The 59,453-nt window shown below is 44.4% G+C and overlaps 1 protein-coding gene, 1 non-coding gene and 1 pseudogene across 7 annotated transcripts; 1 reads left to right on the forward strand and 2 right to left on the reverse strand.

Moving 5' to 3' along the window:
• Nucleotides 1-2,805: 2,805 nt before the first annotated feature.
• SMS (spermine synthase) lies at nucleotides 2,806-57,846 on the forward strand. Of its 6 annotated transcripts, none has more exons than XM_038587064.1 (11): nucleotides 2,806-2,914; nucleotides 28,066-28,186; nucleotides 31,781-31,871; nucleotides 32,400-32,464; nucleotides 36,673-36,848; nucleotides 37,849-38,003; nucleotides 39,366-39,455; nucleotides 48,233-48,347; nucleotides 49,169-49,248; nucleotides 55,448-55,563; nucleotides 57,322-57,846. In XM_038587064.1, the coding sequence occupies exons 2-11, from the start codon at nucleotides 28,119-28,121 to the stop codon at nucleotides 57,359-57,361; spliced, it is 996 nt and encodes a 331-aa protein (XP_038442992.1). In that variant the 5' UTR covers nucleotides 2,806-2,914; nucleotides 28,066-28,118; the 3' UTR covers nucleotides 57,362-57,846. The 6 variants fall into 6 exon arrangements, with proteins under 6 accessions (XP_038442992.1, XP_038442986.1, XP_038442990.1 ...); XM_038587058.1 differs by lacking the exon at nucleotides 2,806-2,914 and adding an exon at nucleotides 3,277-3,397; XM_038587062.1 differs by lacking the exon at nucleotides 2,806-2,914 and adding an exon at nucleotides 3,605-3,689.
• LOC119868595 lies at nucleotides 47,662-47,763 on the reverse strand. The gene has a single exon (XR_005386587.1). It is a non-coding gene; the product is annotated as a U6 spliceosomal RNA (small nuclear RNA).
• Nucleotides 53,253-53,686, reverse strand: LOC119868398 (annotated as a pseudogene).
• Nucleotides 57,847-59,453: the final 1,607 nt, after the last annotated feature.

The following is a 59,453-nucleotide window of genomic DNA, read 5'->3' on the forward strand; positions in this document are numbered from 1 at the left end:
ACTTACTGGGCTAGGCCCACATTTATCTGAAAACCGGCGGGGGAGTGATAACAGATTTCTGTCAGCCATTCCAAACCTAATAGCTAAGGCCAGGTTTTTGTTTTTGTTTTGTTTTGTTTAAAAGAAAGGAAGTGATTTCACCACAGCTGCACACAGGGGGCAGGGAGGCAGGGTATCTCCAAGGGTCCCAAGTGAACTGCTGAAAACAGAAAAAACGAAACGGTAAAACAAAAGGCTCCTGGCTTCGGTGGCAGGTGCAGCTGCTGAGGGCTGCTGGTCCCCACTCTGCCCCCCACCTCCGTTCACAAGGAAAGAATGGAAAAGCAGCACAGGTGGTGGCCACTGGGTTCTTACACCCGGGAGAGGTTTCCAGTTAGCACCCTGCTTCTCTGCCACCACCTTCCCCTCTCTAACAGACAGCCTTTCACCACTTTCTTTTCTTTTTTTTTTTTTCCTTTTACCATTTTCAACTTCCTTCTTCCCACTAGGTAGTTACTTTTGCTAACTGAGCTGGACAAACTGTGTAGCTATACCTCTGAGTTTATAAAGATTTTATTAAAAAAAAGATTTTATTTATTTGAGAGAGAGAGAGAGAGAGAGAGAGAGAGAGAGCAGGGGGAGGAACAGAGGGAGAGGAACAAGCAGACTCCGAGCTGAGCACAGAGCCCAACGTGGGGCTCCATCTAACGCCCCTGAGATCACAACCTGAGCCAAAATTGAGTCAGCTGCTCAATCGATTGAGCCACATAGGCGCCCCTATTCCTCTGAGTTTACAAAAACTCTGTTGCAGACGTTCAAGTTGGCCTGACCGTGAAGAAGCAGGTGGGCCCATGTGAAGGTGAGCCTTGGATAAGAGTAATACCTGACACAAGTAGCATTTTGCTATAGAGGATCACCTCTGGTTCTTCACTCTAAGCACTGACTTCATGTTATTGTCACAATTGTTACCGCCTTCCAGCCACCCTCCCACCCCCCGGAGCACACTTGGTGTGGAACTCGGACCGCGGGGAGCCGTGTGGGCCTGTCACACGAGGACTGGGCCTGTGGCAGGGGCTTTAGGGGAGCTTTTAAGGAGGCCAGCTGTTCTCTGGACTGGAGGTAATTCCATGATTGGGGCCCTTGGTAGGTCTTATCATTGGGCAGCAGGGAGGACGAAGACAGGACAAAGGCTGTGAATGGTAAAGAAGCAGCAGTCACTCATATGAGCCAGGATCGGGGGATGTGTGGGGACTTCTGTGGTTTGGACAAGGTTCGCTTGTTCTCCGTGTTCAGACGGGATTACAGAGTGGTCTTGTTTTGGTCTTGTCCCATCCCGGTCACAGAGTGGCCTTGTCTGATGTTGGTGTTCTGGGTAATTATTTATGTTCAACGGAAGACTGTCTGGCCAGTTCCCAGATGGCAGGGGCTGCTTTTCTGTCTCAGGCCTCACTTTCGGCCAAGAGCAGACAAGGTCAGGCCAGAGGATATGAATCCATGAATATCCACATTTTCACCTTTGCCAAGATTCTGTTGATTAAGAGGTTGTTTCAAGAGTGCAGGCTGTGGTTTGGTAAATTTCTCTTGCTTTTCTGTTGTAGGATAGGTTGCTGAATTGGCTGGTGTGACAAAAGCTGCTCAGGATATACCGGTCAACTGTACCACAAGCAATTCCCACAAACAAAATGATTATTCATCCTGTAACACGCCTTGAAGCCAGGGACCTAGATTATAAAACCAAGACAATGAGAACACATTCTAGCATCCCAATAGGTACTCACAGCACAGCTGGAAGTGTTTATATTTTAAAAGATTTTATGTATTTATTCATGAGAGACACAGGGAGAGAGAGAGGCAGAGACACAGGCCGAGGGAGAAGCTGGCTCCCTGCAGGGAGCCCGAGGTGGGACTCGATCCTGGGTCCCCAGGATCACACCCAGGATCACACACCAGGAAGGTGGCGTTAAACCGCTGAGCCACAGCGGTTGAGCTCTGCCTTTGTCTCAGGACCTGATCCTGGAGTCCCAAGAATCGAGTCCCACGTCGGGCTCCCTGCATGGAGCCTGCTTCTCCCTCTGCCTGTGTCTCTGCCTCTCTCTCTCTCTCTCATGAATAAATACATAAAATCTTAAAAAACAAAACAAAACAAAACTGCTGAGCCACCCGGGCTGCCCTGGAGGTGTTTAAAGAGGCCCTCTGTCTCTCATGAATAAATACATAAAATCTTAAAAAAAACCAAAAAACAAAACTGCTGAGCCACCCGGGCTGCCCTGGAGGTGTTTAAAGAGGCCTCAAGGCTTCAAGCCCATGACTTACCTTTAACCATCTTGCCAGGATTGTGTCATTAGTAGGTAATACGCTACATTGCAAACATCTTTACAACTCCTAAAATCACCTCAACAATGTGCGCTGCATTTCGGGGCCTATTTATCTCTGATATTGTGCTATGTCAGGAAGCGTTTTTGTTAAAGTCCACTTCTGTTACGGCTATCTGATTAGCTAATGGCAAAGCATCTCAAGGAATTCCATCTCTATTTTCCACCTTGCAGAAGCAAGGTGGGGGCACTTAGGCTGGCCACTGCTGGCTGCACGGCAGGCCCCATGCTGCTGAGCAGGACCGGCTACATCATTTGCAGGCTCAGTGCAAAATGAAAACACGGGGTCCCTTGTTCAAAACTGTGAAGAGTTTCAAGAAAGTGAGAGCAGAGAAACCAAGTATAGGGCCATTCTGGGTGCGAGGCTCTGTGCCAGTGCACGCGTCACCGGCTCTAGAGGCCCACCCTACTGCGGCATGACAAGAGGTACACCTGAGACCTCTGGAGTCCTACTGTCCATGCTGCCTGGCGAGGGACAACTGTGTCGCCCCGACCTGACTCCAGGGGAGGAGAAGCATTGGAGATTATTCCTGGACAAAAGCAGGAGCTGCATGCAGTCTAAGGTACAGAGGCTGAAAGGCTGAGATAACAGAAGAGCTCGGGGACTCGAGGATCTGGGAATCCCAGGAGAAAGGAAAACACTGAGGGCAACAAACAGGTGGCTGTGGGTAGGAAAAGATGAATGCAAGTCCTGAAAAGGAGATCCAGTTCTTAACGGGATGGTCTGTTAAGAGAACACTGGTGAAGACATTGCCCAGTTTTTGTGAGAGGGTGAAAGACTCAGGAAAACAGCCACTAGGGATTGCTCTTGGGAGAGGTGGGTTTCCTGCCGAGGTTCTTCATGCTTTTTTTTGGGGGGGGGGGGCACGGAAGTTCACTCCTTTGACCTCGGTCCAGCCATTCGGGCACTTCCCGGAGCTTGGGGAAGACTGATGGGATGATGGAAGCGTCTGGCTCGTGGCCCTGTCGGTGGAAGGGAGGGGGCTCATGCGCCCTCCTGTTCTGTCCTGTGCCACGTCGCGTTGCAGGCCAGCCGGACACCCAAGGTGAAAGGCAAGCCCACGGCGGGAAGGGCCAGCGCCTCGAACGGGGGCATCAGCCATGCCGGGGCCCTGGGGATGCCGCAGTTCCCCAAATCCACAGCAGCAGCCTTGCCTCCTCCCACTCGCTTCTCCACCCTTCCCGTTTCTCACGCAAACGTGGGTAACTGAACTACCCAAGGCGTTTTCGTCTGGTCCTGGAATGCGAGCGGACCGTCGCTGATAATCATGGCAACGATTCCAAAGGGCTTAAGTGGAGCGTTTGGAGAGTCAGGGGAAGGGCGGCAGCACTTTCCGAGTACGGGTGGATCGCGGCGTTAGACTTGGCCAGGAAAGAAGAGGGGCCTCGGCTGGGGGATGGTCTGGGGAAGTGCAGGGGGTGGGCCCCCCGGAAGTCGTGCTGCGCTGTTCAAACCTAAGGTGACCTAACGGATGGCGGGAGCGCCCGCCGATCCCGGGCGCGGGAGCGGCCATTGGTGACGCACGCCGGGGAGCTGGGCGCCCACGCCTCCAGCGCTGCCTGCCGAGGCCCCACAGCCTGCGCGCCGAGGTCGGGGCGGCGGGCGTCCTCGCTTCCTCCCTCCCGGAGGCGGGCCCGGCCCCGCCCCCGCGCCCCGGAGCGCTCCCGCGGCCCCTCCCACCTCCTCGCCCGGCCGCCCCGCGCCGCACTCCCCGCCGGCCGCAGCCCGACGCGCCGCGCGGCCCCCCGTCTCCCGCGGCCGCCTGCCCCAGGCATGGCCCAGGGCCTCGCCTCACTATGGCAGCAGCACGGCACAGCACGCTCGACTTCAAGCTCGGCGCAGAGGTGAGGGCGCGCGGCCGCCACCTGCCCGGCCGCCCCCGCCGCCCGCCGCCCGCCGGGCTGGGGCCAGCGGGGACCGGGCGGGGCGCGCGCCGCGGGCCGAACAATGCGGACGGCCCGCGCGGCCCCGGCGTCCCCTGCGGCCGCAGCGCCGAGCGCGCACCGGAGGCCGGCCGGAGGCCGCGCCCGGGCTCCCGCCGCAGCGCCGGGCCTGGAGGGGCCGCCGCAGCGCCGGGCCTGGAGGGGCCGCCGCCGCCCCGGCCCCCCGGCCCCCGCCCGCCGGCGGCGCCGCCCTTCGAGGCCCGGGTCGCCCACCCGCGCCCCGTGCGGGCGTGGGCGCCCCTGCCAGGGTCCCCTTGGCGCCGCGCGGCTCGGGAGGCCCCCCCCCCCCGCGTCGGCGGAGCCCCTTAGGGCGGCGGTGCCGGGGCGGGGGGCGTGCGCCGCGCGGGGCCGCCCGCGTGACCTTTTCCTGTTCGCGGAGGCGGGTAAATTCCCTCCAGCCCGGGCGGGGGCTCCCCTCGTGGGAGCGGGGCTGGGGCAGGACCGTGCGGCGCTGGCCGCATTCCTGGCCGGCTGCGTAGGAGACGGGTCCCGCCGAAGGGGACGGGAAAGGAAGCGGCGATGGGGGGGGGAGTGAAGTCTGGGCGCGGGAACTCCAGCTCCCCGACCCCAGGAGGCTCGGAACACAGGCGGCCACCCAGGGCGCTGGGAGGTGGGCCCCGAGCGGTAGCTACGAACGGGAAGGGCTTCTGCACGCTTTTCTCTGCGGGTTGCTGGTGGGGGGAGGGGAAGCACTGCCCCCCTGCTTTCTGGTGGCTCTGGAACCTTGAAGTGCTGCAGGCTGGGATCTGCGCTGCCCGTACCTCGCACTTGGGACGGCGCCTCTGATCTGGCCTTTTCACCGTTTTCCTCGAATGGAACGGATCAGCCTTTTCTGTTCCCACGTAAAACCTGCACTTTCTCACTTTCTCTTCGCCTTTTGTGAAATTCTGAAAACTCATTTTGCATTTTCGCCCCCAAGCTGTAAGGCCCTCCGAAGGCAAAGATTTAATAAAAACAAAACTTTGAGGATTCGAAGCAAGACCGGGGTTTTTGCATCTTGTCTTTCTCCATTGCCTCTGCATGGAACTTTGGCCTTCTGTCTCCACCTGAGTATTATCCTCCCGGTGGTTAAAAAAAAAAAAAAAAAAAAAAAGGGGGGGGGGGAGGACGGCACACACTTCATAAAGCTTAACCTTTATATATATATATATATATTTTTTTTTTTTTAAGATTTATGCATGAGATACAGGCAGAGGGAGAAGCAGGCTCCATGCGGGGAGCCCCATGTGGGATTCGTTTCCTAGACCTCGGGATCACGCCCTGAGCCAAAGGCAGATGCTCAACCGCTGAGCCACCCAGGCGCCACCCCCCCCGCGGCCTTTTTTTTTTTTAAGATTTTATTGGCTTAATGTTAATATTAAGGGACTTACCGTATAACACTACAATGTTCTTAAGTTATGTCAGTGTATTCGTGGTTGGGAAGGGACTTGGACAAAACAAAGCACTTTTGAGTTCCCATGTTTTTTAGTTGAGGCTAGAGACGAGATGACTGGGAGAGTCAGGAGATAAAATGGTGATTGGGGCGTGCAGATAGTGTTGGGTGTGAGGTGCCTAAGGTTTTGTTGAGGAATTACCCTGCCAATTTCAGGGATTAGTGGTTAGTGAAGGTTCTTGCATACTCAATTTAGAGGTGAGAAGGGTGCTGCTTGAGGAAGAATAGTGAGTCAGGGTCCCTCAGCTAGGAGGGGCATCTAGGAAGGGTCCCTGGTGGTAAGCAGGTGTGAACACTGACCTGTACTTATTGAACATGGGTTTTCTAGGCTCTACGGAGGGTGATTTCAGGATGAGGCTGGATGATTCTGGCACTTACTCAGCCTGTGTCAGTGCCTGAAGCCTTAAACAGCTTTCAGCTTAATACAGGTGTGGTATGTTCAAGTGATGGCTCACAACGGGCTTCTGTGTTCTCTTGGAAAAGACAGGGGAACCTTCACTTTATGGAGAAAAAGTGAGAGAGCTTTATTTCTTAACATGCTTTTTAAAAGATTTTTAAATTTATTTGATAGTGCACAAGCCTGGGGGTGGGGGAGCAGAGGGAGAGGGAGAAGCAGGAAGACCCACACGTGGTTCCATCCCGAGACCCTGAGATCATGATCTGAGCCAAAGGGGGACTCTTAACCGACTGAGCTACCCAGGTGCTCCTTCCTAATCTTTCTTTCTTTCTTTTTTTTTTTTTTCTTTTAATTAAGTAATCTCTTTGTCCAGCACAGGGCTTGAACTCAGGACCTGGAGATCAAGAGTCCCATGCTCTAGGGACTGAGAGAACTTTAACACTTGGGGCTGACCCTGGCTCGAGAGGGACAGAACCACAGACGCACAGTTTAGAAGGAAGCAGGAGAAGCTGGCAGGTTCTAAGCTGGCAAGGTGTGGAAGCGGCATCTAATTAATTTAGTTGTGCAAGGAGAAAATGAAATTAAAAAAATTTCCCAGCCAATTATCCTTCAGTCTCAGCCTGTTGATCTTAAAGATGAGAAAATTTTGATGGCGAGCTGAAGAACATTCTAGGAAGAAATAATAAGGAGGGGGATGTGTATATATTCATCTTTGTTAATTCTTAAGTCCCTACAAAAGTGTTTTGGGAGGAAGACCACTCTGATTCTTATTGTGTTTCCCCATCACTTAATTTGGGGGAGACCTGTCACCCTTGCCATCCATCAGTAGGTGTCTACACTTGGAAAACGAGAGGATCTGGCTAGATTGGGATCTTGTAAATTCTTTTAATTTTCAGTGAGGGGCACTTGGTGAGAAATCTATCACCTGTGTGTGAGGTCTCCAAAAACATTTATTTTAATTGATAATAATGAGTCAAAAGGCATTAGTCTTGGCATGGTGAGTCCTGGATGTGACTCAAGGGTGAGTCAAATGCCTGTGGAGCCTGGATTCATGTTCTTTTTCCCATTTGTCAGTAATCCTTCCTAATGCTCCAGTTCCATGATGTGATTTTAATGGAATTAAACTTGAACCACTTAGTTATTATGATGCGATTCCATGTAACTTAGTTAGCAGTGCAAGCCAGCTAGTACCCAGCAGCCACCGGGCCACTAAGGGCAATTATAGGTTGGGCCTGGTGGTGCCTGTTTCGTGTTGTGGCTGATGATGTAACTCAGGAAATTTTGATTTTTGCTAAAAAACAAAACCTCATCTCTGGACTGGTAGAGGACACATGATTTGTTCCTAGTCTGAGACTCTAGGCAGCAAGCGGGCTGCATACACAGACGTGAGTGGGGTACGCTTGGCCTCTGCCTGCCCTGTTAAAGTCTCAAGCCAGCCTTCAAAAGCTCTAGCAATTTTGCTCTCTCCATGTCTCATTTCTTCCCCTGGGCTGGGAGTATCCTCATAGGCAGACCTCCAGAGTCTGTATCCTGGACACAATTCTGGAACATCAGAGATGTTTGATAAGTGCTGGTTAAGATGGACCTGATGGATGTTATGGTCAAGATGGAAAGCTAGTTCAAATGCCCTGGGGAAAACAAGGCACACGTTTAGGAGTCCTGTGTGAGCAAACCTGCCTGATGCTGTTAGGTTCTTCGGGTTGTGGACCACTGATCTACAGTTTACATGGGGAAATGAAGTGACTTTCGTTAGTCCAATTCAGAAAGTTTTATAACAAAGATCTTGTTTAAAAAATAAAGAACAGGGTTGCCTGGGTGGCTCAGCGGTTGAGCGCCTGCCCTCCGCTCAGGGCGTGATCCCGGGGTCCTGGGATCGAGTCCCACGTCGGGCTCCCCGCATGGAGCCTGCTTCTCCCGCTTCCTGTGTCTTTGCCTCTCTGTGTGTGTGTCTCATGAATCAATAAAATCTTAAAAAAAAAATAACAGAAGGCTACTTGAGTAGGGCTTAGCCAGAAACGTTTAGGACAGGGGTTCTTATTTTGTACCTTTGACCTTCATCAAGGAAGACTGGAGCCCCTCTTAGAGTAATTTTACTTTTTTGGTGGGGGGAGGGGAAGAGGGAGAGAATTTTAAACAGGCTCCACACCCAGGGGCCGATCTCACAACCGTGAGATCCTGACCTGAGCCGAAATCAGACTTAACCGACTGAGCCCCCCCAGGCGCCTCTCAGTGTAAGAATTTTAAATGCATAAACTAACCACATTATTTTAAGATACAATTTCAGAATTAAAATCCAAAATAATGTAGCATAGTAGTAATATGTGCTTCTTCAGTAGCACATTTAATATGATACATTCTAGCATCAGGCCTAATTTCCATAATTTTGAAGCAGAGCTGAGAAAATCGTATTTCAGCTGTGATGTAAGAAAAAGCTGTGGTTTTATTGGTGACGATGGCCACCATCGTTGATGTGTGGTTTTACAAGCATAACTGAAGAAAATGCTAAGTTTTAATTAGTGAAAATAAGGATGTGTATTTTTTTTTTTCCATCGGAGTTCACAGACCCCTGGATTGTATCCACTGGCCCCTGGGGAGTCCATGGACCCCTGGTTCAGACCCCCTACAAACTGGAGAGGGAAAGGAGGGGGCCAGTTCTGTATATTGTTTCTTTCAGGCTGAGTAGGTTTCCACTCAAGCCCAGACTGTAAGCAAATGTCCCTGGTTCCTCTTCAAGACAGACATCTCTTTGAAAACATAAAAGCCGGTATTTATTAGTTGCCTCCTGGGCTAGGCATTGCCCTAAGCGCATTACACGTTATTTTACGTAATCCTCACAACAACCCTGTGGTAGGTCCTGTTATCCCCATTTTAAAGATGAATAAATAGGCCCATTGAAGCTTTTCACCTTATAAATGGGGTAGCTGGGATTCAAAGCTCTGTCTATTTGATTCCAAGGCCTTTGTTAATTCCACGACTGTGAAGCCTCTTAGTTTAAGGCAGTGATTCTCAAAGACCCTGTCTCCCTTCCTCCCCCTTCCTGGGGACATTTTATGGTTATTGCAAGTGGGGAGGCACTGCTAGTATTTTGTAGGTCAGGGGTGCTTGCTCAACATCCCCCGTGCACAGGACAGCCGCCCCCCCCCCCCCCCCCGCAGCGTTGACAGCCCCAGATGTCAACAGTGCTGGGGCAGAGAATCCCTGATGGAAGTTCTAGCTAGGCCGTTGCTATAATGCACATGACAGATCATCAGCAAAATTTCCACGGTTCTTTTAGGAAGTCTCCATTAGGCATAAATCAGTAGTTAGAGGGGGAGGGTGGGCTTTACCTTCCTCCAGGGTTTGTCCTGGGGTCGGTTAGGAGCAGAGGGCTCGGCCAGTACTTCCTGCTCTGCTGAGCCTGGGACTTCAGATGATTCTGATGACCCTCCCTCCCTCCCTGATTTCCCGAGCCTTCTGCCCGTCCTCAGAGCTTCCACTCTTTCCGTGTGTTTGTTGAGCGAGCTGCTTTCTGGTAGAAGCATATTGTCTTTGTGTGATTCATAGCTATAAGCACAAAACCTAAGAAATCCAGTTTTGATTGCATCTAGTGCTTTGGTTGTTCAAGAGGAGAAGCAGCTTTCCCCTTTGTCTCAGCATTAGCATCCCTTGTCCAAACACTTTATCCACTTTTGTGATAACAACACCCCTGCCCCCACACTCTCGCTTTAACAATGAAGCCTGAAGGGGGCTGATGACTGGGAAGGGGGAAATGCGTGCTTGGGTCCTTTTCTAGATTGACTGAAGTCTGGGCTGGGGGAGTTTCTGGAATTTGCATTTTTAACCGGCTTCCTCCCAGTAATTCTGATGCTAAGTGAATCCGAGAATCACTATAATAGGATCCTCACTAAAAACAAAAACCCCTTGTACTGGGAACCTGGGGCACCCCCTAACCCCAGGCACCAGTCAGCAGAGCATTAAGTCCTGTGGATTGGGCCTGCTATGCTCTCGGTTTCCTTGCTCACCTTTTTCCTGGCTACATTTCTTGGCCAGAGTCTCCCAGTCTGTCTCCATTTTGGGGAAGGGCTCGGATCACCACAAACTCAACGGATTCCTGTCCCTTTTCTCATTTAAAAAGCCCCCTGTGTGTCCTCATCACCATGTGGATAAAGTAGAAACTCCTCGTCAGCTCTTCCTGGGGCCATCTCAACCCAGCCATCCCTCCCCCAGCACACATTTTGAGTCTCACACTCCCTGTGCTTCCAAGTAGCTGGGAGGCACCCAGGCACAGAATTTAACAGCTCTGGGGAAGGCATTTTTCGTCCTTTAGGTATTCTCTCATACTTGAATACTGTTTGCAAATGTTTTATGGACTGCTTGGGGGAGGTCTCAATGGAATCTCCCTGCATTTGGCACACTCTTTTGCTTTGTTTTTTTTTTTTTTTTGACTCTCTTTCCCTTCAACTCTGCAAAAGATTCTTAATTGCACTAATCAAGCTCTATTTGACTCCAGGCTGAGTAATTGCACATTGCTGGGAATTAGTTTTGTGAGCTTGCCATTAAAAAATTGTATAAAGCATAATGAATCTTTTTAGAGTGTAGTTCCAAGGCTACACCCATTTCTTTAAACCTGTAGAGGTAGTGTGCGGTAAAATGAGCTTGTGCTTTATCTCAAGAAGCCTCATCTAGTTATTTGGTCATTCTCTGTCGTTACTTTAAGTGCTGTGCAAGGGATAACAGCTGTTGAAGAAATTGACTCCATCATCCAGGCATTAGGAACAGTCTCCACCCCAGCTAATGAGAGAGGTGCATTTTCAAGTCATCTGAAGCCCTGCACGTGACATTTCTTCAGGATAGCATTTTCCAATTTACTAATCAGCTTCTAGACCCTTTGCCGTGTGTGTTGAGGTGGGAAAGGTGCTTTTAGGGTGGTTAAAATTAAAGACGAGATAGAAAATGTATACATCGTGTGTGGCAAAAATTTAATATTTTTAACGAACAGCAAGCCAGAAGGTCTTATGAATAGATACTAGTATGCCATTAAAAACAAAGTCCTAAAAAAAAAGAAAACAAAAACAAAAAAACAAAGTCCTGTGATTAGGTAATGTAACAAAGAAAAAAAACATATAAGCTGCCTAGAAGTATAAAGGTGTCCCACGTAACAAGGAGAGAAGCAAATTGGAAACTGAGAAAGACTTAAGGTATCGATATTTAGAGCATGAGGAACTCGTCCACCCAAATGGAAGGTTTTGCAGTGGAGGAGTTACCGGTTTCGAGATCTTTGCATCTTCATTGTGTCATGAAATGGGCTGTATCTGAGTGGCCACTCAGGCCTTTGTTACCTCCTTGGGAGACACAATCTCAGAGTTAGGAAGTTAGAGCTGTGGGTGTCAGGCTTTGTACTCGGGTACAATTTGGAATGACAGGCTTTGTAATTTGACTTGAGACCCACAGGGTCATACTAATCCTTGGCAGGTAAGGATCAGTTAGAAAGTTACTGGGCTGTGGTTGGGCATCTGTTTTTGTTTTTTTTTTTTTTGTTTTTTTTTTTTTAAATGGGCAACGTTTTTCTTTTTTTTTTTTTTTTAATTTTTTTATTTATTTATGATAGTTACAGAAAGAGAGAGAGAGGCAGAGACACAGGCAGAGGGAGAAGCAGGCTCCATGCACCGGGAGCCCGATGTGGGATTCGATCCCGGGTCTCCAGGATCGCGCCCTGGGCCAAAGGCAGGCGCCAAACCGCTGCGCCACCCAGGGATCCCGGGCATCTGTTTTTGTATATGTGCTGCCGAAGCGAGCACTGGGCGTCTGTTTTTGCAACCAAGTACAGTAGAGCTGTTAGTGAGTTGAGTTTCTGGAGTCCAGCATCGGCCCGCACTTGTAACCCAGGCCTGCCCCTGTGTGCTGCCGCGCCAGCCACCATTTCATGGGAGTTTACTTCCAGGCTCAGTTCTTTTGAAGAGTCAGGAAACCTCCTCAATTGAATCTTGAAACCAAGTATGTAAACCATTGCACAAATGCTCTTTGAAACCCTTACAACTAGGCACTTATCCAGACCCCAGGAAAAACCACTCTGGGGCCCCATGTTGTGGTGGGCCTGGATCTCATTAAACTGATACTGTCATCTGTGTTCGGGAAGGAGCCACTGAGCTAGTGACCATGCTTGGGATCAGACGCGTGTTGGTGTTAAGCAGCAAACCCAAAAGGAGCTGCTAAGAACCGGTAGCATCTTCTAGATGACCCTCGGGTAGTTTCACATGCGCCTTAATTTCTCCCTCTGCGTAAAGGTGCTAATGATACCAAAATCCCACACACTGTGTTGTTGGGTGGGATGTCCAATAAAATGTTTGGAAGACTGTCAAATGATACATAAAACACTTAACACTAATTGCAATACTTAGGGCTGAGTACTTTGAGATTGTGCCAGTGGATAAAGATGCTCAGTTATAAAGAGGTGTGAATTTAACTGACTGAAAGATAAGGAAAGTTCTACTGGCAAAAGTAGAGGCAGAAAATAATGCTTTGGCATGTGATTTGAAGGTTGGTCTTTATTTAGAGGTGCTCTTTAAGTGAAAGCAGAATTTTTTTTAAGGTTTTATTTATTCTTGAGGGACACAGAGAAGCAGAGACATAGACAGAGGGAGAAGCAGGCTCCTCAGGGAGTGCGATGTGGGACTCGATCCCCAGATCAGGATCATGCCCTGAGCCAAAGGCAGACACCCAACCGCTGAGCCACCCAGGCGTCCCGAAAGCAGAATTTTTAGGGAGCACTTTGAGTTTTAAGATATGTGTTTGTGTTGCCTGACTCCACTTTCCCTAGAATAGAAATTTCTCCAGTGAAAGCCCTGAAAATGTATAGGATGCTGTTATATTTAAGACCAAGTCATCTCGGGCGCCTGAGCGGGCTCAGTCCGTTAAGTGTCTGCCTTTGATTCCGTCCGGTCATGATCCCAGGGTCTTGGGATCAAGCCCCGTGTTTGGGAGCCTGTTTCTCCTCCTCCCTGCCACTCTGGCTGCCCGTGCTGTCAGATAAGTAAATCAATGAATAAAATCTTAAAAAAAAAAAAAAGACCATGTCATCTGATCCAAAGGACTGCAGGTCAGAGTGGTTAAGCAAACTGATATGCTGGTGGACATTCTGAATTTCTAGAGGTGACTGTAAAATGAATATATCTTAAATTTGGTACAGCAGGGAATGCTTTTCTTTTTTTAATGGAAATGATGTATAATAGTTTCAGATATACAATGTAATGATTTTGTATTTGTTAAACACTGAAATGATCACCAACAGTAAGTCCAGGTAACATCTATTACCATGTAGTTACAAGGTTTTTTTTTTTTTTACAAGGCTTTTTTTTTATGAGAACTTCTTTTTTTAAAGATTTTAAAAAAAATTATTCATGAGAGAGACAGAGAGGCAGAGACACAGGCAGAGGGGGAAGCAGGCTCCATGCGGGGAGCCTGACATGGGACTCGATCCCAGGTCTCCAGGATCACGCCCTGGACTGAAGGTGGTGCTAAACCGCTGAGCCATCCGGGCTGCCCTTGATGAGAACTTTCAAGGTTTACTCTTAGCCACGTTCAAATACACAATAAAGAAGATGTGGTCTATGTATACAATGGAATATTCCTCAGCTATTAGAAATGACGAATACCCACCATTTGCTTCAACGTGGATGGAACTGGAGGGTATTATGCTGAGTGAAGTAAGTCAGTCGGAGAAGGACAAACATATGTTCTCATTCATGTGGGGAATATAAATAATAGTGAAAGGGAATATAAGGGAAGGGAGAAGAAATGTGTGGGAAATATCAGAAAGGGAGACAGAACGTAAAGACTGCTAACTCTGGGAAACGAACTAGGGGTGGTAGAAGGGGAGGAGGACGGGGGGGGGGGGGTGGGAGTGATTGGGTGACGGGCACTGGGGGTTATTCTGTATGTTGGTAAATTGAACACCAATAAAAAAAATAAATAAAAGACAGTCTTTTTAAAAAAAACAAAAACAAAAAACAAATACACAATACAGTATTAACTAGAGTCACCATGCTGTGCATTACATCTCCATGACTTATGCCACCTTTTTTTTCTTACAGAGTGTTTTTCAGGGCCAGTGCCATGGATCACGCTTTGGGAAACAGTAATGGTGTAGGTTTTATAAACGATCTAACACTGAATCTTTGAACTGTGTATTGCTGCTGCAGAGTGGCCTGGCTGGTTCTAGAGTTCAGAGGAGGAAGAGGGTCCTGGGCCTAAGTGTTTGATGTTCCTAAGTGGGGTTTGTCTAGGTTGGAGAGGAAAGGGCTTAATATTAATTTACACCCCTTGGTATGAGATGCAAGAATTTATAGGACTATTTTTTTAAGGACTTTGTGAATGTTATTTTTTTTAAGATTTTATTTATTTATTCATGAGAGACACAGCGGCGGACACAAAGGCAGAGTGAGAAAGCAGGCTCCCAGTGGGGAGCCCCATGAGAACCTATCCCAGGACCTATCCCAGGGTCATGACCTGAGCCAAAGGCAGACACTTAAAGGCTGAGCCACCCAGGTGCCCTAGCTGTAGGTTTTTTATGCTCCTTACCAAGTTGTGGAAGTTCCCCTCTATTACTGGTTTTCTGTGTGTTTTTATTTTGAGTGGGTGTTGGATTTTGTCAAATACTTTTTCTGCATCAATTAATATGTAAGTTTTCTTTAATCTAAAAATATGATGGATTTTTCTTTTGTTTTAATATTGAACCAGTCTTGCAAATCTGGAATAAATCCCATTTGATCATAGTATGTAATTATTTTTGTTTATTGCTGAATTCTTATTTGGTAAGGATTTGCAAAGGATTTTCATGCTTCTATATTCATGAGGGATACTGGTCTGTACATTTCTCTGTGAATTGTCTCTGGTTTTGGTATTAGGATAATGGTTTCATAAAATGAATTAGGCATTCCTTTTTTGTTTTCTGCTAGAGATTTTGTATAGAATTGGTGTTATTCTTTAAATGTTTGATAGAACTCTCCAGTGAAACCCATCTGGCCCTCAAGATTGCTATTTTGGGAGTTTTTATTTTTTATTTTTAAATTTTTAAAATATTTTATTTATTCACTCATGAGAGACAGAGAGAGGCAGAGACACAGGCAGAGGGAGAAGCAGGCTCCATGCAGGGAGTGACTGGATCCCGGGACTCCAGGATCACGCCCTCTGCCGAAGGCGCCAAACCGCTGAGCCACCCAGGGATCCCTGTTTTGGGAATTTTTATCTTTTTTTTTTTTTTTAATTTTTATTTATTTCTGATAGTCACAGAGAGAGAGAGAGAGAGAGGCAGAGACATAGGCAGAGGGAGAAGCAGGCTCCATGCACCGGGAGCCTGACGTGGGATTCGATCCTGGGTCTCCAGGATCGCGCCCTGGGCTAAAGGCAGGCACCAAACCGCTGCGCCACCCAGGGATCCCTGTTTTGGGAATTTTTAAATTACAGATTCAATTTCTTTGATAGTTAAATAGGGCTATTCAGATTACTTCATTGGTGAGTTGCGGTAGTTTGTATTTTTTGAGGAATTGGCCCTTTTCCTTTTTAAGTTGCTAAATTTGTGTGTGTAGAGTTTGTAGGATTCCTTTATTATCCTTTTGGTGTCTATAGGTCTATAATGCTCTCTCGTTCTGTTCCTAGTCCTGGCAATCTGTGTCTTCTCTTTTTTTTTTCCCTTGTCAGTCTTGCCTAGAGATTGTCATTTTTATTTATCTTAACAAAGAAATAGCTTTTTGTTTAGTTGATTTCTTTTTTCTTCCTCTATGGTTTTTCTCTTTTTATAATTTCATTGATGTCTCCTATTAGCCTTATTCCTTTCCTTCTGCTTACTTTGGTTTTATTTTTCTCTTTGTCTAGGTTCTTGGAGTGGGAGCATAAATTAGCAATTTGTGACTTTAAAATGGTGACCGGTACAGCTTCTCCATCGTCTGCTAATGTTACTTCTATGTTTTCCTTAAAACGCAGGGGTCATAGTTATATAGGTTATTAGCTGTTATTCACAGTCCCCCCCCCACCCCCGCATTTAATAAGATTGCTAACTTGAATGAAGGAAGTATTCCTCAGATTATTCTAGTCTCAAATTCTAAGGCTGTCCCTTCTGGAAATTCAGGTTGTAGAATTCCAGCTGAGTGCCCCTGTGCCTATTGATTAGGAATTTAGAGCTGGAAGTGACCTTACAGAGGTCAAAAAACTTGGGCTGCTGGGCCATATTCTGTTCTTCTGGCCTCCTTTGTATGGCCCTGGTGACTGATAGAACCGTGATTTGGCCTGCAAATCTTGAAATCTTTACTGTGTGGCTCTTTATAGAACAAGTTTGTCCACTCATGCCTTCAATTTTTTTAAAAAGATTTTATTCATGAGAGACACAGAGGCAGAGACCTAGGCAGAGGGAGAAGCAGGCTCCCTGCAGGGAGCCTGGTGCAGGACTTGATCGCTGGACTCCAGGATCACACCCTGGGCCGAAGGCAGATGCTCAGCCGCTGAGCCACCCAGGCGTCCCTGTAGACTCATGCCTTCAGAACATCTAAGTCCAGTGGATTGCTTTAGAGCCATCTGGAAAAATATTCAAGTACAGATTCCCAGGCCCCCACATGGCCTTTTTCTCATCTGGAATCCATCATCGTACACACTCCTCCCTCTGAACAGGGAGTTTTGACTTATGTCCTTCGACTTTCATCTCTGTGGCACTTACTTTTCCAGCACTTTCCGGGTGGGAGGTTCATTTTGAAGGGCGCAGTTCTGAATGTTGACTTTGCTGAATCTGCCCTGGCCAAAGCTGGAGGAAGAGAACGTGCCGGGGAGTCATCTCAGGGACGACCCTGATAAAAATGTGATTTTTGACGACCCCAACTCCAAACTGATTTCTCTCTGGAAATATTATTTCATTGTTGATTTGCAGCCTGGCGTGGAGTCTTGAGCACAAACCCTAGAATTGTTTGTAGAGACACAAATGGTTAATAGATCTGACCCTGTAAGGTAGTCTGCCCACCTAAAGTTAGTGAGAAGAGTGCTGGACATTCATGATATTGGTTAAGTTCTCCTGAACAATGAAAGTGACAATCCCATACTTTGTACTTTGGGAGAAAAATCTGGTTTTCTTCTGGGTGGAGCTGAAGGAAACCATTGCCATCTGACCTTGGGCCAGCCCATAACCTGTTTTCATCCTGCTGCTTGTGAGATGAAGGGAGGTGGCTGTCGGCAGCTGGGACCCTTTGCACTCACAGTGGACTGTGGATGGCAGTCGCGAACTCAAGGGAACGGCTGGTTATTTTTCCTGGTCCAGGTGTCTTAAGTCTTCTCCTGGCCTCCAGCCTGACCCTACCAGTCCCCACCTTGCTTATCCCTTTTATGCTGCTGCTGGATCTGGTTTCACCGCATTTCTTGGACTACTTCTGTTGGGTTGAGTACAGTCCCAGAGAGGGGACCTGGTCTCTTCGTGTCCTCTGCCTTGGTGGTCTTCTGCTTTCTTCCACAGCTCTAGCCAGAGTTTACTGCTTCCTCTTCTGAAAACATGGACCTTGAACCGTGCCTTACGTTGCTCAAATGACGCTGGGCAGAGTTCAGGTGGCCAGATGCCTCTCATCTCATGGCCAAAATTGGCAATCTTCTCCCCAAGTGAAAGCCAGGCCTTTGCATTGTCTCCCCTCCCTGTGCCTTTCTTTATAACTCATGCTTAGCCTCCCACGTGGGCTTGGTCAGGATGTGAGGACTGGAGAGTTAGAGCTCTATGAGCACTCCAAGGGGGTGCCTCCCTCTCTGGGCTGACTGAGGCTTGTGGGTTGTGGCTGCTTTGAAGACTCTAGTCTTGTGGGGGAAACGAGTTTACCAGGAAGAAGAGGGTACAAGATTGCATTGCTGTTTGGGTTCCAGACTAAAGAGGGCTTAGGATTGTGTCTCATAAATTATATTTTTATGAACCCTTCTTCAGTGTTCTGAGGGGATTGGCTCATGGAGAGACCTAAGTGCTTAGATTCAAGTAGAAGGGGGCTCTGGCCACTTTCCAGTAGGTGTTAGGTGTTGGGGGTGATGGGAAATGCCTTTCTGACTGTGCTCTTGGAGTGGGGAAGGAAAGGCAGGGCAGTGAAATAATTAGCAACACATTTACAGAACGCCTAGTATACTGTAATGTGGGTTTTAAGAAATAGTCCCTGTGGCTGGTACTGTAAACAGTCCCATGTGGTTTTCCTTAATGCGCACTTGCATGAAAAGAGCTTGGGTGTTATTTCTGTGTTGTGTTGTATGGCTGTCAATCCAGCGTCAGTAGGTCTTTTTCTTTCTTTCTGTAGCTGATTTTTCCTGGTTTGGTTGTTCTTGTGTATGAACATCAGAAACTGCTCTGGGACGCCTGTGTGGCTCAGTTGGTTAAGCGTGTGACTCTTCATGCTTTCAGCTCAGGTCATGATCTCAGAGTCGTGAGATGTAGCACCACATCTGGCTCTGCGCAGGACATGGACTCTGCTTAGGATTCTCTCTTTCCCTCCCCCCTCCCCCTTCTCTTCACTCTCACACACTTGCTCTCTCGCTTTCTAGAAAGAAAAAAAAACTCTGTAAACAAGCCCTCCCAATTGTTCATTTGGCCCTTTCTGTGTTCTTTGGCGCCATGTCACTGCTATGATTTTTAAATTTATTTATTTATAAAGATTTTATTTATTCATGAGAGACACCGAGACAGAGGCAGAGACAGGAGAAGCAGGCTCCATGCAAGGAGCCTGATATGGGACTCGATCCCAGGACTCAGGGATCACGCCCTGAGGCAGACACTCAACCACTGAGCCACCCTGGCATCCCTGATTTTTAAATGTAAAAGAATTTTTTAAAATTGAGGTATAATGGACATAAACCATTGGGTTTAGGTGTACAACATGATTTGATATTTGTATGTCTTGTGAAACGATCACAGGAAGTCTAGTTAAGATCCGTCGCCACACATAGTTAAGCAATATTTTCCCTTGTGATGAGAACTTTTAAGAGCCACTCTCCCAGCAGCTTTCAAATACATGATACACAGCTATTAACTGTAGTGGCTGCTCTGTACATTGCCATTGTGATTGAACTGAGGCATTGAGACTGGCTGCAGATGTGCATTCGTGGCATGAAAGCCATGTTCAGTGCCAGGGACAGAGCCTGCACATAGCAGCTGCTCAAACACTTGTTAGTGGTTGACAGGTGGGGAGTGGGGATGGGTAGAAGAGAATGCCCATTGCAGCCCCTTTAACCTGGTGCCTGGGGCCTGGCTTATGGTTGGTTGAAGGGGAGCAACTGACTTCTGGAACTTTCTGTCCCTTTGATTACCTCATAGTAATTGAGAATCTAAAAGTTCAGTGTGTGTGTTGGGATTTTTGAAGACAGATTTATTGAGGTGACTCCTGTGCCACACCCTTCCCTCATTTAAGGTATCCAGTTCATACAGGTCAGTAATTTTCAGTACATTTGGAGTTGTGTGACTATCACCACAATTTATTTTTTTTTTTATTTATTTATTTATTTATTTATTTATTTATTTATTTATTTATTTATTTTTTAAAAGATTTTATTAAGTAATCAATTAATTAATTAATGAAAGACACACAGAGAGAGAGGCAGAGACACAGGCAGAGGGAGAGGGAGAAGCAGGCTCCATGCAGGGAGCCCGGTGTGGGACTGGATCCTGGGTCTCCAGGATCATGCCCTTGGCCGAAGGCGGGCGTTAAACCGCTGAGCCACCCAGGGATCTCCTATTTTTATTTTTTAAAGATTTAATTTATTTATTCATGAGATAGAGAGAGAGAGAGAGAGAGAGAGAGGCAGAGACAACAGGCAGAGGGAGAAGCAGGCTCCTTGCAGGGATCCCGACGCGGAACTCGTTTCCAGGATTCCAGGATCACACCCTGGGCTGAATGCAGGCGCCAAACCCCTGAGCCACCCAGGGATACCCATCACCACAATTTTAAAACATTTTCATCACTCCAGAAAGAAACCTGTACCCCTTAGCCATCGTTCCCATTCCTCCCAGCCTTTTGTTCCTCCAAGTCCCTGGTATTCAGTAATTTGCTTTTTATGTCTAGGGATTTGCCTTTTCTGGCTATGTCATATAAATGGAATTCTACAACATGTGGTCCTTTGTGACTGGTTTCTTTCACTTAGCATCATGCCATCCATGTTGTAGCAAGTATCAGTACTGCATTCCTTTTGTGGCTGAATAAATAGGTCATGGTATGGATAGACCACATTTTGCTTATCCATTTATAGCTTGATGGACAGTTTGAGTGTTTCCACTTTTCGATTATTGTGAAACCTGCTGCTCTGAACTTTGCTGTTGTCTTGGGTTTTGTGGGATTAATTGTCTTGCAGCTGTTGTAAAAAGAACTGGACGTGGGAAATTGAAGATGAAGCTGTCGGAGTAAGAGAGCCCGAGGAACCACCTGCTTGACCTTCACTTTACTCTCTGGGAATGTTAGGCTTCTGAATGTCTGAGAAGTCTCCCGATGCACAGACCTTTTGTTAAAATTTAAAGATGAAAAAAATTTAACAATTTTAAGTGTTAAGCTCCTTTTGCTTGTGAAATATGCTTTCTCTGTATATCACTTGATTGCAGTAATCTAGACTTGCTGCCTATCAACACTGATGTTTTTGATTACATCTAGCGTATTCCAAGTGAGTTCAAATGATGTTCTTACACCCTCAGGCACTTCTGAGCACCCATGCGGGTGAGAGGGAGCCCATAAGGAATGCTGTGCTATTTTGTTACTCTCAGAGCAGTTATGCCAGTGGTGGTGGTGGTAACTGGAACAGATTTTTTAATTTTTTAAATATTTATTTATTTATTCATGAGAGACACCGAGAAAGAGAGGCAGAGATCGAGGCAGAGGGAGAAGCAGGCTCCTTGCAAGGAGCCCAATGTGGAACTCAGTCCTAGACCCCGGGATCACGCCCTGAGCTGAAGGCAGCCGCTCAACCGCTGAGCCACCCAGGCGTCCCTGGAACAGATTTTTTATTTTTTTATTTTTTTTAATTTTCTTTTTTTTAAATTTTTATTTATTTATGATAGTCACAGAGAGAGAGAGAGGCAGAGACATAGGCAGAGGGAGAAGCAGGCTCCATGCACCGGGAGCCCGATGTGGGATTCGATCTTGGGTCTCCAAGATCCCGCCCTGGGCCAAAGGCAGGCGCCAAACCGCTGCGCCACCCAGGGATCCCTGGAACAGATTTTTTAAAACTTGATATAATTTACATCGAGGAAGTTTTGTGTACACTTCTGAGTTTCGACCAATGTATACAGTCCTGTGACCACCACCACTGTCAAGATTAGGACATCTGGGTGGTTCCTCAAGCAGATACTTGAATGGCTTCAAACTGTGTTGGAGTCCAGATGTCCCCTTGCTGTGAGCTGCTGGTGTATCTGTTGCCACTCTCCATCAGGGGAGCCCAGCTCTCAGGGAGGAGGGGGTGAGGGGGTGGTCCCTGACCTGGATATCAAGCGGAAGGAGGGGCAGGTGGGGGGTGTGAATCAGGGCACAATTGGACTTTGGGGGAGAGGGGCTCGGACTTTGGGGGAGAGGGGCTCGGGACTCAAAAGATACCAGGGTCTGTGGAGGAGGGGCGAGCTGGAAGGAGGCCAGCATTGGGCTTCACTCACCGCTTGGGCATGGTGCAGTGATAGGAATGATGGACCTCTTGGTGATGGAATAGCTTGGGCCATCGTGGGGAGAACTAGGAAGCAAGGTAACCGGCCAGGGGCTTGAAGGGGAGGTGTGGAATTTCCAGTCCTAGTTAAAGATATGCTTGGCAAGGATAGAAATTTGTCTTCTAATTTCATGACCCAGATGCTGCCAGAATGTGAGTGAATCGCACTTTCCTGCCCTCTGGGTGTGGGGAGGCCAGTGCAGCTCTGGCCCGGTGGCCCCCGTGGCGGGGCAGGCTGATGGTCCTGCACAAGGGGTGACTGCTGCACACTCTGTCCCAAGTTTCCTTTGCTCAAGTTTGTGAAGTTGGAAAGGAGTGAAATGTGCAAGTTGAGGTCCTCTGTTTTTTTCTGGATGTGGGAGAATTGCTTATTCCCTCAGGGCAGCCGCTACTGGAAATCACCATGTTAAGAAGGTTACTGCATTTTATCCACTACTTGAAATGGAAGAAAGAAGTGGGAATATGTATAACTGAAGCACATTGTGCCCCCCCCCCATTTTTAGATTTTTATCTATTCAAGAGAGACACAGAGAGGCAGAGACATAGGTAGAGGGAGAAGCAGGCTCCCTCCCTGTGGGGAGCCTGATGTGCGGGATGATCCAGAACCCTGGGATCACCCACCCAGGAGCCTGGGATCACGACCTGAGCCAAAGGCAGACGCTCAACCACTGAGCCACCCAGGAGCCCCTGTTCCCTCCCACCACCCCCCCCCCCCTTTTGCCCAGGTTGGGCTAGTAAGCCTGGGTGTGTGCAGCTACTCCATGGAGCTTAGGCACTCGGGGCTGCCTCCCTTTAAAGAGCACTGGTTATTATTTCTATTTTATTTGTATGTGTGTGAAGAGAGAGAAGAGAAGAGAGCATGAGCAAGGGCAGAGGGAGAGGGAGAAGCAGACGTCCCGCTGAGCTGAGCCTGATGTGGGAGTCCATCCCAGGGACCCCTAGGATCATGACCTGAGCCAAAGGCAGATGCTTAACCCACTGAACCACCCAGGCGGGCCTGGAGTGCTGATTATTATTATTTTTAAAGATTTTATTTATTCATGAGAGAGAGGAAGATACACAGAGGGAGAAGCAGGCTCCATGCAGGGCTGCCCTGGAGTGCTGATTAAATGGCAGTACCAGACCATGAGAGATGGAGGGAAGGAACACTGGTGCCCCATTCCCTACAGGAACCCTGCAGAGTGCTATCTCCATCTTACGGTTGAGGCAATGACATATATGGGTGGCAAGGGTACTTGGCCAAGTGAGTTTGGGTAGGTAGAAAGGCTGTGGTGGGTGATTTGTGGGAGAAGCTTCAAGGGGAGCATCATGGGAATTTTAAATAGTGGCAGGGGTATTAACATCTGGGGAGGGAGTAAAGAAGCCCAAGTCCAATTTCAGACTTGACTGGGACAGTGTGGTAGGCAATTAGGCAGGACACAGTTTCCATATGGATTTGGGATTCAGCCATCTGGATGGAGCTGATGGTCAGAGTCTGAGCCCTCCCAAGAGCGGCCTATAGATGGATCTCTGGGAGAAAATGAGGCAGGGAGATGAAATTTGGGCCTTCATTCCCTGTGCCACCCCCACCCCACTTTTTTCATCCCTCTCTTTATTTTGGGAGTGGTACATTTAATTTGGACCAGACCTCCAAGTTAATTCTTTTTAAGTTATTGTTGAATAAACACAAAGTGGGCAATGGTCTGGAAACGGGGACATTGAGTCATTTAACGGACAAAGGACACATTTTGCCCTGGAGACAGGTCACTGTGTTGCTGAGCGCTTTGCAAGGCTGAGTCAGATACTAGTCACATACTAGTTGCATGTCAGTTAGAAAGTTTGAGGTCAAAATCGAGGTAAGTGAAGTCCTTAAGAGTTTTCTAAGAAGTTTTGTTAGCCTAGTTTGGATTACCTTGCCCCCTTGAAAGCCCTGTGATTGTCTTTTACTCCTAACTCTGGGAAATGTACAAGGGGTGGTGGAAGGGTAGGTGGGCGGGGGGTGGGGGTGACTGGGTGACGGGCATCGAGGGGGGCACTTGATGGGATGGGCACTGGGTGTTATTCTATATGTTGGCAAATTGAACACCAATAAAAGAAAATTCAAATTTTCTGATTTGCAGCCATTTATGACATTGCAGTCTTGTGTTTCCAAATTTGGGTATGCTCTGACCTAAGGCTTATTTTCACTCCTGTGGAGTATCTAGTAGTTCTCAAGGAATTGTATTGCCCGCCCCACTTCTGCCCCTGGGAGGTGGGGGTGTCTTTTTTTTTTTTTAACAAAAGGGGGCACTACCTACTTGTGTGTATGACTGGGATTGCCAAAGACCTGTGAGGGACAAGACACTCTTTCACACCGTATGTTGTCAATCGCAGTTGAGGAACCCTGATACAGTCAAGTACGTTTTGTTTGGTCATGTTACATGTTTCTACTAGACAGGCATGAAGACTGAAATTGGATAACTGCAAAGCATTTTCTGGGGCACGTCCTAGGCTACTTGTTGTTAGTAAGGAGTTTGGGCTTTTTTCAGACCCATTTTAACATTTTCTATAACCATTGGGTGACTCGAGTGTAATTAGTTAGGAAATAGTGGGGATTTCTTGTTCTTGTATCTAGTGGTTTAGCTCGGTGGTTCTCAACCATGGCTGTACATTGGAATTTCCCAGGGACCTCTGAAAAATACTGATGCCTGGTTCTTACCCGCAGATTTTTATTTAATTGATCTAGGATGTGACATACTGGTTTTAAAAACTCCCCAGGTAATTATAATGTGCTGCTAGGATTGAAAACCACTGGTTTAGATATTCTGGAAACTCTGCAAAGATCTAGCCATATGGATGATGAATTTAGCCAGCTGAAATAAATTTTCATTTACCCACAAAGCATTTATTGAGCCCCTGAGATCAAGATGACCAAGCAAGCCACATTGTTGAACCTAACGGAGCTCATGTCTTTGGCTTTGTTTTCATTTTCAAACCTTGGTTCTGGAAAAGAGTTATTGGGCAGTTGATTAGCTCTGGAGCCCTTTGCTGGAGTCTTCTCTCAGGCCCGGGAGCAATGTGGGGGACAAGAAGACAGGAGGAGAGTGTAGAAGGGGGACGGTCCCTGTAGCCCCGCAGGGCTGGGCATGTCCAGTGCCCACAAAAGACCAGGTGGCGGTGACAGCCAGAAATAACATTCAGACCTGGCAGATTTCTTCTGACCTGAGGAGCAAGCCCATAGTATAGAAATAAGTGACAACTCTCAAGCGGGTCTTTCATAATGTGTTTTTCTTCCATCTGAAGGCTGACTGGAGGGCCTCCATTAGCCCCATCGGTGCTTTTCTGCTACTGGTGCCAGTTAGAAAGGGGGCGGTTGCCAGGCTGTCCCTGGCCGGGTCAGGGGTTGTAGGAGACAAAGCCACCCCTTTTCCTGGCCCAGGAGATAGTTCGCCCCGGCTCAGCCCTGGGGCCCAGGTGCTCCTACGCTGTGCAGCCTGGCCAGTGACCTGCAGGGTGGCCCTGTGTGGGCTGTCCCCCTCACCAGCGGAGGGGACTTGTGTTCCCTGGTGTACTGTGCCAACAGAACCCAGTCTTGAGGCCGTTTACCAGGAGTGATGATTTGTTTTATACACTTCCAAAACAGAAAACATCTGTTCTAGCCAAGGAGGGATTGAATAATGACACAGTGGCTTTCCTGTTCAGGGCAAGGACTGCTGGGATACGTGCACGTCGGGCGTGCCGGGCGCCCCGTGTTCACCACGGTGGCTTGGCCCTGCCAGGCTTCAGTTGACAAGCACACTGAGTAAGATCAGTTCTTTTTGTGAAGTTTGAGATCGGAATTTTTGTTTTTTGAAGATTTTATTTATTTCATTCATGAGAGAGAGAGAGAGAGAGGGAGAAGCAGGCTGCCCGCGGGGAGCCCGACCGGGACTCTATCCCGGGACTGAGATCACATGCTAGACCGCGGAGCCACCCAGGCGTCCCTAAAATTGGAAATTTTTTTTTTTTTTTTGGGAGTGGATTTCTCTCTTACAACCGAGTATCACTCAAAGGGTATAATTCAGGCTCCCCCCTTTTTAAGTTCTGAAACCAATTTCAGAATAGTGAAGCCGGCTATTTTCTGCCAAATGAGTTTCCCGAAGGCACATGAGACACGGTCACCCGTCGCGTCAGTCGGTGCTTGCGCTGGCGGGGGCTGTGCGTTCTGCTGCAGCGCCCTGTCCCTGGCGAGCGGCCTCGCCCTGGCAGCGGCTCCGCCCGCGGGGTGCTCTCGGGCTCCGCGGGCCTCCCGGGGGCTGCCCTCTCCAGGAGATGCCCGCCGTGGGGGCGAGCCCCAGCCGGTGGGGCCGTGAGAAGTGTGAGGTCCCTTTGTTTCCTGCCTCCTACCGGTCTCGAGGTCGTGACCCTCTTGTCTCCACCTGCTCCTGTTGGGGGGCTCGGGGCTGCACACCCATCTGGTTTGGTTTTAAGTGGTGTCCGTGCCTTTTGGTTGCACCGTCCTAATAGCTCCATCCACATTCAGGGACTGGAAGGATTAAAAAAGGATGCCCTCCCGCCCCTTGGGCCACGCTGTTTGCTATGGTGTTTAGTGAAGTTGAAAATAACACATTTTGGAGGGTGTGTGAGTCACCAGAGCCCAGAGCAAAGTGCTACAAATTGGGTGGCTTAAAACAACAAACATATTCTCTCCCAGTTTTGGAAGCCAGAAGTCCGAAAACACTGTTGGCCAGGCCGTGGTCCTCCTAAGGGCTCTAGGGGAGATCTGGCTTGCCTCTTCCAGCTTCTGGTGGCTTCTGGTGTTCTCGGCCTGTGGCTCTTCAGCGGTCCAGTCTCTGATTTTTTGTCTTCACCTGCTCCTCTTTATCCCTGTGTCTCTTCTTCTGTCTGTCTGTCATAAGGGCACTTGTCGCTGGATTTAGGCCCCTCTGGATAATCCAGGATGATCTCATCTCTAGGTCCATAATTACATCTGCGAAAACCTTTCTCCAAATCAGGTCACGCTTCCAGGTTCTGGGGGTTAGGATGTGGATATATCTTTTTGGGGGCCACCGTTCCACCCAGTACAGTGGGGATAGGTGAAGTCTGGGCTCTAAGTGGCAACTAACTTTAGATTTTTAAGATGTTGCCTGTCAGAATAAGACATATCTGCTGTCTACGTCAGCCTCCGAACCCAGTTTGTGGTCTTCATTCTTCCCTGTGCTCTGGAAGGTCTTCGGAACACTGTTCCAGACATTGCTGGAGATAGATTCTGTGTAAGGTGAAAAAAAAAAATCTTAACCTCTAGTCCAGGCATTGGCACTACTTAGTTTATGGAAGAAATTCTAGTGTGATTTTCTTGAGAAACCACACTGCGGTCAGCTGTGAATGTTTTTTTCCTTTTGCCTGGGTTCAGGTCACAGACATACTCTTTGTACATACTCTTCGTTTTGATGCTTTGCAGCCCACACTGTTTTTTCCCCGTCATGTGGAAAAAGCACCGGCCCGTGGAGGGCTCATGGGACGGTACAGAGTAATTCCTTTTGTCCCATCTCAGTTCTTTGCCTTAACACTTCTCAGGCAGTTAGGGGCAGGCAGATCGAACTACAGGGGACCAAACTGCGTTTTGCCTCTCCTCTGTCATAATCTTGGATGTACTTGAAGTTTCTGGCTTTAGTTGACCCTGCAGAGATGAATGCACTTTCTATAACCTTGGCCGAAGTCCTACCCATTGTTACAGGTGATACTGAGCTCCACTTTGGCGGTGGGTGGGAGGGAGAGGGGAAGATGGGCGACTGGCCAAGGAGGGGGTCACAGTGCGGAGTGAGAACAAGGAGTTCCTTGTCCCATAAGGACAGTCTCTACCATTTAGAAATGTATGATTGAGTGGCCCCCTTTATTTTTTCCTATTATAATAACAACCCAGCCTTACTGCGAGATACCTGGAGCATAAAGCCAAAAGTTTCGAAGTCCTTTAGAATACCCATCAACAGCGGGTGGACATGTCCCTTCTAGTACTGTATATCCTCATTAACTTCTTTACTCTAAAATGGAAGCTCATTTATTTGCGTCTCTTTGATTTCTGATTAGACTAAACATTGTTTAGTTGCCTGAACACCTGTCTGCATCCATGACACAATTATTTTGTGGTTGGTTTTTTTTTTTTTTTTTTTTTGGTGTCTTTCTTGTGTTACCTGGTAATCTGTGTAGCCTCTCGTCACGGGTGTGAGTGACATTGGCAACTCTTTGTTCAGGTTTTCTTAAAAAGTTCAGTCCTCAAACCGTGCCTCATTGGCTTTCCTTTGGAATGTGTTTCATCCTGACCACCTTGCCTTCTGTCTCCTCTTCTCCAGCTGATGGCGAGACCATTCTAAAAGGCCTCCAGTCCATTTTCCAGGAGCAAGGGATGACGGAGTCGGTGCACACCTGGCAAGACCATGGTTATCTAGCGACCTACATAAACAAAAATGGCAGGTGAGGCGGCCTTCAGATTTGAGCACGTCAGCTCTTGGGGGATAGGGGCCAGTCAGAAAAGGGGGGTGGAGGGCTAGTATCCAGATATTCTTATTTTCTCAGTGACATTTTGTTGCGGGGGTGGGTGGCTAGAATTCAGTGTTTCACAGCCCTAGCTGCACAGTAGAACTCTCCCAAGAGTGCTTTCACAAGAGGCCATTACCCCAGTCACTCTCCCAGAGGTTGAGGCCACTGGGCATCAATATTTTTCCAAAGCACCCCTTCCCCCCTGCCGAGGTGATTCTGCTGTGTGGCCAGGTCCCAGAACCCCTGGGCAGCAGAAGCAGTGTGAACTGGCAAGCCACAATTCAGACGTGGTCACAACAGATTCCTGGGCCCCACTCCAAGAGTTTCTGATGCAGCAGCTCTGGGGCAGCACTGTAAATAGCATTTTCAGCAAGCTCCCAGGGCGTGCTGATGCTGCTGGTCAGTGGACCTCACCATGATAAGTTATTAGCAATTAATGCGGACTGTAGTCAAGTGCAGAATGAGAATGTCTACCGGGAGGTTGACAGGAAGCTGAGGGGATCCAAGATACCCAGTTTCAAGTTTTTTTCTTTTCCTTAAGACCTTTATAGACTATCTAGACTTTACCTAATCAATATGTAGATGAGAGCCAGTGTGTTCTGGGACTAGGAAAGGAAATCTAAATTGAGAACTGACCAATAATCGAAGACCCCGGAGTGTTGAGCTCTTTGCACTTTCCTAAGTCTAGGTTTGTATCCTGTCTAGACTGGTTTAGTATGTAAAACTAGTAAGATGCTTCATAATTGGCACTGTTAATTTTCACATGTGAACGCCTGGGTATTTTCAATGGCTTTAATTCCATTTCCCCCAATGAGTACAAAGTACTAGAATTCCACATGGTTTCATTAGTGTCCCACATTCTCTCCCTTGTTTTTCTATTAAAAGGAAAAATAACCACCCCCCAGGATCTCACTGAAGCCCAGAAGGCAATGCTGGAAGATGAGGGGAACTTTTACTTTTGAGCACCCCCTTTTGTTATTCTCTTTATAAGTCAACGTGCCCCACCCCATGTGTGTGGGGGGGGGGTAATTGGTTTTCTCTTTCTTAATGCCTCCCGGAGTCTTCCTGGCTCCTCTCTCCCCAACCCAGATTTGTATTTCCAACTATGTAGCAAATCTCCACGTATGTATTAAGCAGATACCTCAGATATATCTAAAATGATTCCCTCCTCAAGCGTGACTCCAAATCAACACCACCACCAAACCCTCCAACCTACCCTCCTCCATGCTCCAGCCCCTAGCACCTTTCCTGGAAGTAGAGGTTTGCAGCTGTCCTTTATCCTTCCAGCTCTGCAGGCTTGCATTCAGCCCCTCTCTGTCCTGGCCTCTTTTCTCCACCTTGCCTGCCACAATCTCTTGCTGTCCTGGATGTGGTCCATCCTTTGGGAACCACAGCAAATCGAACCATGTCACCTTGTCACCCCGGCAGGCTCTCTGAAGCCTTGATTCTCTTAGAATCTCCTAACTAAACTGCCTTTGTAGCCCGGCCCCACCCACCTCTCTACCTCACTTCTTGACACCATTTCCAGTTGTTTGGGGGGCCTAGCATTCTTCCTGGAACAGAATTTTGGATGACAAGAGCTGTTTAGAAGTTGCTTCTGAAAGCAGAAAATGAAAATTGACACGCTTAAAAACTTATTTTCAACCTTGGTCTCCCTCTTTTCTCACTTGGTCAACTGGGACCCATCCCCATGGTACCTGTCCTGAAACCTCACTTATCTACCCCTGCCTGGGCGACCAGGCACCAGCTCAGGTGGACCAGGGGAACTGCACCCTGCTTCTGGCCTGACTTCTTCTGGTTAATGGCCACTTTGTGATGCTGAGGCCCTGGTCCTCAGCCACCTTTTTTTCCTTTTCTCCAGCCCACCCGCCCTGCAACTTTTCCTGTCTCTTTTTTTTCTGGTTTTACTCTCTTGAAGTTGGTACTTGATCTTAAATTCCAGCATCGGTTGTGTTCTTGGAGGTCTCTGACAGAGGACACCGCTAGAACCATCCAAGTGGTTAAGGTTAATGTTTTTCTACCCTTCCCTCTCCCCAGCTCCTGTCCTTTGTGCTGATGGTGGTGGAGGGGGAAGGGATGATAGGCACATTCAGGTGTAAATGATTTGTGGTCTCCTGGGCCTGAACTTGATTGGGGGGGGGCCCACTTAAAGGCTGAAGGTGAAATTAACTACTAGTGTTTACTTTTTAATCCAAGCACACAGCCTGTACTCTGAATAGAATTCTTGTCATTTAGTATTTTTCAAATGTTTCTTTAACTATGACTTCTACCAAGAAATAGTTTTTTTAAGGGTATTTATTCATGAGAGGCAAACACATAGGTAGAGGGAGAAGCAGGCTCCCTATGGGGAGCCTGATGGGTGGGGAGCTCAATCCCTGGATCCGAGGATCACACCCTGAGCCAAAGGCAGATGCTCAACCGCTGAGCCATTCAGGTGTTCCCCAAGAAGTAATTTTATATTATAAGCCCGTGCATACTCGTCTGTGTCTCTACAGTACATATACACATTTATGATAGAAACAATACTTTCTCCAGATAACTGACTTTTATTGCATGTGATACACTCTGATATTTTAAGAAAAATGTGCTGACCCACTAAATTAAGGGTCAGAAAGCTTGTTCGGTAAGGAGCCATGAAGAGTCTCTGTCACATTCTCTGTATTTTAAACAACTCTTTAAAAATGTAAAAACCAGGACGCCTGGGTGGCTCAGTGGTTGAGCATCGGCTCAGGGTGTGATCCTGGAGTCCCAGGATCAAGTCCCACATTAGGCTCCCTGCGTGGAGCCTGCTTCTCCCTCTGTGCTTCTCTCTCTCTCTGTCTTTCATGAATAAATAAAAAAAAATCTTTAAAAAAATGTAAAAACCATTCTTAGTCTGCAGGCTTTACAAAAAAATGTCTTGCAGGCTGGATCTGGTTTGCAGTCCCCAAGCTAAATCAGTTTAACCACTACCTGCTTGCAGTCAGAAAACCACGGCTCTAGTTTGAACTCTCTGAAGGTTAATTGGGAGTACCTAGTTTGTGCTTCTTACCCTCTCTTCACTTTAAGGCCGTGGTTACTAAACCTGGCCGGATCATGTGCCAGGGAATATTCTTAAAACTGAGGTTCATAGGGACACCTGGCTGGCTCATTCGGTAGAGTATGTGACTCTTGATTTCAGGGGTGTGACTTGGAGTGGAGTTTACTTAAAAATTTATATATATATATATATATATATATATATATATAGAAAATATATATATACATTTGAAAAAATCAGGTTCACAGAACTTGCTGCTAAATCACTTTCTGGGCCCAAGAACCTGTTATGTATGAAAACATTAGCATAAGGTGACTGTATAAATCTTCCCTAAATGATTGGTGACTCCCTCACCCCTAAGAGGTTCTCCTAAGAAAGCAAAAGGGTTAACTTTGTAACTTAGGGACAAAAAGAACAATGGTCTTTCCTTTTAATTGGGTGGATTGGTGTCTTTTCTTTTGAACGCCATGATACAGTTCCTAACCTTAAAATTATGCTTTCCTTTGTAGCTTTGCCAATTTGAGAATTTACCCACATGGATTGGTGTTGTTGGATCTTCAGAGTTATGATGGTGATTCGCAAGGCCAAGAAGTTGACAGTGTTGGTTTTCAGTTTTATTTATCTAATTTTTATTTACTTGTAATTATAAGTATTTGAGGATCATCAAGTCTCATATTTTTAATGATAAAATGATTTTGCTTAATTGCTGATCTCCCAGCTAACTTTAAACTTTCCTCCCAACAGATAAGTGATTTTAGAAGAAAAACAGTGGTTCCTCAATTGTTAGGAACCTGGCTTGCCATCATTCCCTCGACTGCTTGAATACTGAGTAATTTTACTTTCCATTGGATGGAATGTAAACCTTTAAGCAGGATGTGATATCTGCATTATCCTTAGGTTCTCTCCTGTCCCCATTATCTTGCTGGTGACTTACACTAAGGCTAGGTCAGCGCCATGTGGGCTAGTTGGTGTGGGTGTGGAACTGAGCCAGGCTTGGAGGCTGCTGTAGGAATGCAGGAGGACGGGAGTATCACACAGCTCTGTTACAGTGGCTTGAGCCTTCTGGAAATTTAGCTGTTCCACTCCGCTTATTCTATAAGCCCTTGACTTCTTTTCTTTTAATTGTAGCTTTTGAACAAAGTAGAAGAAAGAATGAAAGAATTGAGTCAGGACAGTACTGGGCGGGTGAAGCGGTAAGTCCACTCCTCAATGTCCTTTCATATTTATTTCACTGGTAAAATAATTGGAATGGTGGTGTTTTCCCGGAGTAGCGTCCGCTTCCAGCAACATGGTAGACTGACTGAGCTAATGGGTGCCTCACACTCAAACAAGACCAAAATGTATGAACACACACTATGAGCCATCACTGAGGGAAGCAACCAGAATACAGATTTACGTCGTTGACACTTTCTAGAAGATAGAATTTGTTTTGGCAAGACCTAGGATGTGAAGGACTTAATAGCTCAGTATGCGTAGTTTCATCAGCCCATAGGAAAGCTCCAGGACTGATGTAAGAGAACTAGAAGGTTGGTTAATCTCTGGTAGGGTAGAAAGCAGCAAACTGCTGGTAAACGAACCTAACAGTGTACAACTTACCTGCTTTGTTGGAATCTGTCGGAGCACCTAGATTTGTTTACCCCACCTAACTTCAGTATGCATTTCCTCAGCTCTAAAATTTCCCTCTTCCCTGTCCTTAAAAACATGTCTACACCCACACACTTTTCTGGACTTGTCATCTTTCCGTGCTTGCAGTTTTTCATCTATGCACCAACTTGAATTCCTGCTGTGTTCTGAAATGTGTTAACTCGATGATAGATAAAATGCCTCTGATTTTTCTTGGTCTTGCTTTTTATTGGGGCTACTTCTAGGAGTAAGTAAATAGATGGAAAGCATTTATAGATTTCAGGATTCATGAGAAGTCTTTGTTTTTTTTTTTTTAAGATTTTATTTATTTATTCATGAGAGACACAGAGAGTGAGAGAGGCAGAGACATAGGCAGAGGGAGAAGCAGGCTCCACGTAGGGAGCCTGATGTGGGACTCGATCCAGGACCCCAGGATCACACCCTGGGCGGAAGGCAGGCGCTAAACCGCTGAGCCACCCAGGGATCCCGAAGTCTTTGTTTTTGCAATAGGAGTTTTATAAGTGAGAGTGCAGTTAAGCTTCAGATTTTCAGTTCAAAATACAGACCTTGCTTTTGCAATGTCCCTGTTCTTACATCTTTTCATAAAATTAGGGTAGAGGGAGTCAAGAAGTTATTGGGAATACTCGATGGCAGGCTTTTTGGTTTGGCCTCAAAAGGACAAGGATGGTGCCATTTTTCTGTCTGAAGAATGACCTGTTTAGAAATTTTATCATTAACAGTAACTTATAACATTATCTGAAATTAGTATTCCCCTGTGGCTGGTGAGTTAAATCTGAATTTTCAGTATTAGAAAGTTTATTTTTGTATTCTATTTTTCAAAAGAAAGAAACCAGGAGAATAAGCTTACATCCATTAAGTTTTGTTGAGGTTTGGGGGTGAGGGAGATGTCACAGTTGACGCAGTGTATGTGAGACCCAGGATGTATTCTGACTTTCTGAGTCATTTTTGATTTTTAGCAGTGAACGTTGAAGCCAGAGTTGTGCAGGGCTCCAGAGTATCTCCTATAGCCCATGACAAGGAGATGCACTTCATGCGAGGAGGAGTACTTCATCAAGATCAATGGCTTCCTCAACCCGTTAGAGATCCTTGTTTCTTGGCCAGTCTTTAAAAACCACTGTGCAAAAAAAAAAAAATAAAAAAAAAATAAAAATAAAAATAAAAACCACTGTGCTGTGAGCTGCCTGGGTGGCTCAGTCACTGTGGTATGCGACTCTTGGTCTCAGGGTCCTGAATTTGAGCCCCATGTTGGGTGTAGAGATTACTTAAAAATGAAATCTTAAAAAAAAAGAAATAAAATTATAAACCATTGTGTTGCAATCAAAGAAAGAGATCTTTAGCACTTGGTGACACAGTTGAAAATGGATATTTATTTTCATTGAGTTTGTGCATAGTTAGTAATTGTGTCTAGCTGGCTGAGTGTCAACTGGAGGATGGGTTTCCTCCCCTGAAAACCCATGACTTTTTTTTTAAAGATATATTTATTTTAGTTATTCATGAGATACACAGAGAGAGAGGCAGAGACATAGGCAGTGGGAGAAGTAGGCTCCATGCAGGGAGCCCAATGGGAAACTCGATCCCGGGTCTCCAGGATCACACCCTGGGCCGAAGGCAGGCGCTAAACCACTGAGCCACCCAGGCATCCCAAAACCCATGACTTGATACTTGTCACCTTCATCTAATGTCACAAGTGGTTTACTCTCCCACCTCCCTCCACCCGCCAACCATCAGCCAGGGGCAGAAGAGGCCTCTCCCAAGTTCTGTTTGCTGCTGATGGTGGAGGAGGTGGTTGGTATTGCCTGTTTGGAGCTCTACGTTTTACAAAACAAACCTCTGGTCTGTGAACATTCCAGCAGCTGTATTTGTTCACTTGAAAAGTGGTTAAATCAGGAGTTGTTAGGATTGAATGAGAGTTCATGGAAATTTGCTTTGTAAATCTCAGTGTCCTTTTTTCTTCTTAATAGATTATTTATTGAGAGTGTGCTTGCAAGTGCAAGTATCGGGAGGGACAGTGGCAGAGGGAGAGAGAATCTCCAGCAGACTCCACACCCAGTGAGAGTCGGGGCTCTATCCCATGACCCTGAGATCATGTCCTGAGCTGAAATCAAGAGTCAGATACTCAACCGACTGAGCCACCCAGGCACCCCGATCTTAGTGTTCTTTATAGTTAATAGTGTTAGCTCAGAGGAAGCTTCAGTAGGGCAGGTTCAGACTGTATTCCCGGAAACAGGTGAGTGGGAGGGCAGACTCCTCACTACAGCAAGTCCGAGGTAGCAGATCTCAGCATACAGTTGTTTTACTGTTGAACACCACCGTGTTTGAGAACACGTGACTTGGATGCAGTTGTGTTCTGTATGCAGCGAGTTCTCATTTTGTGTTCCTGTTAGATTTGCCAACCCCCTTTTCTGGGTCTGGTTTTCATTGTCATTTAGTGTCCTCTGCTGGTAGTTTCTAATACATTCACGTCTGAAATACTGAGCATTTACAAAAGAAGGGAGTGGGAAAATCATCACTTTGCAGTCCCCTTCTAGTAATAATTGATTCAGGCAAGAATCGTCTAGATGCCAAAGCCACTACTGGAGGTTTATTGGGAGATCAGACCCTTCATTCGGCAGCCTGCTTAGTAATTTCAAAGGGAGAAAATGTACCTTTGCAAATGGAGGGATCTGATGCCATCCACTTTAACCAAGTGGTCACATTTAGTTAGCATCTCTAATAATAGGACATGCACACATCTTCTGGCCCTGATGGTGATGCTTGTGTAAATATATGCCAACCTGACTTTAATGAAGAGATCTTCAGGCAAATCCACCTTAGGGATTTTCTGCGGAATACCTGGTCTGGACTTCCTGAGATGTATTGAAACACATAGGGCGATAAACCTACTAGATGAAATGAGGGTTAGAAAGGAAAACAAAATACAGCATATGATCCTTCATTCAAAAGCAGAACAGCTATAAATGACATGATTGGGACAGTTGTGGGGGTATTTGAATATGGATTCTGTACCAGATGATGGTATTACATCCATGTGCGCTTGCACGAATGTGGTAGTGGCAGTGTGGCTGTGTAGGCAGTCTTAAGAGATTCCTGCTGGGGTCCTTGAGTGGCTTGGTTGGTTTGGCTTCTGCCTTCAGCTTGGGTTGGGTCGTGGTCCCGTGATCCTGGGGTCGAGCTCCGTGTTGGGCTCCCTGCTCAGTGGGGAGTCTGCTTCTCCCTCTGCCCTTCCCCCTGCTCATGCTTGTGCGCGCACACGCTCTCTCTCTGAAATACATAAAATCTTTTTTTTTTAAAGATTTTAAAGAGCTTGAAAGCTCAAGCTTCAGATTTGTATACTATTCAGGAATTGGCCTGAGGTCATGTGACCTGCTTTGGTACACTCCTTCCTGGTTTGCTTTTTTTTTTTTTTTTTCTTAAAGTAGTACATCCAACCCGGGGCTTGAACTCCCAACCCTGAGATCAAGGGATGAATGGTCTTGACGACTAACCCAGCCAGGCGCCCCTCCAGATTCACTTTTTTTTAAAAAAGATTTTATTAATTTGAGAGAGAGCACAAGCAGTGGGAGTGGGGTGGGGAAGAAGCAGGCCTCCCCATGGAGCAGAGAGCCCAACACGGGGCTTGATCCCAGGACCTGAGATCATGACCTGAGCCAAAGGCAGACGTTTAACCAACTGAGCCGCCTCCAGGTTCACTTTCAAGGCAGCATTACCATTAGCAGTGTTCCTCTGTAAGGCTCATTCTTGTTTTCCCTTTTTCCAGATTACCACCCATAGTTCGAGGAGGGGCCATCGACAGATACTGGCCCACTGCTGATGGTCGCCTGGTTGAGTATGACATAGATGAAGTGGTGTATGATGAAGATTCACCTTATCAGAACATTAAAATTCTACACTCGAAGCAGTTTGGAAATATTCTCATCCTTAGTGGGGATGTTAGTAAGTATTCCATCCCTACCCCAAACACATGGCAAAGTGACAGTGTTTTTTATTTAGATTGTGGTGCTTTCCTGACAAATACCACCATTATGGATTTGTCCTAGTTTGTCCTTGGCAGTGCTGTTTTTTTGAAAGGAATATTTATGTCCTATTAACCTGTGGATTATCTGGGCTTTCATGTTTTCTTTTGTTATTTGACTTTTAAAAGATTTTATTTTATTTATTTGAAAGATAGAGAATGCATGAGCAAGGGGAAGGGCAGAGGGACAGAGGAAGCAGACACTGCTCAGGGCAGAGCTGGACCTGAACCTGGGGCTCTGACCTACGACCCTGAGATCATGACCTGAGCTAGCCGAATATGTAATCAACTAAGCCACCCAGACGCCCCAGGCTTTGATGTTTTATAGCAGAATCATGAAAACTTTGTCTTAATAATTCCTTTTTCTTAGTATTCTTAGTGTTGAGTATTTAGATTATACGTATATAAAGAAAATATGATTGCTTATTTTTTTAATCTTTTTTGTTACAGAAAATTTCAAACCTAAGTAGACAAAAATAGTATGATGAACCCATGTGTCCTCGCTATTGAGTGCTAACAATTAGCAACTCCTGACCAGTTTTGTTTCCCCTAAACCCTGGTTAACTTTCTCCTCTCTTATTATTTGGAACAACTCTTAGATGTCATATTTCATGTAATAAAAGAAGTAATTGTTTTTAATTAGCATATCAGAACATTCTCAAGACTGAATTTTTTTCCCCTACCGACCAAGGTATCTGTATGTAATATATTGTATTGGGTGTCAGATGAGTAGGGTTGATGAAAAGTCCACAATCAAAAAAGAAAAAAGTACCTCTTCTGCACATGGTTAGTTTTTGAAGATTGAAAATGAAAAAAAAAATTGCCTTTTAGACTAGATTCCAGCACTTTCTAGTGTGATGAGTCCAGTTACAGTGTGGGTTTGGGTAGAATAACCATTTTGTACCTGTTTTTCCTCCCTAGATCTGGCGGAGAGTGATTTGGCATATACCCAGGCCATCATGGGCAGTGGAAAAGAAGATTACAGTGGCAAAGATGTACTGATTCTCGGGGGTGGAGATGGGGGCATATTATGTGAAATAGTCAAACTGAAACCAAAGATGGTCACTATGGTAGAGATATCCTTTGGAGATCAAGTTCAATTGGGTTCTTACGTTTTCTTCCTCCTTCTTTGTCTTAAGACTCCAGTTACTGTTATGAGGCAAATGCGTTATAAATACTGCCTTGAACAAACATTTCCATTTAGTACCAATAGCCTTTTTAAAAATTAAAAAAAATTTTTAATGGAGTTCAATTTGCCAACATTTAGCATAACACCCAGTGCTCATCCCACCAAGTGCCTTCCTCAGTGCCCGTCACCCAGTCACCCCAACCCCCCCAACCCCCCCCCCCACCTCCCCTTCCACTACCCCTTGTTCATTTCCCAGAGTTAGGTGTCTCTCGTGTTTTGTCACCCACACTGATATTTTCACTCATTTTCTCTCCTTTCCCTTTATTCCCTTTCACTAATTTTTATATTCCCCAAATGAATGAGACCATATAATGTTTGTCCTTCTCCTATTGACTTCTTTCACTCAGCATAATACCCTCCAGTTCCATCCACCTCGAAGCCAATGGTGGGTATTTGTTGTTTCTAATGGCTGAGTAATTAATATTCCATTGTATACATAGACCACGTCTTCTTTATCCATTCATCTTTCGATGGACACTGAGGCTCCTTCCACAGTTTGGCTAACCAATAGGCTTTTTATGTGGCTACAAACAAAGCAGCAGAGATGATGTAGTTGAGAAAAAGAGAAAGCAACCTTGGTTTTGTGTCTACTGCTTAGCACTTTCTGAAAGGTCTTCACGAGAAGAGAAAATTTAGTTCTTTTTGAGTGACCTTGGTATAAAAATGAAATCATGGTCTCATTCTTCTTTTTTTTTTTTGTAGTAAATCTGATATCTACATTAGTGTTGTAAACCTTGTTTGTCTTACCTTTATTTTTTTTAAGATTTGATTTTACTTTATTAAGATTTTATTTATTGGGGATCCCTGGGTGGCTCAGTGGTTTAGCACCTGCCTTTGACCCGGGGCATGATCCTGGAGTCCCAGGATCGAGTCCCACATCGGGCTCCCCGCATGGAGCCTGCTTCTCCCTCTGCCTGTGTCTCTGCCTCTCTCTCTGTGTCTTTCATGAATAAATAAAATCTTTTTAAAAATTTATTTATTTATTTATTTATTTATTTATTTATTTGAGAGTGTGCGCACAGGGAGGGGCATAGGGAGAGGCAGAGAGAGAATCTCAGGCAGACTGCATGCCGAGCCGAATACAGGGGATGATCTCACAACACTGAGATCATGACCTGAGTTGAAATCAAGAGTTGGACGCTTAACCGACTAAGCCACCCCGGTGCCCTTACTTTTTCTTTAAAATATTATTTCAGAATTCTTTAGTAGATCCAAATTCAGGATAAATTTCTCCTTGACTTGTTTGAACATCGACCAAATGGTGATTGATGGATGTAAGAAATACATGCGGAAAACATGTGGCGACGTCTTAGACAATCTTAAAGGAGACTGCTATCAGGTAATTATGTTTTCTAGATAACATTTTTAAGTCAACTAATAATATGTTATTGACTTGAATTATACCTTCCTAAACAGCTTTAAGTATAATTGGTTAAGAAGGTAAATCCTCTTCCAGGGAAGGAAATTTACCCCCCCCCCAAACTGAGAAGGTACTTTGTGACCCTAAATCAAAGTAGGCCATTCTATAGGTTTACACAGAGTTTTATTCAGGGACACTGACTGACAGGATTGGGCAGAGAATGATCCATGGCAGCTGTGTAGTTATTCTCTGCAAAGTCCAGACTATAGCCCACAGATTTTATGGAGCGAAAGGACAGGAAGAAAGGGCATGGAACCAATAAAAAAAAAATACAAAAAAAAGAAAGGGCATGGTAGTGAGATCATACAGTTCCCATGTACCTCAGAGGGTAGGCATGCACCTAATTGACCTTTAATCAAGCTAATCTTTAATTAGATTTTATGGCACCACCTGTGCATCAGGAAGGGGAAAGGCTGTTACCTCTAAGAGATTCATGGGAAGCCAAAACCCATCCCAGCCTTCCTTGGCAGGCATTTCTGAGGTACGGATATTAATCTCCAAGGTGTTGGAACATGTAGTTCCAAGATAAGAGGGGCAGCGATGGACTCCGTATTATCAGCACCCTTACCTTCTGCTCTTCTAGTTCTTTGCTGAGACTCCTATAATAAAAGAGTAACAAAAGCAGAAGTTGATTGACGTATATACATCGCGTATACTTGGGAGAGACCCAGAGCTGAGTAACTCAGAGGTAGCTTTAGAATTTAGGTTTAAATATCATCTAAATAGGGAAAGGGGTCAAGGTGCCTTGGGGAGTGAGTGACTTGTAGGAAAGATAATGGGCCCTTGCAAGACTGGATGGGGTAGGTACAATATTTGTGACTAAGTTTGTCTGGATGGTGGTATCCATCTCCTGTCCCGTGATAAATAAAGGTCAACCTTCCCTTGTAGAATCCCCTAGAGAGGGGATCTCCCCCAATTCAGTTTTATTTCGGAGGATCTATGTTTAGGCAGATTAAAGGGAGAATCCAGAGAAATCTGCTTTTTGCATTTGTTGTTTTTCAAGTGCCCACAGCTCAAAATAATCAATATACCAAAGTGCCATATTTTGAGGTGGCATATTCTGCTGCACTTCAGACTCTTTGTGTGAGTTCTATGAATGTCTGAACAGTTGCTTCTTGCTGAGCAAATTAGTTTCTCTCCTAAATTGTACTGTACTTGCAAGTTGATCAATTACTAGTTTGTAGGATACGTTTTGTATTGTATTTTGAGCATGCATGTGTTCGGTGCTCATATCTATACTAATTAGAGCAATATAACATACATTTTATTTGAACAGGATCTTAAATGTCTCAAAAAAAAGGTATCTGTCTCCAGATTTATTTTTTTAAATTTTTAAAAAAAAATTTATTCATTTATTCATGAGAGAGACACACACAGAGAGAGAGAGAGAGAGAGAGAGAGAGAGGCAGGGAAGGGACACAGGCAGAGGGAAAAGCAGGCTCCATGCAGGGAGCCTGATGTGGGGACTCGATCCCGGGACTCCAGGATCACGCCCTGGGCTGAAGGCAGGCGCCAAACTGCTGAGCCACCCAGGGATCCCCTGTCTTCAGATTTATAAACCGTTTAGACGAGTGCCTTAATTTATTGATCTGTAAATTGCTTAACCCTACCCCATCTTGCCTAATGTATTTGCATCCAAATTTGATCTCGTGGTGCATACAAGTTAATTTTTTAAGCAGAGAGAATTCTTTCTATATTGCAATGTAGGTGTGATTGTTTTGTGGGCAAAAGGGAAAGGAGGATATATATATATACACACATACATATATATACACACATACATATATATACACACATACATATATATATGTGTGTATATATTTCACATGTACTGTTTGAGAGTTTTAAGAAGGGACAGAGGGTTAAGTTAATCAGAGCATGACAGATTTGTTTAACATGGAGCTAAAAGTTACCATTGTTGTCAAATAATGTTTGCATTGTTAGCCAGACTCTCTGCCTAAGGTGTTTTAACCTGTCATCCTCAAACCTGTACCAAGTGGCTATTGTTTCTATGTTATAGCTAAAGAAGATGAAACTTAACAGAGTTTAAAAGACATTTATTCAAGGTTGTAGGGTAACTTTAGAAGAGTAATTCAGTAAGATTCCTGTCTCCCTGGCTCCTTCTGTTAACTCCCTTGTATGAATTCAGAAAAACAATTTAAGCATAAATAGAACCACAAACCCAAACCTGCAGTAAGGTGGAGTTGTAGGTTGTTATAATTAGAGGCTGAATGTATGTGGGATGATTTACTAATGGCTTTAGAAGACAACTCTTGACTTGCAAGTCTGTCTGAAAGCAGAGCACCAAAGGCAGGTGGTGACTTTGACAATTGGACATTCCAGGAAATGGAAAAGTAGTATTTTATTTGAAGTGGTTCTGCTTTTGAGGAAGTTGGATGCCTGAATGCACCTGCCTACCCCTCCTGTCTTCTTGCTGGATTAGAACAACCATTAAGGGAAGCCTGGAAAATTCTTCTGAGGTTGGGGGTTGCTAGTCTGGGGATAATAATAGGCAAGCCCCTTAGCCATTAAAATACTACCATTAAAAATACACCAGCTCTTTGTAAATGTTTATTTTTATTTTTTTAAATTTAATTATTCATGAGAGAGATAGGCAGAGGGAGAAGCAGGCTCCACGTGGGGAGCCCGATGTGGGACTTGATCCCAGGACCCCACCTGAGCCAAAGGCTCAACTGCTGAGCCACCCAGGTGCCCCTTTGCAAATGTTTATTATTTGGAAAACACATAATTACTCCATTAGTCATCTTTTATTTTTATTTTTTTAATTAAAAATTTTTTTTAAAGATTTATTTTTTATTCATAAGGGACACACAGAGAGAGAGAGAGAGAGGCAGAGACGTAGGCAGAGAGAGAAGCAGGCTCCATGCAGGAAGCCCAATGTGGGGCTGGATCCTTGGACTCCAGGATCACACCCTGGGCGTGAAGGCAGACGCTCAACTGCTGACCACGCAGCCGTCCCCTGTTAATCATTTTTAGAAAATAGGAAATGTTCCAAAACGCTCCCCATTCCTTTTATAATGGTGGAGTAACCTTCATGCTAAAATCCTTAAGGTAGTACAAAAAGGAAACCTAAAGATTGGTTTTGAGGAGTGTATAAGATTTTCAAGTAAAAGAGTAAATTAAATCTAGCGGTTCATTTAAAATAACTCCATTAGGCCCAAGAAAGATTTAGTTCAGAAACATAAAAATGGGAATCTTAAGAAACCTGTCAACATGATTCATTATTAAATGAATTATTTTAAAATATTAACAGATGACAAAGCATTTGGGGGATATTTAGCAGTCATTCTTAATAAAGTCTTTTATCTTAATAAAGATAAAACTGCAATAGAAGGGAGACTACCCAAACATAACAAACTATCAAATTTAATGTTAATGTAAAATGGTGAGATACAGAAGGCATTTCCAGTAAAACTGGAAGTAAAGTGAAGATGCTTATTGTTACCTTTATTCAACATTGTTTTTTTAAGATTTTATTTATTTATTCATGAGAGACACTGAGAGGGAGAGGCAGAGACATAGGCAGAGGGAGAAGCAGGCTCCATGCAGGGAGCCCGATGTGGGACTTGATCCCAGAACTCCGGGATCACGTCCTGAGCCGAAGGCAGACCCTCAACTGCTGAGCCACCCAGGCGTCCATCAACATTGTTTTTGAGGTATTAGCTAATGCAGTAAGGTAGGAGAATGAAAACAGTATAAATATAGAAAGAATCATTATTTGCAGATGATATGAGTGCTTTGAAAATCTAGGAAACTCATCTAGAAAATTAGTTGAGTTAATGAGAATTTGGTAAAGTGATTGGGCAATCAAAAAAAATTTTTTAAGCTATGTTAAATGCAAAAAAGTTTGAATAGAAATTGGAGGTAGAGAGTGGGCTGGAGAGCCTATTCAGAATAATCAATTTTTTTTTAATTTGTAATTTTAATTCTAGAGTAGTTAACGAGTATTATATTAGTTTCAGATGTATAATATAGTGATTCAACGATTCTCTGCATTGCTCAGTGCTCATCACGATAAGTGTACTCCTAATCCCCATCACCTATTTCCCCCATCCCCCTGCCCACCTTCCCTCTGTAACCATCTGATGAATATAATTAAGGGTGGTTTTTGGTTTGTCTCTTTTGTTTGCTCATTTGTTTCTTAAATTCCACATATGAGTGAAATCCTATGGCATTTGTCTTTCTCTCACTGACGTTTCACTTAGCATAATACACTGTAGCTCCATCCATGTCATTACAAGTGGCAAGATTTTGTTTTTTTATGGCTGAATAAAATCCCGCTGTGTATAAACACACACACACACACACACACACACACACACACCCCCACTTTTTTATCCATTCATCAATTGATGGACCCTTGGGCTGCTTCCATATCTTGGCTCTTGTAAATAATGCTGCCATAAACGTTGGGGTGCACGTATCCCTTTGAATTAATAATGTTCTTGTATTCTTTGGGTAAATATCCAGTAGTGCAATTGCTGGGTCATAGGGTAGTTCTTTTTTTTTTTTTTTTTTTTTTAACTTTTTGAGGAACTTCCATACTGTTTTCCATAGTGGCTGCCCCCGTTTGCATTCCCACCAATAGTGCAAGAGGGTTCCCTTTTCTCCACATCCTCACCAACACGTGTTGTTTCTTGTGTTGTTAATTTTAGCCATTCTGACAGGTGTCAGGCAATACCTCACTGTAGCTTTGATTTGCATTTCCCTGACGATGAGTGAGGTTGAGCATCTTTTCAAGTATCTGTTGGCCATCTAGATGTCTTTGGAAAAATGTCTGTTTATATCTTCTGGCCATTTTTAAGTTGGATTGTTTGTATTTTGGGTATTGAGTTGTGTAAATTCTTTATATATTTTGGATCCTAACCTTTTATCAACTATGTCATTTGTAAATATCTTCTCCCATTTCATAGGTTGTCTTTTAGTTTTGTTGATTGATTGTGTCCTTTGCTGTGCAGGAGCTTTTATTTTTTATTATTTTTTTAAAAGATGCATTTCATATTTTATTTATTATTTTTAAATATTTTATTTATTTATTCATAGAGACAGAGAGAGAGAGGCAGAGATACAGGCAGAGGGAGAAGCAGGGTCCACGCAGAGAGCCTGACGTGGGACTGGATCCAGGGTCTCCAGGATCATGCCCCAGGCTGCAGGCGGCGCTAAACCGCTGCACCACTGGGGCTGCCCAGGAGCTTTTTATTTTGATGTCCCAGTGGTTTATTTTTGCTTTTATTTCCCTTGCCTCAGGAGACCTATCTAGAGAAAGGTTGCTATGACTAATGTTAGAGGTTACTGCCTGTGCTCTCTCCTAGGATTTTTATGGTTTCAGGTTTTACAGTTAGGACTTATGACCAATTGTTAAATACCTGGGAATATATTTAAATAAGAATGGTATTGTGGTACTGGTAAGAATTATGTCAGGATCTTCTTGAAAGACCATAACTGAAGTTGGAATATACGGAGAGACATGTTATATTTTTAAGACGAGAACACCAGAACAATGTCTGTAACTTCCTAATTACAAGTAGTTCTAATCAGAATCCGAAAGTTTTTAGAATTAGATCAAATGATTTTTGAGTTCATTTGTAACAATAAATACCTAAGAATAGCCAAAAAATAAATTTAAAAAAATCATACTGCTGGGAGATTTTCCTGTTGTTTATCATTTACTGTTAAAGCATAGTAACTAAATAGTGTGGTGTTGACACAGGAATGGATAAAAGGAATGGCACAGAGACTTTGAACATGTCTGAGTATATATTTGTACTAGTAATAGATGGCCTAAGCTATATTTCAGTTTGCTTGGGAAAAGGAGATTTAGTTGATTTCATAGGCCATGCCAACACAATGGGCTGTCCATTCCCATGAGAACAAAGTTAACATGACCTTGGAAGCCATAGAAAAGTTAATCTCAGATGGCTTAAGCTCTGGATACAAAAACTTAATACATTTAGGGAAATTTAGCATATTTAACTTTGGATTTAGGAAACCTTTTAAAAGAAAGACAAACCCAGAAACCATAACAACAACCTAATCCCATAAATGAAGCTGGAAAAACTGGTAACAGACACGACAGGGATTTAATCCCTTTAATAATATAAAGAGCCCCTACAATTTAAAATTTAAAAATTAAGATAATTAAATGGAAAAAATGTAAAGGGCATGAACTGGTATTTCTCAGAAGACAAAAATTAAATATCCTATAAACTTCTAACAAGATGCTCACCCCTTTTAGTGGCCCAGCAAGTTCACGTGAAGACATTAGCGAAGGACCTGTCGCAATAGAAGAGGGACAACATCCAGTGTTGGGGAGGATGCAAGGGAATAGGTGCTTGCATGCATAGCTAGTTGGGGCATGAGTTACTATCCAAACTATAAAAACTAAAATCTACATCCCTTTTGTATCAGCAACCTAGTGTTTGAATGTCTGGCTTACAGCCAGACATCTATACAAGGAGGTTAAAGAGTAGTTTTTTATGGAATGGTACAATATAAAAAAAAAATTAGGGGATCCCTGGGTAGCTTGGTGGTTTAGCACCTGCCTTCGGCCCAGGGCCTGATCCTGGAGTCCCGGGATCGGGTCCCGCGTCGGGCTCCTTCCAATAGAGCCTGCTTCTCCCTCTGCCTGTGTCTCTGCCTCTCTCTCATGAATAAATAAAATCTTAAAAAAAAATCATTATCCCCCCCAAAAATCTACGATGACACCGAACAGTGTTAGATGAAAAACTTCAAGTTCAGAATATGTGTGATCCTAGTTCTAAAAAGAACAGCATGTGTGTTTATCTGAGAACGTGTGTTGGTAAGAGTGTATACGAGCATAGGAGAAAACTGAGCATATCACACAGGATTGATTAGTGTCTTCTAGATCTTCGAATGGTTGTACTTAGATGATACATTAAGTGAAGCAAGTTATAAAACCTTAGGGCTATAAGATCGAGTTCTTAAAATTGTGACTGAGGATCTCTGTGAGAACATTCATAGGAAAAATCCTGGAATGGGTTATTTTAGGGAATTTTGGCAAACGACTTCTGACTTCTATGAATTTTTCATGAGTATGTATTTTGTAACTAGAAAAATATAAGGCAAGGAGAGTAACTCCTCTGTTAGTTCAGGATGTTACCTACAGCCAGATGGGTCCCCAGCCTATGGCTTCAATACTTAAAAGATAAGGAAAGCCCCAAACTTACTTCCTTGTACAGTTGACCCTTGAACAACATGGGGGTTAGGAATGCTGACCCCTACACACAGAAATTTGCACATAACTTAAAAAAAATTTTTTTAAAGATTTTATTTATTTATTCATGAGAGAAGCAGAGACACAGGCAGAGGGAGAAGCAGGCCCCATGCAGGGAGCCCGATGTGGGACTCGATCCTGAGACCCCCAAGGGTCATGCCCTGGGCCGAAGGCAGTGCTAAATGGCTGAGCCACCTGGGCTGCCCTGCACGTAACTTTTGACTCCCCCAAAACTTTACTTAATAACATTCTGTTGACTGGAGGTGTTACCAAGAACATAAATAGTCAACACATTTTGTATGTTATATGTATTATATACTATATTCCTACAATAAAGTAAGCTAGAGAAAATGTGATTAAGAAAATCATAAGGAAGAGAAAATATTTTTACAATATTCTATGGTATTAGGGGAAAAAAACCTGCAAATAAGTGGACCCAGACAGTTCAAACCGATGTTGTTCAAGGATAATTGTTTATTGTAAAGGATCTGTTTGAGAATTCCAGCTCTTAACTGCTGTACTCATTAATAATTGTGATTGTGGGAGTTGGTATTCTTTTACATAATTGTATTACCAACAGTATTCAAAGTGGTAAAAAAAAATATCTTGAAAAACTGTAGGTTAATAGTTTGAGGTGAGATGTAAAAAATCAATAGACAATGTAGTCATTAAGTGGCATAAAAAGAAAAACTAAAAGTAGAAGAAAATATAGATAGTAGTAGGAGAGGCAATATAGATTCAAGTGTGAACTTGGCTTTCATATAGATATAGGTGTACTTCTTGGCTCCATTTCCTATTGGGTACCTTTGGGCAAGCTACGTAACCCTTCTCCTCTCCTTCCCCCCCCTTCTCCTTCTCACTCTGTCTCCCAAGAGTATGGGATGCTTCATGAATTTGTCTCTCATCCTTGTGCAGAGGCCATGCTAATCTTTCTGTATCCTTCCAATTTTAGTATGTGTGCTGCTGAAGCAAACGCTGCATATCCTTTCCCTCTCTCTCTCTCTTTTGGAGGGGCAGAGGGAGAAGAAGAGAGAGGGGAGAGAAGAGAATCTTAAATAGGCTCCACTCCTCACCCAGCACAGAGCCCAAGTGCTCCATCCCACAACCCTGAGATCATGACCTGAGCCAAAATCAAGAGTCAGGTACTTAGCCAACTGAGCCACCCAGGCGCCCCTTTGTAACCCCTCTTAATTTTTCCCATTTTAAACTGTGGATAATAATAGTACCTGTAGATGTGTTGCTTAGATTAAATCAGAAGGCAGACAAAGCATATAGTAGGCACTGATTTGTAGCTGTTATAGGCATGGATGGAAGTCATTTTTGTTCATGTGGCAGGTGCTGTGGATCCCAGCAGCAGTTTGCATTTTCCTCCCTCCTCTAGAAGGGTGTATATGCTTCCATAGGAGCCAGCTTACACGCATCTATTCCTCTTTTTTGGAAGGTTCTAATAGAAGACTGTATTCCAGTACTGAAGAGGTACGCCAAAGAAGGGAGAGAGTTTGATTATGTGATTAATGATTTGACAGCTGTTCCAATCTCCACGTCTCCAGAAGAAGGTAGATTCTGTTTTTTCTTTTATAACCAACATGTTAATGAAAATGATTTTTTTGGGGCGCACCCTGTGAGAATGGAAGGCTCTTAGAGATTGTCTCCTTAATAAGTTCCTTCATGTTTTCAAGGGTGGTTCAACTGAGGCCCACAGTGGAAGGATGGCTGGGTTTCTGTCACCAAATGAGTAAATTTACTCAGTCATTTGAGAGAAACATTAAATAAAATGATGCATAATCACATCATTGAGAAATTAGCTTGTTTGGTAATTTAGTTCTATCCTGTGATTTTTAACTTGTCATGGGACAAACTGGTGACCTTTCTAAGCAACACTAGAAACAGTTCCCCATTCTCAAAACACACACTCCAAACCACTGCCCGCTTGGCGTTTTGGTGTTACTGTTCTTTCTATAACTTTGCCTTCCTGCTGAGTTTGCAAACTGAGTCCCCACCTGATGACCCTTGCTGTTTGTCTCGGGATGTCACTACTTCCCCCTTAAAGCTGTTATTTTTCAGATTTCCACTTCTGCCTTTCTGTCAAATCATTATTGGTATCGTGAAAGCAGTGCTCAGCACATGGATATTTGCTTTTGATCATGCGTAAGTCTGTGCACATGTGTGCAGGACACCCAAAAATGACAGCAAATTTTCACGAATGAGCTCTTGAATATTGGGTCTTAAGCTCTTGGCTGTTTCTTTTTTTGGTATTGTTGAATATTAATGTGGATATTTGACTTTATTTATTTTTTTGATATTTGACTTTAGATGTTGTTTCTGATGCACGCAAACCCATGTTTGTATAACATACATTTTTCTTTTTAACATCCAGATTCCACATGGGAGTTTCTCAGACTGATTCTTGACCTCTCAATGAAAGTACTGAAACAGGATGGGAAATATTTTACACAGGTAGACTGCTTAACTGTTTCTTCCCAAAACTCTCCATAAGAATTTTATATTTGAAATTTGCATGCATTTTATTGGAATTTGTCTCTTAAGGATAGAACATTGTAACTGAATTATGTTCTTTCAAACAGTAGGTTATAAATAGCTGACCTGTCATCTTGTGGGAATTAATGAGTTCTGTTGTGTCCTTTTATTGCGCAGTGTTCTCACTCACTGACCTGGGGCTGTGGCTGTACTATGATGTACTGCCACCAGATGGAGACACAGATCGTGATATTTTTGTTTGGTCTTGTTTTTTAAAATTTTCCCTCTCATCCTCTAGGAGATTCTTCACTGGAAAGCCGATTTATCAACATAACTTTCATAAATTGCTTTGACTGTAGTATGAGCTCCTACCACCAGATGGAAGCAAATTGTTTTTTTTTCCTCCTTCTCTATGGGATTCTTAAATTGGAAAAAAAAAAAAAAGTTTAAAATTTGTATGTTATATAAAAAAATATACATATAACCTACTAAAGCCCTGAAGAAAATTCTGAAAATGACCACAAAGGGAGCTAAATGATGATCTGAGTCACTTTATTGCTACAACAATCCCTTGATTCATTAGCAGAAGATAAGCACTTACTTAGGTAGTACTGCACTATGGTCCCTATAATTCTTATTAAGTGCTTTCGGGAGATCTCCCCCACCCCTTTAAAAAGCTTTAGTATATTTAAATGTCAAAAACTAGTAGAGAGGTCTTAACTTTATTCTCCCAAGGAGGCATTTTAATGCAGGCCCGGGGCAGTTGATGGAATCTGAGATTATAATGCTGAAAACAACTTGGCAACTGTCAGACATCTTGAATTAGTCTTCAGCCCATCCCATTTTCTTCCCCTTCCCTTCCCCATGGTGATTAATCCTAGACCTTGCCCTTGGTGAAAGTACTGGGAACTTCAAGGGAAACAGATGACTATATGAATGGATTTTTTTGGCCTGATGTTTAGAAATGAAATTTTTTTAACACATTCTAGGCTTGACTCTCTTAAAGCAGGGGTCTGCAAACTATGGGCCAGATCTCTCCTACTGCTTGTTTTGATAAGGTTTTCTTGCCAGACAGCCACACCCATTCGTGACATTTTACCTTTGACTTCTCTAATGCTCTAGGTGCCCACTGAGTGGTTGGGATGGGGACTGTGATCTCTATGCCTAAACTCTTCATTCTGGTCCTTTACAGATGGAGTTTGCAGACCCATGATTTATAGGAAGTCTACCATGAAACCTGCTTAAAGTTGTCTTACTTTTGTGAGAACAAACCAAATTCAATGAGTTAGGTTTTTTTCATGAGTGGCTATTTCTCAAGCCGAGCATATGGCTAGAATTTGGTTCTTAGGTTTCCGTAAATAGAACTCTCTAGCAGCTTAAGTTGGGGAAGAATGGGAGGTTCTGGGATTTTTCACCAAAAGAGACTGAAAACCGTTCGGGGCCACTGTAGGCAGCGTGGCACAGAACAGGCAGACTTAGGAAGGAAGTGTGACTGTTCTCTTTTGTTGTGTTTGCCTGCTAGACTGCTGTCTTGGGGAGCTGGTATCGTAGGGTGGGGGGCTACTACAAGTGCTGCTTGCTGAGCAGATCACCACAGCTGGTTTGTAGATACTAATGATCCAGGCTTTGATAATTTGCCATTACCAACCAACTTTTAGGAAAAATCACGCCCAGGGCTGTTCAAAAGATACATTAGGATAGGTTTCCTGTCCCTGCATTCATTACAGTTGGAAACACAGGGCAAGCTCCTTTACGATACTCTGGGATCATATGGTACTTTCGGTGGTTGAATGTGTCACATGGTGCAATCCATGTGGAGTAAGTGTTAGAAGGCCTTGGAAGAGGCAGTAGTTGAGTCAAGAGCACAGGGTGGTTTGATTCAGGATATGCTGATTTGTCATGATGTATGTTTTAAATATTTAAAAGTTTTTTTAAAGATTTATTTATTTTATTTTATTTTATTTTTTTAATTAGATTTATTTATTTTAGAGAGAAAGTGCATGTGTGTGCCCACGTGCATGACTTGAGGGGAGGGGTAGAGGGAGACTCTCCACTGAGCCTGGAGCCCAACCTGGGGCTCGCCCACAGCCCACGAGATCATGACCTGAGCTGAAATCAAGAGTCTGACATTTAACCGACTGAACCATTCAGGCACCCCCGTAGTCCTTTTTAAAACTGCCATGTGATAATGTTCAGGAGATACTCTTGATTCACGCCTACCTCCCCTTTCCAGAGCATGTAGCTCAGAACTGAAGTGTCAAGATGGGATGAAAATGTTGTTTGACCTGTTACTTGGCGACAGACAAAACCTGAATGTCCTGCCTCAAATCGCTTGCATCACAGTAGCAAGTTCTTGATGTCACTAGTATGACTGTGACTGCACGAACACAGCCTAGTTACTGCACCACAAAGCTGGGGAGGTGTAGGGAATGCTGTGCTGTGGAGTGGGTGGGAATTGAGTGGCTCTGGTGGGCCAGGGCAGGGGGCGGTGGGGGTTGAATCCAGGGAAGATTTGCTTTCAAGAGACTGGAAGAGATAGGTCCTGGGACTTTACCTCCCTCACTTGTCTTCTCCACTCCCCATTAAGATAAACCCTGAAGGTCTTTTGATATAAAATTATGTATGTGGCATTCACATAAGTTATGCAAAATACCACCACCCCTCGCTTGAGAAGTGGACATTAACTAGTACCTTCGCTTGACACATCAACATTCCTTCCTAATCCCTGTCCACCTTCCAGAAGGTAACCTATCTTTACTGTTATTCTTTTTTATTCCTGTTTTTCTCTTATTTCCTCTTTCTCTCCTCTTCTCTCTCGTAAACTCTGTGCCTAATGTGGGGCTCAAACTTTTGACTCCAAGATCAAGAGTCACACACTCCTGACTGAGCCAGCTAGGTACCCCCATGTACTTTTCTTCCTTTTTTTTCTGTTAAAGATTTTATTTATTTATTTGATAGAGTGAGAGAACACAAGCAGGGTGAGCAGCAAAGGGAGAGGGAGAAGCAGGCTCCCCCACTGAGCAGGATGCCTGATGCAGGGCTCGATCCCAGGACCCTGAGATCATAACCTGAGCCAAAGGCAGACATTTAACCAACTGAGCCACCCAGACACCCCTCCACCCTGTACTTTTCTTTGTAGGTGTTTTACATGTGTAATTTCCTAAATCATTATATTTTGTAGTTTGCTTTAACTTGATAAGAATGGTGTTGTTAAGGATGTATTCTTCTGGACCTGTTAATTTTTTTTACATTACAGAATTCATAACCTGCTAACTTAAATTTAAAAGAAAAACAAGGGTGCCTGGATGGCTCAGGCAGTTAAGTGTCTGACTTTTTTTTTTTAAGATTTATTTATTTTATTAGAGCATGAACAGGAGCAGCAGAGGGGGAGAGGGAGAGAATCTCAAGCAGACCCTCTGCTGAGCATGGAGCCTGAAGCAAGGCTTCACCTCATGACCATGAGAACATTACCTGAGTCGAAACCCAAGAGTCAGACACTTAACCGACGGAGCCGCCCAGGTGCCCCATGTGTCAGACTCTTGATTTTGGCTTAGGTCGATCTCCACATTGGACTGTATGCTGGGTATAGAGCCTACTGGGGATTCTCTCTCTCCCTCTGTGTCCCTCTCTGTGCTCTCTCAAATAAATAATAATAAAAGATAAAAACAATACAGAATTCTATAAAAAGTGTCACCTCTACTCACAGCTAACACGGGGCAAAGAAAACTTTCTAGAGCCGAACTACTAAACTGGGATTCACCTCTTAGGATGGCACTCCTCCCCACCCCCTCCAACATTACTCCCTTCTCATCCTTTTCTTTTTTTTTTTTTACTCCCTTCTCATCCTTAAGAGGTGTTTAACTCTCTGCTCTTGGGTTTTTGTTCTGCATCTCCAATATGTCTTTTCTTCCTTTTTTTTTGGGGGGGGGGTCCATTGAGGCATTTTATTTGCATCTATGTATTACATCCCTAGAAAAAAGGAATCACAGGATTTTCCCTCTTGTGTATTTTTGTATTGCTTCTTCATGGTCCATGATGCCAGCTAAAGTTGTCAGCACAGTGAAACCAAACTGGTGGAGGGGGAGCCGTTTTTCTAGATCTTTCAGTTGTACATCAGATCTGGGGCTGATCACTCTGCATACACTTGTTTTACCTGCCTGTGAGGTTCACAGCAATTTTCCCAGCTCTGTGATCATCAGTGATTTCAGATTCACCAATGTAACCATGCTTCATCATCACAGTTAGAAATCGGACATTGACTTTGGAGCATGGCTTATTAAGTACCTGGCATTTGCCTCTCTTTTCGGCATTGTTAATGTTCTTGAGAGCATCTGCCAGGACATTGATGTGCACCATTATGGCAGCAGAGACAGATCCAATATGTCTTTCTTAAGAAAAAAAAATGTATTTCCATTTAAAAACACAGGAAAGTAAAGTAAAATGTATCACATTACTTTTTTTGGGTAGGTCTCCATTTGTGGTGAGGTTTTTTTCCTTTCTTTTTTTAAACTACTTTTTGACGGTGTTGGGGAAGAACAAATTGAAACTTTCCTATTTCCTTACCACATTCTTACTAAGGACATCCTCCCATATGCCCTCAATAAAGAGAATGCAGTGTCAATTTTAAGATGGCAAGAAAAGCCATTGAACTGTGCACCTAGGTGGCATTTCCATTCTATAGCTTCCCCAGTGGTGATGTGTTCTAAAAACATCCAGGCAGTGTTTTCTATTTGTGAATCTAAAATTACACATGTGGTGTTTATATACTCTCACAGTGAACTTAATGTTGAAACCAAATTATATACTGGTGAAGGGCACTTTGGCCAAATCCCACTGCAGGACCCTAGATGATGGGTTACTAAACCGGCTGGCACTGAAGGACGACGTCATGCTGAGCAAATGTGCTAAGTTAAAACCACTGAGGGCAGCTCTCAGAATAGTTCTTTTTGCCCACTTGCCTGTAGCTGGTTGGTTGATTTCGAAATATCCTTCTTGGGGATGCTTACATCACAGGATGCCTTGCCTTCATTTGTAAGTGATTTTCATTTTACATTGTACTTACCTATTCTAAGGCACAGTGATAGCGAAGAAGAAATAGAATCAGCACACATGTTCAGTAATCTTCAGAATGTTAAGAACTTCAGAGGTTAAAAGGAAATAGGTGGTATTAAGTACCCATTTTGAAAAGCCCTTGGGGGAAAATTGTGCTAATATGATAAGCCCTACCCCAGACCTACCGAACAAAAATCACTTGTGATTCATACACACATTAACGATTAAGAAGCACTGCTCTAGGGGTGCCTGGCTGGCTCAATCAGTGGAACGCGGAAAGTGGCACTCTTAATCTTGGGGATGTGAATTCAAACCCCACGTTGGGTGTAGAGATTACTTTCAAAAAACAAACAGCAGCACTGCTGTAGAACCATGCAGATACTATATCCACAGCTCTACCCTGTTCTTAGCCAGCATCTGATTCATCCTTTTTTTTTTCTCCACGGTCACAGAGTAGCTCACTCTTTATCCTTGATGGTCCAGAAGTGGAAACTGTCCCTGTAGCCCCCAGCCGACTTCACTGTGTCTCCTTGACCACAGTTTAGAACAATGAAGTCAGGAGAAAATGATAAGGAGTCGAATTTCAGGATAGCCTTAGCACATATATTCTGAGTAAACTTTTGTCCTCTTCGGCCTTAAAATCACCTATTTGGGGGAAAGCATGGAGATGGGAATATAGTTCTGTGTCATTGTTTCAGATTGTTAGGGAGGTTGTAGTTTTAAGCCATTCTGGAAATGGAAAACCTGATCATTTTGATGCTTCATTCTCAACACTGTGGTGACAACTGGGCAAACATTTTGAATGACTGTGTATGAATCTTTGCTCATTGCAATGGTGTTGATACAGTGACTCTGTTACTAGTGAGACATTGGTCTTCCTGCTTTCTGTTGCTTCATACTCTGAAGAGTTTGAAATGGCTTGGTAAATGAGGTAGAAGGATAATGAGCTAATGGATCTGTAAGTAGAACTGAATGCAGTTTGTCAAAGTACAGAAGCCTTATCTTCAGAGATGAACTTTTTCATCTAATGATAAAATTGGTTTCATTTATTAGAGACCTTCCCATGAGCAGGGGCCCTCAGTAAGACTCAAGAATCCCATTGTTTGCTTTTCTCTCTTTGATTTAGGGTAACTGTGTGAATTTGACGGAAGCCTTGTCGCTCTATGAAGAACAGCTTGGGCGCCTGTATTGTCCTGTGGAATTCTCAAAGGAGATCGTCTGTGTTCCCTCATACTTGGAATTGTATCCTTGGACCATAACACTGTATTGTCAGATCAGAAGACCCAAGTAAATCCCATGCCAGTTCAACATTTGAAATCCAATAATAAATGGGATTAGCTCTGTACTATATAAGGCCACGGTATTCAATCGTGGCTGCACGTTGGCATTCCCCAAAACTTTGAAATAGTGCTGCTTCCTGGGTCCCACCCTCCGATTCTGGGGCGTGGCTTACCACAGCCTCCCTAGGTGGTTCCGCTGATTAAGCGCCATTGGTTGTCAGAGGCTAGCCCCAGAACTGCAGCATCCCCTGGGAAGAAGTTAGGGTGCAGATTCTCAGGCCCCACCCAGGAGAGGCTGGAGGGAAGTCCTGCTGAGCCGTCTTAACCGGCCGGCCAGGAGACTGACGTACATATATAGCTTCGGAAGCCCTAGTCGGGGAAGCACCACTTGAGCTGTAGCAGGCAAAAAGAATGAATATGCTCATGTTATTTTATTTTTTTTACACTGAAAAAGTACTCAAATTTTTAATAAGATTTTGAAAAATATGGTTCTAGAGACTAATATCTCAATGTAACAGAAATATACTTAATTGTGTATCACTTTATTTACAAACTACTTCCACATTCTTATTTCTTTTTTTTTGCTGGAGTTTTATTTTATTTAAAAAAATTTTTTTTATTGGAGTTCAATTTGCCAACATATAGAATAACACCCAGTGCTTATCCCGCCAAGTGCCCCCCTCAGTGCCCATCACCCAGTCACCCTAACCCCCCGCCCACTTCCCCTTCCACTACCCCTTGTTCATTTCCCAGAGTTAGGTGACTCATGTTTTGTCACTCATTTTACTTTTATATTGAGATTCTCCCACCTTAATATTAGCTTCTACGCTTCACCTGATCCTGGCTTGTACTAGAAACCACGAGCCAAAAATAATGCCGGGGATTGCAAAGTTAATAACGTTGGTCGTCTTTGTTAGTTCCCCTTTGTAAAGTGAGTCCTGAGAAAAACCAGAATGAGAGTATTATCGTTGGAAATTTAAGATGCCGTTCTTCCTAAAAGGCAGACTCTAGTCTCCAGATAAAAGCTTCCTTATCTGAGGTGGCCGAGTCCAGTTTCCTGTCACAGCAGTCTTCGTTGCTGTCTAGGATCCTGTGACTGCTCCTTGCCCACGAGCCCTGGCAGCCTGTGGCAGAGACTCAAGCCCTAAGAAACCCCCTAGGTCCTGGGAAGGAGGGGAGCAGTCTGTGGGGTGGCCGTTTGCTTCCATGGCGTGTGGGGATCCTTGACCTCTCTCCCCCTCCCAACGGTCTCCTTTTGGAGCACTTTTTACAGTCAGATCTGTTTATATACTGAGAGATTGTAGAAACTCTCAGTCTCTCCATCCTTCTACCTTTTCTCCTCTTTCCTCCCTACCTCTCCTTTCTCCCCCTCCCCCCATCCCCAATCTCTCCCCTCTGTCCCACCCTTCATTGTCATATTCATTCCCTAAAACATCTAAAGACTTAGGAAGCAGTAGCATCACCTGAGGGAATATTTGTATGCCTTTACCTTTTTCTCCACTTGGCTCCCTTCTCCCTTCCAGTGTCCTCCCGGTCACAGAGGGGAGGAGTCCAGGTGGTCAAGTGGCCATGTTTTAAGAGGCCTTAATTGCCATCACCTCAGTGCTTCAATCCATGAAGCTTTCAATCCATCTTCCAATTTGTAGGTTAGCAAACAAATTTTAAGTGCTGTCTGTTCTTCCTTGAATTGCCTGCTCTTATTCCTTGACTCCCTGTCCAGGTGGGTATTTTACACTGTTTGGAAGAAAGCTAAACCTTGAAGACCAATCTCCTAATCATGTGTGCTGCAAATAGCCTTCCTGACCTTCATATGCTGTACATGACATCGAAATGAGTCAGGCAATTGATTGTGAATTCCTTCAAGTTTTCTTTTTTTAATTATTATTTTTAATTTAAACAAAACAAATGGAAAATGTATATTTTGATGCGCTGGGGTGTTAATTTTTTTGAAAGTCAGCTGAAGGATGATTAGACAGCACAGTGAAGGCTGCTAAATGCACTGAACCCCTAGAATGTGATTTTTGTTACTTTTCTGTGTGTGTGTGTGGGCTTTTTTGTTTTGTTTCAGTAGACTTCAAATTCAGTTGTTTGGAGGAATGAACATCATTGTTTTATTCTGGAGGGAAGTTCTTTGATGGTGTTTCTTTCCCAAAAAAATTGACCTAGATATTAAAATTTGGTGCTTATAAGAAAGAGTTAAGAAAAAATGAATAGCAATGCTTCGATTAAAATTATAAATGAGAAATTTCATGTGTTTGTTGTTTTATTTCAGCCAGGTCCCCGTTTTCTCACTGTTGATCTCACAGAACAAAAGTGTCTCCTGGTCTCATTTATCTCTTTATAACAGGATGGCCTTAGGGCCTTTTTTGAACAGTAGTAATGACTTCATTTACCACCGTGGTAAATGATACACAGCCTATTACATTCACCAGTTCTTCGTTATAAAATTGACCCGAGGATAGGAAGAGATTTGGCCTTACTGTAAAGTTGAAAGTCAGAAGCTTATTTCTATTCCCACTGTTATTGGTGTATCGGATGTGGAAATACAGGTCCTTTTCGATTGCCGCAGTGAAACTTTTTAAGATTTTTAGAGACACAGGGATAGGATGATAGTTTGTGGAGAGACCCGCAACGAGAGCAGTGTACGCTCTCCTAAGGGAGTGCGGGTAACTAACAGCTTGATAGTGTGTTTGTGGATAACAATCCACATCAAAGGGAGGGGTCTGCTGACTCAGATTATTAGACATCAGTGGTTATATTGTTTTTTTAAAAGGTTTACGCTTTATCAAGGGCATGAGTTCATTATGGTGAATTTGTAGTGAGCACAGCATTAGAAATTAAAATCTTCAGTGTGGGTTTGGAGATAGAATTAAGTGTCAACCTGGAACATCCCTCTTCCTCCCAAGATAGATTTATCTAACAGATGTTCTTCTTTTTTTTAATCGTATTGTTGTTGTTGCTTTTTTAAGATTTTATTTTTAAGTAAACTCTACACTGATGTGGGGCTTGAACTCATGACCCCTAGGTCAAGAGTCATATACTCTACTGACTGAGCCAGCCAGGTGCCCCTCTAATGGATACTCTAAAAAAAAAAAAAAAGAGTGCATGCTGACTTTTCTTTTTTACTACGTTGGCATGGAAGAAGAAACAGTAACAAAGGGAGAGTTAGTCATGTTGGTACTAGATTGGCTTTCAGCAAATATTTTTCTTGTGCATAGAGCTTAAAAACAGCATTGGTAGACAGAATCCTACCTACCCTCTCAAACTCTCCCGTTATGCTTTGCCAGAGGCGTATTTGCCTACTGTGTGAGATTAGAAATGGTGGTATTGTAACTGTTAGACCCCATCTTAGCTTAGCGGAATTGGATTTTTTTCCCATTTTAGAAAAGAAACCAAGTCTATCTGCTGTCTGGATATGGTGTTATTAATATGTGGGCATAACTTTGTCCTTGAAGGCTAGCTTGGTGCTGAGGCTAAACCCCACTGATGAGTCTGATGATACACAGGTCCTGCCCAGAGCTGAGAGTTAGAACTGAGACGGACTGGGGCTGTGCCAGACCACAGGGGATGCATCGGGAGAGAGTAAGGGGAGTGCTGCATGGGAGCAAGAAGCAAATGAGATACTTGCTTTGTGGTGGTGGTGTAGATTCCGACCCTACTCATGTCTTTGTATTGGAGAAAGGATGAGCCTGATTGTTTTTGAGCATCTTTGTTTTATTTATTTATTTATTTGTTTGTTTATTTATTTTATTTTATTTAAAAGATTTTATTTATTTACTCATGGTAGACATAGAGAGGCAGAGACACAGGCAGAGGGAGAAGCAGGCTCCATGCCGGGAGCCCGACGTGGGA

Source organism: Canis lupus, chromosome X (genome assembly GCF_011100685.1).
Source record: "Canis lupus familiaris isolate Mischka breed German Shepherd chromosome X, alternate assembly UU_Cfam_GSD_1.0, whole genome shotgun sequence".
Classification (NCBI taxonomy): Eukaryota; Metazoa; Chordata; class Mammalia; order Carnivora; family Canidae; genus Canis; species Canis lupus.

Bases quoted from the DNA above. Each gene is read 5' to 3' on its own strand.
- SMS (XM_038587058.1), top strand. From the start codon at position 3,289: ATGATGGAAGCGTCTGGCTCGTGGCCCTGTCGGTGGAAGGGAGGGGGC. The intron at 28,187-31,780 runs GTGAGGCGGCCT...TTTCCTTTGTAG, and splicing joins TACATAAACAAAAATGGCAG to CTTTGCCAATTTGAGAATTT. The intron at 48,348-49,168 runs GTAGATTCTGTT...TTTAACATCCAG, and splicing joins CTCCACGTCTCCAGAAGAAG to ATTCCACATGGGAGTTTCTC.